Below are 69,628 nucleotides of genomic sequence, written 5' to 3' on the forward strand. Positions count from 1 at the left end.
ATGACTGACTGCTTTAAAGCTAATTTTACAAAGGAAGGGTTATTTTTTTACAAGGGATTCTGTGTTTTATTTACAATTTTACATAGTGTTTAGTTGTTTACCGGTTTTTTTTTTTATAGCTTTGTCTACAATGTGTTATGTACGGGGAGAAGTTTTTTTTTTTTTTTTTTTTTTTTTTTTTTTTTTGGTGTTTAGAGAGCCACATGTACGGAGAGAAGTAAAACTGAAAAACTTAATCTCAAATAGTCAAATTGTATGTGAAATGTTTTAAAAATAAAATACTCGTAACAATAAATCATAGGTCAAAATTGTTTTCGTAACTCCAGCTTAAATACTTACATAAGTATATAGTACATTTTTATTTTTTAAGGAAAATATATAGTACAATTTAATAGAAAATAAGAAAATCTATATTTTTATTGTGAATAGACTTCCATCAATCTATATTAATTTACATTACAATCAATTAATCATAACCTTATAGAGATTAAAACCATATAGTACCAGAAAAAAAAAAATAAAAAAAAACAACTAAATCCACCTGAAAAAGAAAATATCTCTACCATTATAATTTGCATTATTGCATATCATTTACGTTATTGCCAAATAAATAAATAAAATTGCAATATTGCATATCATTTACAATCAATGACATATAATTTGCAATCAATAACATATGGTAACAAATAAATTAAAATTATTATGAATTTCTTTTTATAGGCAACATTATTATGAATACTTTAGCTGTCCAGTACATAGCAAGGGTACAATACAGTTTATATATACTCCATAGTATTTTTTTGAACAGTAATCCGTATAAATTAATTTTGCTTATGGTGTTTTTTTTTTTTTTCCAACACGGTAGAAAAACCCAGCTGTGCCATGCCATTGTATGACAACTGTCAAATTCTACAAAAAATAAATAAATAAATAAATAAAAATAAAATGAAAAAGACAAAAAACAAAATAAAAAATCAGACCGTATATATACACCATCACTCTCATTATCCACTCTTCTCGGAATTCACCACACTCCTGCGCGGCCATTTCCTCTCTCTCCTCCCCGCCGCCGCCTCTATCACCACCACCACCACCTCAACCACCTTCATCAGCTCCCATAAAACCCATCAAAACCTTGAATTTCAAGAACTTTCTTGAAAGAAATGAATTCCCCTGCATCTCTTCCACCACTTACACCAACACCATCCCATCATCAAACTACCCATCTTCTTGAGATCAACCTGATCTCCGCCCAAAATCTCAAACCCCCTTCCACCAATCTCCGACGCCTTCAGACTTACGCCGTCGCATATATTGACCCCTCTCGCAAACTCCGTTCTCGCGTCGATCGTATCGGCGGCGAAAACCCTTCTTGGAATGACAAGTTCATTTTTAGGGTTTCCGATGAATTTCTCTTCTCCGATACTTCCTCCTTCACCGTCGATATCTTCGCCGTCGGTGTTCTCAAAGACGCGCTTCTCGGCTCCGTTAGGTTTCTCGTCAGTAATTGTCTCTCTCTTCATTCCGTCGGTGTTCCTTCTTTCGTCGCCGTCCAAATCCGACGTTCTTCTGGAAGGTTCCATGGGATTCTCAACGTTGGAGCAATGGTGATTGATGCGTCGTCGGAGTTAGGGTTTTCACTCGCCGGAAAATCGGCGATTGGTTACCGTGATTTCATGGGGGAAACTCATCATCGTCGCCGGAGAAATCATCACCGTCGTGGCGTTTCCGATTTCAGTTCCGGCAGCGAGTCATGCGGCGGTGACTCGGTTGATTACTCCGATGAGAGTGAGTCGACTGCGTCGAACTCATCTTCGGCTTCAACTTCGAATGTGTTGAAGGAGTTGAATGGGAGGAGAGAAATGGCGGGAAAAAGTAAGGGAGAAGGTGGTATGATCCTGTGTGGTTTAGGGTTTCAGAAGAAGATACATTTCAGTCCTACTGATCAAGATATCGAGGCTTTCGATGCGTTGGATCTCGAAACCGGTAGATGATGATGATGATGATGGACGGATGAGATTGAATCAGAGGGTTATGGTGGTATATCTATCCTTGATGAATTACTGCTCAAATAGGATATTAAGTTGCTTAATCTTTTTAATTAGAGTCCCAAAATTGAAATTTTATGTTGTTATTAATAAAAGTAGTCTCTTCACTTGTTGGTACTTCTTTAGCTTAAACAGATTTCATAGCCATTGGATAGATGTATCATGTATGTATATAACTATGTGCTTCTAATCTTTTGAGATGGTGATATATCTCAAGCTAATGTACTAAATATATTTGTTGCTTGTTCAATTGAATTGCTCCTTGAATTAGTCAAATGTTCCTAAAAAATTTTAAGTCATGCTTGATAGTGCTATTTATATAGTACGATGTCTTGTAAGAATGTAAGGATTCATATTAGTCGACCCTAAATCATTTTGAGACTAAGGCTTTGTTGTTGTTTTTTGCTTGATAGTGCTATTTCAATTTTCAATATGGAGGTACATTAAACTAATGTGGAGTATTTCTGGCATGGCCATGACCAATTGGCCATAAAGGCCCGTAATTCATGATTTAGTCCTATCCTCTACCTTGAACCTATTTTCCTCACCCTTGGGCTCCCATCCTCCAATGTTTCCCTCTACACCATTTTGGTCTCGAGGCCTCGACCATCAGGCTCACTCGAGGCCTCGACCATCAGGCTCACTAGCCCAGGCAGGCCACCACAGTCACGCAAACCACCAGACATTGAATTGATTGCTGCTACATCAGTGCACTAGCCAAGCCTAGTCAATTGAGTACCATACTACCATGTTATAAGGTTGATGTCTGATGGTCTTAAGCCTGTTGTTGGCACATAGCAGTAGATGTAAAGAGTTGAAACTTGAAATAGCCCAATCCAAAAATGAAGGCCCTAAACAAGAAAAGGGTTTAGGAGCCAAACTCTTAAACTGAGACTGAGCTATGTACTGCACTCTTTTCTGACAATATGACAGTAGTAGTGGCTTAACCTCAACAAGTGAACAAGCTAAAAAGGTGAGCATAGCTGTTAAGCTGTTTAGTAGCCTCAGCTCAAACAGTGTCATGGTTAGTCTTAGAAACAGCTAGCACAGCCTGGATTGGCTGGCATGGCTCATCTGCTATACAATATACATGCATGACATCATAAAAATCAGTACAGTAATTCTTAGGATCTACTCCCGTTCATAGCCTTTTTTGCCTCCAAATTACAAGTACTTATCTTTCTACACACAATTTCAGATCTTTCTGTGGGATTGTAACTAGTGAATTGATCTGGGTTTACATTTATTTGCAAATTTAAAATTTAATCTTTTTCTACTCTATACTTCTATAGTCTATACAATTTACAACTGCAGAATTTTGTGAGGTAACATTACTCCATATACTTAAATTTCGATTTTTTGAAATATCTATGTATCATACGCACTTCAAGAGGTTCCACGTCGTGATGGTAGGATTAACTTCACTACGGAGTATTTTTTTTAAGAGTACTCTATTATGTGGTTGTCTCTAATGTGAAAAACAACTTACATATAGACATACAATAAAAAAAAAAAAAAAAAAGGCTTTAGCAGTACAAGATAGGTTTATTAAGCTAGTTTTCATCGATCAACTTGCAATTTCAGTCAGAATGTACAACTTCCATTCACTGCTTCACATGAATTTACAGCAATAAGGCAAATCATCTTCACATAACTTGGCCATGTTTTTATTCTTTCGAATGAAGATCAGAGTTCTTATACTACGTGAAAAAACGTCTCTGAAATGAAATTAAAAGCCATAGTAATGAATAATGATATTGTTTGGTACGAGTGCAATGCATTCATACATTATGTACATTACTCTTACCAATTTACCTTACATAATGAAAGTAGTTATTAATGTCTTTAAAAGTCTACATCAAAATCTCAGTTATTTACATAAGAAGTGAAGTATGTTCACTTTAAATGCAAAGATACATAAATTATCATAAACATGAATTTATACTTGATAGGTAAAGCTAGGAGTTTACCCTATCTATACAAAATTTATAAATATGTCATGTACGTACTGTAAACTCAATAAATCAACCTTCTGACTTCATAAATGGACGGGGATTGATTGATTGTGTTTTGATTATTGGGGATTTGTTGGCTACGTTAAATTGAATTGGAGGAAAAATATGTTCTTGCAAATTGCAATTCAGATATGTCTTACAATAATTTTGTCATTGAAATTGTTAAAGGACCATCTCAACCACCAAAAGCTTAAGCTGATGGTTGAGGCCCAGGAATATGTTTTATACTCTATCACGCCCCCTCACACGAGAGCCCGTTTGGGCTAGAAGTGTGGATGCAGCATGGGCCCTCCTCGTACCCAGCGCTTAATATTCCACTTGAAAGTGGGGGGTGGATGAGATTCGAACCCGTGACCTTTATATCACGTTGGCTCTGATACCATGTTAAAGGACCATCTCAACCAAAAGCTTAAGCTGATGGTTGAGGCCCAAGAATATGTTTTATACTCTATCAGAAATCATTGTTTTAAGTAGCTATAAGTCGATCATCAAAATGTGTAATTTGATTTGCTGTACTTACTCTTGGAAATCTCTTCATAAGAATTAGCATTTCTTTAAAATTTATTATGTAACTTCGTATTATATAAGTAAAAATATATGAACTTGTCAGACTTGTATACTCCGTATTAGTTATCTGTCTTCTCTAATTTTTCTATATAATTGGATAATAGTTCATAGGTTACTTATATTTTTATCAGTGTTATACTCTTATATAATACAGAGTAATAAATAAATAATAAAGTTAAGGTCATATAAGTAACACGAAGTACAGAGTTTAATTTTCCATTAGTTGAATTTATATCTATCATTAGTGGGTGACATTGAAGATCTTTCAGATCATAGAAAGTGGATGAGCCAAATTGCATGGCAATTAAGCTGGGAGTACAGTCATAATGTATAATTTACCAGTATGTTTACTATTTTACGAATAATAAAAATAGACCCACCAACAAAATTTCGAAGTGTCAACATCCAAAATCAACTTAAAGGGTATAAAAAGAAGGATCATTCAAGTGCAACAAAAAATGATAAAAGGTGCATTCTCGATATTATAGTTGGTTTTTAATTGAATGCAAGTACACTCAATCTTTACGACAGTAGCATTACCCATTTCTATCTTTTGTACTACCCACCATTTTTATAGGAAATTTTGTCAATAACTACCAATTAAATCACGTGTTTTGAAAACAACTACCTATTAAAAAAGTTTTTTAAAAGAACTACCATAAAGTTGTAAAAAGTTTAAGTAGCACTATCACTCTAACAATTTTGACTAGAATCTCTTATATTTGAGTCTCATTTTTTTATCACTTTTTACCTTTATGAAGAGTAATTTAGTCAATTTAGATGATGATTTTATAAGGTAAATGTAAAAATTAAAGTGGAACCTACATGCCAAATATTCTACTTGGAATTATCAGAGTGGTAGTACTACTTAAACATTTTACAACTTTGTGGTAGTTCTTTTAAAAAAAAAAATTAATAGGTAGTTGTTTTCAAAACACGCACTTTAATTGGTAGTTCTTGAAAAAATATTTTTATATTTTGTTAACCTAATATTGCTTCTTTCTTTTTTTTAAAAAAATAAAATAAAATTTTGATAACATAGACAATAGCAAATAAACTATTTGCATTATGTTAATGGAACGTGTGATTTTGATTAGGTAGTAAGCAGTATTAAGCACTGTATAATTTGTATTGATCCAACTTGAAGATTACGTGCAACAAAGAACTACTCTCAAAGACAATGGTGAGAAACTAGCTTAGCTTAAGAGATTGAACATGGCCGGCCAAGCTAGATGGTTCAATTATTAATTAAATCTAGTACAAGAATACATACCAAGATTGATTAGGGTTTGAATATACGAAGTATAAGAGAACATAAGATTTAGAACGTACATTAAGATCAAAAATAGAATACACTTTAAAGTTTAAACTACTCTATAGTTACTCCGGTTAGTTCAATCTTTATGTCCTACTCAAAAGGATAAAACCATACGGGTGTGGTAAATTACCAAAAGTTATTTATTTATTTAAATTACTCAACATGACCCTAAACAACAAAACCTAACATTTAGAATCAAAAAATTAATAATAACTGGTGGCAGCATGGAAAGCTCTAATGATCAAGATCGAAGACCACTTTGTAATTGGCTACAAAGAAAAAGCATCATCTAAGATATGGAAGTAGGTCAATACCCCTGATTTTGCCTACAACTCAAAGTGACCCAACATCACCAATTCATTTTTATTTTTAATGTTTCTAAATTTTTCTCAACAAACAAATAAGTGCAAAACCTTTTTAGTTTTTAGTACTCTAAACACTACAACTTTGCATGTGGTGCTTTTCTAAAGGCCCACGCTTAAACGTGCATCCACCAATAAGCTAGTGCATTTCCCCCCTCTTTTTCTTCCTTTTTTTTTTTATAATATATATATATTTTAAAAAATAAAATAAAAAATTTGTAGAATATAAAAATCTTCGTACAAAGTATATGCTTGCCCTCTATACTAAGCATTGGAACCTTTTTTTTACTTTTATATTAAGGCATGCATCAATGCATGCATAATTTCTTTCTCCTTAACCATTTTTTTCTTTTTGTCCAAGACCATGGAAATTTGTATTTAGAGTAGGGTTAATCTTGATATAACCTAGTTTCATTGTCATCCACTACTTCATGAATTGAAATGCAATCATTTTATGGCGAACTAATAAGATTTCACTGAGAAAAGTAGGTTAATTTTAGTTTTTTGATAGTTTTGCAAAGTAATTCGAAAGTACCAAGTGAGTTGGAGTTAACGATCTCAAACCCGAAGACTTCAATTTATTAATTAGCACAATTTATGAGATGCATGAAAATGTTCTAGTTCATCCACTGTAAATAACACATCTTTAATGAATAGAGCGAGATTATCTCACATGTTAATTGATGAATAGTGGGTAAATGACTAAATGCATACATCATATCGAAACTATTTGGTAAATAACAAAGTAACAAGGTCTATATATTATAATAGTCTAATACATCAGCGACAAATCTATCGACCATGAATGAGCAACACACAATATTATGCTAGTATAAATTCTTTTCCAATATAATGGCAATGTTGTACATGAATAATTAAACAACGACCTAAGCCAAGCAATATGCAATCCCATCACTATCATAGATTGATGAAAGTGACGATGATCTCTCAAATTGGACAAATCTCACATTACCTTAGTTTACGTCCAAATTCAAATAATTAAAATAAAAAATAAAAAAAGGCACAAATTAATCGTGAAGGGTCGGCGCGTCTTTACTACTTGTATATAAGACTACGTATCCAAAACTTTTTGGCTTAGCACAAGTAGTTGAATTAGGAGAAAGAATGACAACCATGCATGATAATAATACTTTACAAATTTTTAAATGGAGTATATTATATTCAAGACTATATTAAATACATATATAATTATTAAGTAGAAATAATTTGATGTGCAATAAATTAAATTAATGTGTGACAGTATAGCCTTGTTGAAAAAGTGAAGAAAGGCATAAATGGTGGTTAGTAGTATAGAATACTAGCTAGCTCATCAATGGTGATAGTACGTCTTTAATTAGGTGAAAAGTGAGGTCAGTATCTAATTTGGTTTTCTTTGTCAAAAGTAATTGCTCATTGCAAAGTGAAATCTGTTTTTTGCTACTTTAAGAGTAGACATTTCTAAACTTAACTATTTGATGGATTGAGTGTTTTAGTATTGTCATCTCTATGTTGTTACTTGATGAGTTGTTTAATATGTGACAAGTTAAGGTTATTGCTTGTGGCGGTAATTTTTTTTTTTTTTTTTTAAAGTATTAATTATGTATTCGATGTTTGGTGTGTGGATTTATTTACCCTTTCTCTTGATTGATCGAGTTGAGTAATTGAGTTATGCATGGGTCATGGACTCATGGTGGATTTGTATTTTGTAATATATGACCTTAAGTTCATGTCCACAAATATATACTCGTTGCTACTCTTATATATACACACACGTTTGCCAATATACGGGTGCATGTACGTAGTTTAGCGAGCATGGTCGTATACTCGTATTATACTCCATTACTTGTAGCCTTGTAGGCATCATGTACAATAACAATGAATTTTTGGTATATGTATGAATGAACTAAGCAATTAAGTACTATCAAACCCTAGAAAAATTTACTGCAAAATAATTTAGTTAGAATAATAATGAAATTAATTTCATGTTCACATAAATCACATTGTTAAGTTGATTAACACGTTTTAATTTAAGAAACCCAACCACACATTTCAATTATTGGACACTAATCAAGTTTGTGGAACCCTTTTCCTACAGAAAAATTTTAATATAATTAAGACATTGGGTTCAAAAATAAATGTAACAATTGAATTTTATCTCTAGTAAGAATCAAGAGATAGACTTGATTTATTTTTTTTTTATTTTATTTTTTTTGAATAAGAAATTGACTTGATTTAAGAATTTGCCAAATCTAAAATTTAATACGGAGTAGTTTTCTGAGATATATTTATACTTCAATTTGTATTGAGAACTTTTGTAATTAAGGTTTTTCTCCTTTACTTATTTATCCAATATATAAGCTTCAGTAAAAAAAAGTCATTTTTTTTAGCAAATATAAGAAAAGATACCCAAAAAAAAAAGTGTACACAAACTTCCAAATAGTAATTGTGAATTCACAAGCAGGAGTTTTCCAAGGAACAACATTTTAAATGAGGATTATAATTTTTTATCATGATTCAACATTTTAAAGTCATGATTAAATACTTTAATTAGTGATCATTCACTCATTTGGTAGATGAGAACAGTATTTAAGGATGTAGTACTTTCGAGCTTTCTCTAGGAGTAGGAAATTAGAAACTTCTTTAATTGACGATTTGGCACAACTTGAATAGTTTTACCCCATTTTCCTAACTAAGCTAGCTAGAGCTATTACTTTTCCCTCTTTCTTTCTAAAGTAGTAACCCTAGTTTAACCCCTTGGGTCCCTCCGAAAATTATTACTTCGTAGAAACCTTATATATTACGGATTACTTACACTACAAAAAAAAAATAAGAATAGGCAACATTTAAGATTGCAACACTTACAGAAATGTTACTCATAATAATCTAACGCAACAATACTTATTTGTTACCTTGAACTAAAGTAACAGAAAAAAAAAAGTGTTGTTCTATACTATATAAGGCAACAGTCGCTTAAAGTGTTACCTTTTTCTTGTCTAAGACAACAAATATAATAATTGTTGCATGAAAAGAAAACAATAACAAAACTATTGTTTGAAAAATGTAACATTAATATCTATGTTGCCATCTATAGCAACATTTATATTAAAATGACAATATATATATATATATATATATATATATATATATATATATATATATATATATATATATATATTTTTTGTCATTTTAATATAAATGTTGCTATAGATATATATATACATGAGCAAGTTTGGTAGAGTTGGTGGGGAACTCACCTTGTGACTTTGAGGTCACAAGTTCGAGTCCTACCAACTACTAAATGTTTGGGAGTGACAACATTTTTGAATTATCTTCTTAGATGACAACATTTTTCATTTGTTGTCTTTGTTAAAGTGTTGCCTTATGTATCATTTTACCTAAGCTTTCAAAATTGTTGCCTTTGAATAAAAATGTGTTGCCTTATGAATAGACAACGGGTGAACGGGGGCATAAATTACGCCTCATATGTGTTGTCTTAGCTACAAGGCAACACTTTTTTTATATTAGACAATGGTTTTGCATTGTTACTTTTACTTTATTTTGTTGTAGTGTTATGTCAAAACTCCCTAGTAAGTAATTAGTAATAACAATTTTTGTTAAGATTTTATGAGATGCGAGAAAAATAATTATAAATAAAAAACAATAAAGAAAAATTCATGCATACATCCATAATCTAGGAAAATAAATAAATGTTCGTTCCTAAGAAAAACTAGAGTTTAAAGTTCAAAATAGAAACTTATTACAGAAATACTCACTCGATGTTATTACGAGTAATAGGTCATTTGAAGCCCTAAAATTATCGGGTATTTCAATTAAATTTAATTATTTTGTTTTAAATTAGAAGATTCCACATTACCACATCCATCCAAATTTGGTTTTGTCAATAGTCTTTTAGTAAAAAAAATTGTTTCAAAAAGAATATATAATTGTTTGGTTATGAATTACGTAGTGTTTATTTTAGCATATGCTAATCGCATATGTTCTATTCCTACCCTATTTCGCTTTACATTGACACCTCCTTATATCATGTTCTTACAAAGAAAAAGGAAAAGGCCAAAGAGTAAAAATTAAATTAAAGAAGAAAAATTATAAAGCATGTTGCGACGTGTAACGTTTATGCTCTTAAAGTAAGGTTAGAGTTTTCATTAGCTGTCTAATAAATTATATTTTCCTTAACGTCACTTTGTTAGAATTAGGACAATCTTTCGTAATTCGGAGGAGCCTAATTTATTGGCATTTATCACTTATTAGGTCATTTTTTCTGGTATATATCAATGTATGTATAAGTATATATAACCAAAACATTTTAACTCTATGCATTTTAAAATCTACATTTTAATTGATAGATAGCTAATCATCTCTAAAATGTCATGTTTCATATTGTGTGTTGTCCATACTGAATAAGGGTCTGTTCATATTTACTGAACCGAGCTGAACTGAATTAAACTGAAATGAATATTTTATGAGCTAGAAATACAAATTAGGATTTAGGAGCTGAACTAAACTGAACTGAACTGATTGGAGCTAAAATGAATTTGAAATTAAGCTGAAGTGAACAGACTATCGACTAAATTGTAATATAAGGTTGAGAAAGCTCTCTCTCATCCTGTAACCATATAAATTGGTTTTTAATTAAACGGAATTTATTAAACTTAAAATGGGTAACTTTTCTTGATGGATACAATTCAAGCCCGTCTTACACAAAGTTACTTGTAAACGGCAAAATTAGTATTGGCCTTAGCTTTCACTTTCCAAATTTCTTATTCGAGCAGAAGTAAGAGGAGGTTTCCCCATGTGGAAGGAGCTAGAGGTTTGGACGTTTGGTGAATGGTTACGAAATAATTAAATGTTTACCCTAAATATAAAATTAATGGTGTGTTTACTCAATTATTCATGACTACGTACGAGAATGTGAGAAAAGGATCGAACAAAATAGAGATGGATAGCATAATAGTGACAACTAAAATACTCCTAAAGACTTGATTACACTCCACGTAAGGTATTGATTTTTTTTTTTTTTCTCTTTTTCTAAAGTGCCCAATCATATAAACTCTTGAGGTGTACAAAGTACAAATAGTTTTAGTGTACCAATTACACTAAAGGTGTGCTACGTATGAGTTAGGGCATGTTCTCTTACGTTGAAGTTCAGTTCAGTTCAGTTTAGCCCCTAATTTCCTTCTCTTATAAAATATTCATTTCAGTTCAGTTCAGTTCATTTCAATTCAGTTCAGCTGAGTTTAGTCAATGAGAACATGCCCTTACTCAATATTTTATTATGTAGGAGTAACTTATTTTATATGATTTTTCTAAACATAAGTTCTAATAAGTACAATCACAACTATTGTATGTCTTAATAAGTTAAGATACATACATTTAAATAAAAGATTAATTTACTACTCTGTATATATATTTAAGTTCAGGAAAAAAGAAAAAAAAGTTGAATAGTTATGACTATGATTTTGTGAATAATGAAAGGATTATGTCTCACTCATCAATTAGGGAAAAACCTAGGATTAGAGATTAAATTATAAGCTCAATACCATGTGAATAATAAAAGGAGGGCTCACCCAAGTAGGGAGTCCTGACACTCATATACATAATAATTAATATAGAGTAATGTTGTACAATTACATGAATGACCTTAGGGTTACACAATTAGATTTTTATATCAGTTAATTTCTTAAATACTTCGTATTATTTTAATGATTTAATGAGCTTCCCGTGAGTAGACTTTGATTGGATTAGTATATTTACTATATTAGTCATCCTATAGACTAATGGACCTATTCTCGAATGCTCAATAGTTGATATTGCTTCACAATAATAAAAAATCGTTTTACTATTGTAAAGTAGAAGAGTGGAAAGGGCGGCTTATATACCTTATCTGTCGAACAATAGTTGCAAGTTTTTGGTTGATGGAAATATATGTATAGTTTTGGTTTCATTGAGTGTTTGAATTTAATCTTTGTCCTAAGGTCAAGCTTGGAATATTGCTTAAAATACATGAGATATTGCCTTTTCTTGCAAAAACAAGGAACAAAATTTTCTTAACAAATTAAAATCCGAATAATATTTTGTTGAAAACCTAGGCAAATTATAAATATAAAAGTAAAAGTAATACTACATTCGATTTTATTAGTTGTAACTTTGAGGCATTATTTATGAGATATAAAATATTTCAAAGTTGCAATTAAAAAAATCGGAGGTAGTATTTTCTTTACAACATACTTCTTCTGTGCCTATTGTTGGTTTTCTTTGGCATATTTCATGAAAGAAAAATGGTCAAAAGCATAACCAACAAAAAAGAATGGATAAATTATAATTTTAACAAGTGTCCCTTGTGTCTATCCTATTAGTACCATATATACAAAAAATAGATAGATTCAATACGTTAAAAAAATTCAATAGAAAAACTTACAAATCAAATTATTAGCCATCCTATTTCAAAATTAGTCAAATCAAGGATTGCACTTTTTTTTTATACACAAATTAGCTCATCAATTAACTTTTAAATTTAGATATAAAAGAAAAGGATTGATATAGCTTACCATAAAGTATTATCTAATCCCAATTCAAATTAGCATATCTTAACAAAATTGCCTTAAACGTTGATACTTAAACTAGACTACACTAAAAATAAAAATAAAAATCGAAATATAACGGGAAGATTTCCCTAAAAATTGTTGAATTGTAAATTAATTCTCTATTTGCGTTGGTCTAAAAACTTATTCCCACAATATTGTCCACGTAAGTTTGGTAGTTTTTTTTTTTTTTTTTTTTTGCAAAGAACCGCTAACGGTGATAGCGGTTCTATACTTATAAAACCGCTAATGTCGTTAGTGGTTCTTGTATTTGGTTGTTGTATAAGAAAACTTCACAAGTTAAAACTTAATATAAGAACCGCTAATGACGTTAGCGGTTTTATAACAAGTATAGAACCGCTATCACCGTTAGCGGTTCTTAGTAAAAAAAATTAAAAAAAAAAAAAAAAAAAAAAAAAACACCAAACCTTTTTCCAATCCTACATGGACAATATTATGGGAATAAGTTTTTAAACCGACGCAAATAGGGAATTAATTTACAATTCAACAATTTTTATGGAAATCGTTCAATATAACGAAGTACGATATATAAGAAAGACTACATAATTTTTTTTTTTACAAGCATTTTATTTATTTATTTTTTATTTAATAGGAGTATAGTTTTACAAAATTAAGATAAATGGACAAAAAGTGGATACAATTGGTTCTCTCCCAATTAAAAAAAAAAGCATAAAAAGCTCACATATCTAGAGTTACAACTTGTAACTTGAAATACAACACAAACACACAACACCACCCTTTCCTTGCAATTTTCTCTCTCCTCAAATTTCATTTGGTTGGGTGTTGTTTTTGGTGTGTGAGCACCAAAACCGCCTTTCCCGTTGCATTCTATATTACGCCTCTCGTTTTTTTTGTTCAACTCAACTCAATTCTTTCAACCTATAAAAATTAACCAAATTTCTCAAATCATAAAACGCCAGAATTTTCTCTCTTCTTCATCCTTCTTTTAACAGAGACAAGTTTTCGTCTTTGTTTTATTTTACAACTATTTTATTTTTCCTGCTAATTTTTCACTTTTAACCTTTTCAATTTCTTTTAAATTTCCTACATTTTCTTCCTAAATAACCCCCATTTGCTTGTTTCCTCTGTTAAATCTGGAAATTTCTGGTAAATCTTGGTGTACCCATTACATAAGAATTCTTGTCTGTGTTCTTGAGCTTCGGGAAAATAAATTATAAATTCAAAAATTTTAAAAAATATCTCTATTTTCCCATCAAGGTATTGTCTTTTTCTTGTAATTTAAATGCCATTTCATTTTATTATTATGGGATTTGTTTGTTACTGTTCTTCATTATTTTCCGATTTCTGGGTGGTATTGATTTTTTATTTTTTATTTTATTTTTGTTCATAATAATGTTGTTGAATCGTATCTTTTGGCTTGATTAAACATGTTAAACAGTTGTTTCATTGAAATTTCTGGTGATTTGTTATTTGTATAAATTGTTGCTGTTAGCTTTATACTCTAATTATTTGTTAGTTATACCTAACATTTTATTGTTATTATTCAACTATCATTTTGTGGAGGTTCAATTTTTGGTTTCAATGTTTAAAAGTTTGCAGCTTTTTCAAGAAATTACATGTGGTTTTCAGTTTAATGTGGGATTATTGAAGATTTGAATATGTCCACCTGATGTATTTTGGGTATTTGGGTTTGTTTAAGCTGAGATTAGCTTTTATTATTTTTGTTGATTTTGTTTGTACAATCTTCAATCTTCATATTTGGAAAATTTAAATTCTAAGTTTTGCCTGATTATTAATCTCACTAAATAATTATATGCATTTGTTAATTATTATTGTAAATGCTATATACTTGTATGCTGCAAAGAGGATTCCTTGGCACTTTAGTGATTTAATGTTAGTTGTCATAGTTGTTGCTGCTGTTGGTTGCTTATTTGAGCATTGTGGTTGCTAAAAAACCCGAAAACTCGACCGGAATCATTGATTTTGATTTCGTTTTTGTTACATTTGTTTAAGGATTTCAAGATTATGGTGGAGTTGTCTTGAGAGCTGTTGCAGCTTTGCAGAGCTTTTGAAGTTCATGTAATTTGCAGTGTTTAGTATTTTTGTGGTTTAATTTTCCTTATGTATTTAGGTTAATCCTGTTCAAAATTTAATATTGTTGGTGCTATGAGTTTGTGGTTGCTGGAATGTTTTCTGTTTGTAGGTGAAATGAAATCAATGTGAGACTGTTTTCTGTGCAGGGCAATTTTATCCCAAAACTATGGATGGAAGGGATACATGGGTTAGCCATTATCACTATGGTTCTGTGTTAAACCCTGTCAAATTCGATTCCTTTTCGGAGGTTGATGATGAGGTAAACAAAGACATAGTGTCTGTAGACTCGATTCTTCCAGATGACTTGTTGGAGAGGATTCTGGCCTATCTACCTGTTGCCAGCATTTTTAGAGCTGGTTGTGTTTGCAAGAGATGGAACGATATAGTGACTTCGAAACGTTTTTTGTGGAATTTTTCTGTCCATGTTCTATCACATAAACCCTGGTATTTCATGTTTATCAGCACTGATGAATCTTTTGGGTATTCCTATGATCCTGGCCTTAAGAAGTGGTATGGCATTGACCTGCCTTACTTTGTTACCTCTAATTGGTTCGTTGCTTCCTCTTTCGGTCTTGTTTGCTTCATGAACAATGATAGCAGAAGTGAGCTCCATGTTTACAACCCCATCACCAAATGCAGCAAGAGGCTCATGGAGCCTCCAGGCATTAAATTCTCTGATTATACTGCCCTCACAATATCTGTTGATAGGACATCTCACAACTACAATGTCTCGATTGTGAAATCGAAACAAGTACCAGACAACTTCTACCAATGGGATCTCTCCATTCATATCTATAGCTCTGAAACAATGATGTGGGTGTCTCCACTCACGGAAGTTTTAAACGGGTGGAGAGCTGGTGATGAGTGTGTGATTTGTGACGGTGTTCTCTACTTTTTGCTCTACTCTACTGGTGGTGGAATGCCTGATAAACGCCATGGCTTGATCAAGTACAATCTCTCAAGCCGCTCACCCCGTGGCTTGTTGATGAGGAATTTTATCCCAGCCCCTTGCCCTTTAACGTGTGGTCGATTGATGAACCTCAAGGAGAAGTTGGTGATGGTAGGAGGGATCGGGAAACAGGATCGTTCTGACATAATCAAAGGGATAGGGATTTGGGTCTTAAACGGAAACGAATGGCAAGATGTAGCTCGGATGCCACACAAGTACTTTCAAGGTTTTGGAGAGTTCGATGATGTATTCGCTAGTAGCGGAACTGATGATCTGATATACATCCAGAGCTTTGGTGCACCAGCCTTGCTTTTGTTTGACATGAACCTAAGGCAATGGAAATGGTCACAGAAATGTCCTGTTACAAAGAGGTTCCCTCTTCAGCTTTTCAATGGTTTTTGCTTTGAACCTAGGCTTGAAGTTTCTCCTTAATGTTGGGGAACTTTAGTTATTTGCTTTTACTACTACTAGTATCTCTCAACCCCACCAAAAAAAAACCTGTTTTTCATTTGTCATTTGGTTATGATAACATCTATCTTTCAGAACAGTGCATAACAAAACATACCAGCTGGAAAAATGTCTGCATCCCCCCCAAAAAAATTTGTTTACTTTTAAATCTTTTGCAATCAACAGCTGAGCTCAAGTACAAGTTCTGATCACCTAGGGATTGAAATTCAAAAAAAAAAAAAAAAAAAGTAAAATTTTTCACTTTTTCCTTTTATTAATTATGTCTTTTTGTGTTTGTGCCATAAGTATAACAACAAATTGGTTGTTTTTATACAGTGCTGCAGACAAAATTGTCCTAGCTTTTACTTTTTTTTTTTTTTTCAGTAATGAAGAAGACATTATTTTTTTGAGTAATATAGTATGAAATACTATGTTTGTTGTATACAAAAAATTATGATTATATAGGTTGTCCTTTTATGTTTTGGTTGGTTGTGAGCAAATATTTGAGTTGATTTTACTGATAATGGTAGAAAATATGTTTGTCTTGAGGGAAAAAGGTGGTGATATTTGAAGCTAATGCTTAGCTAGTTTCAGCAATCTTTGGAAGGCCCAAATCCAAGATTTTGAAAGGTGGTGCAACTGCCTTGAGATGGGTTTTTGGGGATTGAGGTTTCTTTATTTTTTTGGTGGTTTTGTCTTTCCTAGGAAGGGGAAAGGGACTTTAAAGTCAATATAATGGAATGGCCCTCCATGCCTATCTAGTTTTTACTTCCAATTCTTAGCATCAATTATTATGTCTTTGAATAAACTTCATATACAACTATGCATACAACATAGTTGTTGGCTGAATTATTCTATCCAAATACTACTATTACTTCATCCATTTGGGTTTAGTCCCGTTTGGTAATTAGCTGGTTTTATTACAGTAGTTTGTAAAAAATGCCGGGTAAAATTAGCTAGTAATTTTTAGCATTTTGTTATTTGAACATGTGAAATGACATACAAGTATATAGGGTAATATGGATGTAAAGTTGTCACTTGGTTAAAACTCATAACCATCTAACCTAAAATACTCCATTTTTTATTTTTCCCATTGTTTAGAGCACAACAAACTCGTTGATCCAACTCCTAACCAAACGACCGAAATAGTAAATTTATGCAGTCAACACTCTAAATTGGCCAAATCGGCACATTTTGATTCAAATACTCTTAACCAAACAAAGCCTTATATGAACATTGCTTGTTCTAGTTATACAATCAACGTGACAATCAAAGTCAGATTGAAGTAATATGCTGTATGAATTACAACATTATTGTATCGAAATTGTAGAACGACAAATGTCAATCTACAACCACTTTAGCCTTTCAATGATCTTAACCTACGAAGTTATAAAACTAACCTAATATCAACATAAATTCATAACAATAAATATATAGATGGCTATAGTATATACTTCTTCAATTGAATCCTCACTTTGTTGGAATGTAGAAAGTTGATGGTACAAGTGTACAACCTTTTTCTTCTTTATTAATTGTTTTTTGGGTAATGTTTGATTAGTGTAATTAGGACTAGGACCACAAACATCCTATAGTAGTGGGGAGATTGGGAATGCATGCCATTGCTCTTTTCCACTTTCTATTAACATATTCATGTCAGCTGGGAGATGTCTATACCTTAAGGCATGTGCCCTCCTTTTAATTATTTGTTAAAATAATTTTTAAAACATCCTAAAAATATTAAACCAATAAAAGTACTAGTTCTAATGTTGTGGCCTTTAAATTGTAGGGTAGTGTCCCAAATATGCAAGCTGAGGTGTTTTCTGGCAATGTTAAGTTGCTATTTAGGGTTAATATTGCCTCCCCTACAATCATCTAAGGCTGCTATACATTTTGCCTTTTGTTATTAAGGCCCTGTGGTCCTTTTAATCATGTGAATGTCTGTCTTTTATAAATACTACCTAGGTTTTTTAGGCAACTATCAATAGTTATCACCCTTTGGTTATGTCATGCTCGGTTTGCTATATATGCAACTGTGGTCCTCGCGGATTTAGAAATTTTTAAATGGAAATCTTAATTATTGAATTCTTGTATGTTCTTTTCAGCTTAATTAGTTCGGTTTAGTTCAATTCTAATCAGTCTAGTTCAGTTCAACTCCTAACTTCCTTCTCTCATAAACAATTCATTTCACCTCTATTCTATTCTGTTCAGTTCAGTTAAGCTCCCATCAATTCAGTTCAGTTCAGTTCAGCGGCTTCAGCCCAATTCAGTTCAGTTCAGCGGCTAAATCAGAACATGCTCAACTTGACAATTGGTCCAACTTGACAATTTTTCTATATTTAAAACATTGTTCGATAAATGATTTTTTTTGTTGGCTATTTCATTAAATTTTGACTTGTAGCTTTTTATTATGATCTGATAGTCAATGTATGTGTTTTGTAATTGACTTTTTACTTGGCTAAAAGGCAATGTATGTTAACCTAACTTTACTGTTAGAGACTTGAGATATCAAAAAATATATTTGTCTTTTATCAAACACATATATAACCAATATGAAAAATCGAAGCAAACAAAAACTAGCCAAACCAGTCAAGACTCAAGAGATGCAAAACAAGGCCTAAATTTAAGTGGATCATGTAAAATTCATTTTTTTATTTAAAATGTCCAAACCTAAGAAGTACCTTTTCCCTCTTTTTTATAGTTTGTTCCTAGATGGGGCATATATTAAGAAATTTGAAGGAGAAAGAGATAGAAAATTATTTTTTACCTATGGGTAGATGGCAGAAGTTAAACTCAAGTTACCCAATTTTCACCTCTTACCCCAAATTGAAAATATTAAAAAAAAATTCCAAAATTTTATGGGCCTGACTATATCAGAAGTTCTAAAATTAGCATCCAAATCTAGATCTTGCAAATGTTGCAATAATCATATTAATATTCAAGCACCAGTAATATTACACAAAGACATTGGAGTTTCAAAATCATGGGTTTAAGTGGTCATGTTAGCCTGTTTAGAGTAGATTCTCCTTGTTTGATTTGGTAGAATTAGCTAGTTTAGTCAACTGGCATAATTAGCAATTTTCACAAATGGTTGATGTTAGTCCTACAAATCAAATGTTGGTACCCTAATCCCTCAAATCACAATCAATTCTTCTACAAAGCCTAGAATTCTCTAATCCCTTTACATATAAACTGCCAAATTAGGAAACAAAAAAAAAAAAAAAAAAAACTTGCAATTAAAAAAAAAAAAAAAAAAAGGGAAAGCAACCTCAAATCAGCCATAAAGGGAAAGAGGAAACCAAATGGAAATTTTAAATATCAATCAAAAAATGTACCCATCAGTCACCATATTCATCTATTGAAAGCTCCGCTGGTTAAAATAAAATGACATTGATCTTATATAATGAATTATAAAAGAAAATTAATATATCAACTTTTGAGATCTTGTTAGTTTCATCTAAATATATATTTTTAAGATTTTAACTTTTTTTTTTCTTTTTATATGAAAGATATTTATGGTCAAGATGTACAAGAAAAACTATGTAAAAGCAAAGTGAATTGGGTGGGTGGAACCATCTAATTTGTCTTTAAACTGTCAATTTACCGATTTACAACTTGCACAAATTTTATTAACTCAAGCCTACCACGAACATTTATAACAATATATAATGATCATATATGGTTCCAAACGGTATTATATGACCCCGAGATGTATCTCCTAAAATCACAAGTCATTTCGACACCTGGCCCAAAATCTCCAAAATTTCTCAAAAAGCGTGGATAATAAAAATTTTATTGTGGAATTTTTTGACTTTTTTTTCGCCCGAAAATAAAAATTGCCAAAATGTTTACCATTGGCCCTAATACCCTCCAAGAGTCCAATTGGGTGGGTTGAATCATCCAATTTGCCTTTCAACGGTCAATTTACCGATTTACAACTTGCATCGATTTCATTAACTCAAGTCTACCACGAACATTTATGATAACATATAATCATCATTAATGGTTCCAAACGGCATTGTATGACCCTGAGATGTATCCCCTAAAATCTCATTTCTTTTCGACACCGGGCCCCGAAACCTTTGAAATTTCTAAAAAAAACATGGATATAAAAATTGCCGAAATTTTTACCATGGTCCCTTATACTCCCCGGGAGTCCAATTGGGTGGGTGGAATCATCCAATTTGCTTTTAAACAGCCAATTTACCGGTTTAGAACTTGCACCGATTTCATTAACTCAAGCCTACCAAGAACATTTATGACAACAATTAATGATCATATATGGTTCCAAGCAACATTATATGACCCCGAGATGTATTCCCAAGAATTTTATGACTTTTAGACACCGGTACCCGAAGACTCCAAATTTCTTAAAAAGAGTGGATATTCGCCTTTAATTTTTGAATTTTTTGACTTTTTTTTTCGCCCGATAATAAAAATTGCTGAAATGTATACCATGGTCCATAATACCCTCCCGGATTCCAATTGGATAGGTGGAACCATCAAATTTGCCTTTAAACGACCAATTTACCGATTTACAACTTGTACCGATTTCATTAATTCAAGCCTACCACGAACAATTATGACAACATATAAAGATCATATATGGTTCCAAACAGCATTATATGACCCCGAGATGTATCCCCAAAAATCTAAAGGCTTTTTGACAACGGGCCCTAAAACCTCCAAAATTTCTCAAAAAGCGTGGATCTTAGCCTTCAATTTTGGAAATTTTTTAATTTTTTTTGCCCGAAAATAAAATTTGACGAAATATTTACCATGGTCCCTAATACCCTCCGGGGGTCCCATTGGGTGGGTGAAACCATCCAATTTGCCTTTAAACGACAAATTTACCGATTTACAACTTGCAGTGATTTCATTAACTCCAGCCTACCACGAACATTAATGACGACAACATAATGACAACATAAAATAATCATATATGGTTCCAAACGGCATAATATGACACAAAGATGTATTCCCTAGAATTTCAAGACTTTTCGACACCGAGTCCCGAAACCTTCAAAATTTCGCAAAATGCGTGGATATTAACTTAATTTTTGGAATTTTTTTTGACTTTTTTCTCTCGGAAATAAAATTTTCCAAAATGTTTACCATGGTCCCTAATATTCTTTGGGAGTCCAATTAGCTAGGTGGAACTATCCAATTTGCTTTTAAACGGTCAATTTACCGGTTTACAACTTGCACTGATTTTTTTAACTCAAGCCTACCACGAACATTTATGACAACATATAATTATCATATATGGTTCCAAACGGCATTATATGACCCCGAGATGTATTCCTTAAAATCTCACGGACTTTCGACACCGGGCCTCGAAACCTCCAAAATTTCTCAAAAAACGTGGATATTAGCCTTAAATTTTGGAATTTTTTGACTTTTTTTCGCCTGAAAATAAAAATTGGCGAAATGTTTACCATGGTCCCTAATATCCTCCGCGAGTCCAATAAGGTGGGTGTAACCATCCAATTTGCCTTTAAATGGTGAATTTACCGGTTTACAACTTGCTCCGATTTCATTAACTAAAGCCTACCACTAACATATATGACAACATATAAGTATATAACGATCATTTATGGTTTAAAATGGTATTATATGACCCCGAGATGTATCCTCTAAAATCTCTAAGTTTTTCGACACCGGGTCCTGAAACCTCAAAAATTTCTAAAAAAACGTGGATATTAACCTTTAATTTTGGAATTTATTGACTTATTTTTGCTCGAAATAAAAAATTTCAAAAATATTTACCATGGTCCCTAATACCCTCTGGGGTCCAATTGGGTGGGTGAAACTATCCAATATGCCTTTAAACGACCAATTTACCGGTTTACAACTTGCACTGATTTCATTAAGTCAAGCCTACCACGAACATTTATGACAACATGTAATGATCATATATGGTTCCAAACGTCATTATATGACCCCGAGATTTATTCCCTAGATTTATAATATTTTTCGACACCGGACCCCGAAACCTTTAAAAATTCGCAAAATGCATGGATATTAGACTTCAATTTTGGAATTTTTTTACTTATTTTCGCTCGGAAATAAAAATTGGCGTAATGTTTACAATGTTTCCCTAATATCCTTCGGGAGTACACCTGGTTGGGTGGAACCATCCAATTTGCCTTTAAACGACCAATTTACTAGATTACAAATTGCACTGATTTCATTAAGTCAAGCCTACCACGTACATTTATAACACAAGTAATCATCATATAGGGTTCCAAACGAAATTATATGACCTCGAAATGTATTCCCTAAAATTTCAAGACTTTTCGACACCGGGCCTCTAAACCTCCAAAATTTCTCAAAAAGTGTGGATATTAGCCTTTAATTTTGGAATTTTTAGACTTTTTTTCGTCCGGAAATAATAATTGTCGAAATTTTTACCATGGTCCCTAATACCCTTCGGGAGTCCAATTGGGTGGGTGGAACCATCCAATTTGTCTTTAAACGGCAATTTAATTACCGGTTTACAACTTGAACGGATTTCATTAACTCAAGCCTACTACGAACATTTATGACAACATATAATAATCATATATGGTTCCAAACGACATTATATGACCCCGAGATGTGTCCCCTAAAGTATTAATATTTTTTTACACCGGGTCTCGAAACCTCTAAAATTTTTCAAAAAGTGTCGATATTAGCATTCAATTTTGAAATTAGTTGTTTTTTTTTCCGCCCGAAAATAAAAATTGCCGAATTGTTTACCATGGTCCCTAATACCCTCCGGGAATCTAATTGGGTGGTTAGGTGGGTGGAATCATTCAATTTTCCTTTAAACGACCAATTTTCTGGTTTACAACTTGCACCGATTTCATTAATTCAAGTCTACCACGAACATTTATGACAACAAATAATGATCATATATGGTTCCAAACGACATTATATGACCCCTGAGATGTATCCCATAGAATTTCAAGATTTTTCGACACCGGGCCTAGAAACCTCCAAAATTTCTCAAAAAACGTGGATATTAGCTTTTAATTTTGGAATTTTTTGACTTTTTTTCGCCTGGAAATAAAAATTGGCGAAATGTTTACCATGGTCCCTGATACCTTTCTGGAGTCCAATTGGGAGTGTGGAACCATTCAATTTGCTTTTAAATGGCCAATTTACCGATTTACAACTTGCACCGATTCACCGGTTTACAACGGCCAATTTAATTAACTTGCACCGAACCCAACTTGAACCACTACTACAAAAATGGGCAAAGAGACCCGTTGAAATATGCTTGAGAGACCATCTCTGGACGGGTCTCTATCTCAGGGGTCTCTTTGATTAAGAGACCCTTTCTCGTGAGGGGTCTCTTTGTGCGGACAAAGAGACCAGTTGTCACTGACAACGGGTCTGTTATTTACGCGATGAGAGTGGTAGTTTCGAAGAGAAAGAGACCCGTTGTTTGATGTAAGGGGTCTATTTAATTGTATGAAACATACCTGTCAAGTCAAATAACGGGTCTCTTTGTTGTTTATATTTTGAAAAACAAAATATTTTTTTTTTTTTTTTTTTTTTTTGCGGTTTGCAATTTAATTAATTTTGTTTTTATGCTCTATACAAATTGGCATAATTGAGGAGCAAAATTATACATAGTAAATCAGTACGAGTATTAGTAACTTGTATACTTAATTTGTACACTTAATTTGTATGTAACATGCAAATTACACTTCAATTTGATAAGGTGAAAAAAATAAAAATCAATGAACATAAAATCCCAACAAAAAATTGTTTCAATTTATTGAAATTTTCAATTACAATTACATTAATTAGCTAGACTTGAGTACTCCATCTGTGCTACCTTCTTTGTTTGGTTGTAACGACATCAAGCAGATCTGACAAAACAAAATTAAAATAATGAATGATTATAATTGAGAATTCCACTAGAAATTTACATTCAGCAAAGAAAAAACAAAGTAAATGAGATAAGAACAACAAATTAAAAGTGTAAATATAAAATTTAATTGAAAAACATACAAACAACAGGAGAAAAAAGGAGTATCAGTCATTAAAGCTTCTTTGAGATTTCGACTCTCAAATCGCTTCGGAACAACATACTTGCTAGTCTTAGCTATTAAATCAGCCACAACTACATAATCAAAGCAGAAAATTCAAAATTCCAGAAAAAACAAACAGAAAAATCAATTGAAACTACATAACCTTACATAAAATCAACGACAAACTAAAAACCTAGAAAATTCAAAATTCCAGAAAAAAAAAACAGATAAATAATTGAAACTCGTAGAATTATAAACAAATAATTTCATATATAACCTCGTTGAGAGACAAATTCAGATTGTGAAACGAGCACAAAGAGGAGAGAGACGCGAGCATCGAAAGCCGACATGGTTGGGTGCTGCTGCAGTTTCGAAGGAGGAGAACAAAGCATGGAGCAATTATTTAAGCTTTGATTGATGGTGATGAAATTAAATGAGGAGGCGAGGAGGAGGTGGAAGCGACCACCGACACTAAGAAGGAGGCCGGCGGAAGCAGCAGTTTATGCTCCAAGAGAAAAAAAAAATTAGAGGAGAGAGAGAGAGAAAAGGAAAGCGGCGTGATGGGAAATAGGGAATATGAAGATAAAGAAATAGGGTTTTGCTATCAATCCTTTAAGTGGTGGGCCATGACACATATAAGAGACCCTTAATTGACCCGTTAAGTCAATTAAGGGTCTCTTATTTTTTTTCCCTCCATCTTTTGGTGGGCCCTTTGATATATAAGAGACCCGTTATCTCTAATATCATATCTATTATATTAAAGAGAGCCGTTGAATTAATTAACGGGTCTTTTATTATAGGTTCCTTTGCCCATTTTTGTAGTGTTAACCGAAATTGATCCAAACCCGTTTTAACCTGTCAAAACCCGAATTTAACCCGACTTGTTAATAACTTGACCTGAATTTAACCCGATTCGTTTCTAACTCGACCCGAATTTAACCCAACCTGTTACAAACCCGACCCGAAATCAACCCGACTTGTGATTAACCTGACCCAAATTCAACCCGACTTGTTATTCACCTGACCGAATTTTACCATACCTATTACTTACCCAACCCAAAAATTCAACCCGATCTGTTATTAACCTGACTCAAAAGTAACATGACTTGTTATTGACCCAACCTAAATTCAACCCAAATTATTTCTGACCCGATTTCAAATCACCTTAAATGCAATTTAGACCACCTTATTATTGTTGATCAAAGCATTTTGTCTTGGGAGACCAAGTCGGTCCAGGCCAGCAAAAGAAAGGAGCATCATCCTCAAATTTAATAGTTAAACACTAGTAGAATAAATGTGATGGGAAGCTATTATTGGCAAGCGGTTTTAATAATCCGCTTCCCATTACTAATAAAAAAAAAAATAAAACCAATGAAATGGCAAGCGGTTTTGGCGCGAACCGCTTGCAATTTAACTAATGGCAAGCGGTTTAGGGTTGAACCGCTTACCATTAGTTAAATTGGCAAGCGGTTCAACCCCAAACCGCTTGCCATTTTAAAAAAAAACCCTAAATCCGTGCAGTGCCCACCTCTCCCTTTATTTCTCTCTCTCTCCTCTTTCTTTACTCAGCGCTCTCTCTCCTCTTTCATTTTCGGTGCTCTATCTCTTTCCTCTTTCTTTCTCCCGTTTTCCCCCTCTCTCCTCTTCTCTTTCCTTCAATCCTTTCTTCTTTCACTTTCTTTTTTTCTTTGTTCTTTCTCATCTCCAAAAAATCGAACCAAAACCAAAAAAATTTGAGCAAATTCAACCAAAACACCAAGTTTTCGAGCAGATTGAAGACAATTTTGAGCAAATTTCGAGTACAATTTCAAGTAAATTCGTGCATGCGTTTGGGTGTTCAAGTTTTTTAGGTCAAATTCGACCATGAAAACTCTAGATCTAGAGTTTTTATGGTCGAATTTGACCTTTAAAACCTTAATTTCAAGCCCAAATTGGCGTTTTCATGGGGGTGGGTGGAGGTCGTGGTGGGCTAGACGGGTTTTATTTTTTTTAAGGTGGGTCGATTTTTTTTTTTTTTTTTTAAATTTCGATTTTATATTTATTTTTGGTGTGGGTACGGTCGTGGTGGGTGGTGGGTCGTGGTTTGGGTAGGGTCTGGTCGTGGTTTGGTTGGGGGTCTGGTTGTGTGGGTGGGGGTTGTGGTTTGGGTTAGGGTTTTGGTGGGTTTCGGTGAGGGTTTTGGTGGGTGGGGGTTAGTTGGTGGTTCTGGTGGGTGAGGGGTGGTGGGGGGTCGTGGTGGGTTTTGGTGGGTTTCAGTGAGGGTTTGGTGGGTGGGGGTGCTGGACGGTGGTGTTGGTGGTTCTGATGGTGGTGGCTGCTCGTGGGGGTCGTGGTGGGTGGTGGTGCTGGACGGTGGTGTTGGTGGTCGTGGCTGGAAGTTTGATCTGTAACATGAGTTTTTTTTTTTTTATTATTATTTGTATTTTTTTTTTTGAGGAATATTATTTGTATTAATTTTATTTATTAATTTTTTTTAATGTAAATGTAATATTACAACAAATAATTAATAAAAATATTAATGTTTTTACATATGTTTGGTTTATATATCAATTTATGTGGAAAAAACCCAAAAAAAAAAAAAAATTATTTTTATTTTTTATACCCATAATGGGCAGCGGTTTTGGCGCCAAACCGCTGCCCTTTCTCTAGTAATGGCTAATGGCAAGCCCCCTAATCCCATGCGGTTCAAAACCGCTTGCCATTACGTTTATTCTACTAGTGAAATATAGTATATATTTGTTGTATGGTCAAAGGAGATAATTATCTTCCTAAATTATAGACTATGCTTCCCTATTATATTGCCACATATATTATAGTCAAAGGAAATAATGAGCTTGATAAAAATGATAATTATCTATTTATAGTTCGTTGCCCGAATAAAACCTGACTTGGAAATGACCCGACCTGATTGTAACCTGCAAATTATTAACTTGAACATAACCCGACTTGAATCCGATAATGACCCGACTTGGAAATGACCCAAGCTGATTATAACCCGCAAATTATTGATTTGAACCGAACCCGACTTAAACCCAAGAATGACCTAACTTGAAAATGATCCGACCTGATTATAATCCGCAAATTATTGACTTGAACCGAACCCGACTCAAACCCGAGAATGACCCGACCTGATTCTAACCAGCAAATTATTGATTTGAACCGAACCCGACTCGAACTCAAGAATTTCCCTAACCCGTTTTAACCCGAATTAAACCCGACTATTGTTCACCCGACCCGAATGTGACCCGATTTGTTATTAACCCGACCTAAACTCGACCGAAACCTGATAAGATCAGAAGTATGACCTGACGTGATCCAACTCAAGCATGACCCAACCCAAACCCGACCCGCAAAGGTTATGGAATTAATCTGAAACGACCCAACTCGAGTTGACCCGACCCACTCTTACCCGACCCGTTCACCCGAATTAACAGCTCTATGTATAACCTTAATTCTCTAATTGGTGAGGAACCTTAAAAGGTCCCCTTATAAATTAGTGAAAATCCTCCGTATGGAAGATTCATCACTTAAAAAATTCTCCATACTCTCTGTCTAAGAGAATCTCGGCATCCCAAAGTAAAACCAAAGACAAAATTGTGCTTAAATAGCTAGAGTATAAGCAATACTATATTTAATTTTCAATGTGGGAATGTTATTTATTTTTTTCATTATAGGAAATAACATTGCAAGTAGGGATGGCAAATTGGCAATGGATCTAGGACGCTACCCTAAAATATAGGTATTGGTCCAATTTTTTAGACCCTATGGGTATGGGTATAAGTGGTATCGGGTAGAGTAAGGGTTTGGGTACAATGTATTCAGACCCAGACCCTACCCAGACCCTTCTTGCGAACCCATCAAACCCAGAGTCGTACTTATACCCGCCCAATTTACTAAATCAAAAAAATTATATCAAATAATACTTGTGAAACCCTAAGTATGTAAGGAGCTTATAGCCGCCTTGCATCGTACACGTTAGTCACCCTATAGTAATCGATACAATAAGAGTTATGGCTATGATAATACTATTTTTTTTTTTTTTTTGGACGGGGATGTTAATAGATGTTATTGCTACAATTATTGTTGTTAATAGAAGTGGGGTTAGCTAGTTTTGTCATACCAGTACAATAAGTTGAAATCCCACATTGATACTACTTACACTGTGATACCATGTCAGATAATATAAGATATGTATAGATATCAAAAATAATCTTATACAAAATATATCCTAAACCTAGGATGAGAATATTCTATGGATATTCTCTATCAGATACGAATAGGAAATATAATTCAGTTTATTTATTGTTCTCTATGTTCGAAGGTTACCTATCTGCTATAGATAGGTAGCTTGTGTCAATATTGAATTCGATTGCCTAGCTAGCTGATGTGCAAATAGCTATCTAGTAAGGATGGACTAATTTTTGTTTTTATTTTGATGGACTAATTCAGTTTAGTTATATACGTCTAGGTGTACCGGACACTCATAGGTATTTTGTTTTCATTTTAATGATTGTTTTTCATTTATTAAGTCATCAAATAAACAGCAACACTAACCTTGGGTTAGTTAGGTATACGGTACACCCGGGAGTATATAAAAATTTCTCAATTATTTAAGAAAACTCCCTCCAATATGTGCAGTTCAATGTAAAATTCCTCAATCCTCCCCTAAAAAAATGCAAAACACAGCATTAGGTTTAGGTATTATGTTCAGTACCAAACGCGTCAGCTAGGTTGGAAATAGATTGATTATTAACTACCATAACAGAAACTGCCGTGTTTGTTATTCCACAATATTAACGCCATCATTTCTAGACAAACAAAAAAACAAAAATAATCAATTAATTATTTTTTTATATTTTTATGAGAAACCCCCATCAAATAAATCATTAATCTTCTCAAACAGAAAATAATAATTCTGAATTTATTTTTTCTATATTAATTAATTTCCTGAATTCAGAATTGGGGAGAACAAAGAAATTGTCGATGAATCGCTAGACTTCGCTCTATCTCTCTCTTCATTGGTTGTTTGGGCAAATTAGGTAAGCTAATTTTTGTTAATTAATTGTGTATTTGCTATTGTTTAAGATCTAAGATTATCTGAATGAATTGACAATTATGTCTATAAGTAATCATTTTTGTAGCTACTTTTGGATATAAAATTTTTTGCTGACATTCTCAAGTAACGAATTTGTTTGAATTTGTCCTCTTTGAATTGTTATTTTAAAGTTGGGTTAACGGTTGAATTGACATTGACGATCATGTGAATCTCGTGGTGTTATATTATTGTATTCTTCATATATGTGTTACATTTTGGGTTATAATGATCGATTATTAAATCTTAACTTGACGAAAAAATGGAAAGTGAAACAAGATTTGTCTTTTTGAGTTACAAGTTGCTATTGATGAAGCCTCTCCGACGCTCAAGTTAGTAATGGTGTATAGACAAGTTGTACAATTGGATAGCCAATGTTACCTTCAGTTATTAGCCATATTGTATAACTCCCTAGTAATTAGTTGGTAGACACTTGGGTTTTTGGGCCATGTATAAGTCTTATATGTCATCTACAAATGGAGTATTAGGCCCAATAATCTACCTTTGTCCAGGGATGTAGTAGTCCATACCTAGTCAAGTAAGGCCACTTGATGTTTGGTTATACTTCGTAGTTTGTCTATACAAGTAGTTTCCAATGCAACTTGGTATGTTATTACTCGTACAGTCGTACTAGTTTTTAGGCCTAAGCGATGCCTTGGGTTATTGCATGAATAATTTCTCTTAAATATAACATCCACGAATGAATTATACGGGAAAACTTGTTCAAACTGCAAGCTATTAATTTCGATTCTGATTTCTGATCCTTAGATTTCAAGACCTAATGGTTCGTACTACCTCAATCATGTCTAAGAAGTGTTATTGACCGTTAATATCTATACATCGTAATATTCCAGTTTTGTTTAAAATCATCTTTGTTAGTCTTAATAAGAGGTGGATTCAATTGAAGGTGTATGGCCTTGCTTAGGAAACAGCTTTCGTTTTCGTCTTCGAGCTTCAAATCTTCAAGAAGTACAAACATACATTACCCTTTAAATTCAAGTCATCCGCCTGGTACAATCTCTGAATTTGTTTGGAAAGATTACAGCCCTGTCCTTTTCAGGTTCTTGTTTTAAAACTTTTTTCTTACAATTTTATTACTAGCTGCATCCTCTGTGTGATATGTTGTGCCATATTATAAGCGCGATTTGTTTGTCTATAAACTCTCTTACAGAAATATACAAGAGCTTGGAGATGTTAATTACGATGATTACATGATATCAGTGTGCAACCATGAAAACCTCTTGGAATTGACAGTGCGCGGCTCTGGTAAGCCGTTCCAAGTATCTCATGATGACCGATTTATCATAAAAACATTGCGCAAATCTGAAGCTAAGGTAAAATTTTCAACAATTATTTTTCATTATTGAAGTAAAACAGAACCATGTAACAATGTTTGAGCCCTTTGAAAATTGTATATTTATCTAATACTAGTATCTTGTAGGTACTCTTAGAGATGCTTCCAAGCTTCTACGATCACATTCAGAAGTACGGAAACTCCCTCTTAGCCAAGTACTATGGCCTTCATGCTACAAGACCTGGTAGCGGAGGTACAAAGGTAAAGATTAATTCGTGTACATCGGAAGAGATGAAATTTAGGCTTTAGCTTGCTCTGCATATTATGTTAGACCTTAGATAATAGTGTAGGATAAACATTGTTGTGATAGTTAAACTCCCTTGATCTCAATGCAGATATATTTTGTTGTAATGGAGAACCTGTTACGAACAGAATTGCAAATACACAAACGATATGATCTTAAAGGCTCATCACAAGGAAGAAGTGCCACTAAAAATGGAACTCAACCCATATTAGCCTTAAAAGACCCTGAATTTGATTTCTGCTTTTACCTCAATTCTTCCATTCAGAGTCAGATCCTAGAGTGAGCTTCCTAATCATAATTATTTGTTTCGACGAACAAAAAAACATAGTGCAGCTGTAGAAACAAAAGATCTGCTCTAAAATGACTTTGGCTTTGTGTTTATAGGCAAATTAAGCTAGACTGTAACTATTTGGAGGAGCAAGGAATCATGGATTATAGTTTATTGCTTGGTATACATGTGGAACAAACACGTCGAGGTATGTACATGCTTATCAAGTCATACACTTCCAATTTTTTAATCACTCATCGTATAATATTTATGGAATAATCAATAATCTTAATATCTGCCAAAAACTAACAGGAAGATTATTTGGAACAGAGAAAGTAGTATATAGGCAATGTACTTATTACTTAACCTTTGTTCTAGTGATGCACGTTCAATTTCTTAGGATGATACTACGCATCTTTCTTGTGCTAAAAGTTGTTTATTTTCAAGCAAAATTTTGCTTAATATTTGGAAAAATGATCGATTGACTCTATAATCATATCTTGCAAGTAGATTCAGCAAAAGGACGCCCGTGTCATGATCCATTACAAGTACAAAACGGAATGGACCGTACACAATCTGAGATTGTGGAACCATATCACAGTCGAGACCCTACTTTTTCACACTTCTTCACAACAGCTTCTGCAACAGAAGCTAATAGGTTGGTTTTACTCCCAACATGGTGCATATTTTGGACTAATTAACCCAACTCGTTTAATTAAATGGGTCAATCGTGTAGGCTTTTTTCAAAACTAACTAGAAGACTTTCACGTGTCTAAAATATGTTGTAATAACAGGCCTAATGTTACAAGATTTGGAGCAAAAATTCAAGCACGAGCAGTTAAAGTGCGTCAATGTGAACCCAAGGAAAGCAACCACAGTTCCTCAAAATTACAAGACTCCAAGAATGTCTACTTGTTTCTAGGAATAATTGATTTCTTACAAGATTACAACGTGATGAAACGACTCGAGCATGCTTACAAGTCGTTGCAGTATGATTCCAAGACAATCTCATCTGTGAATCCTAATTTTTATGCAACTCGGTTTCAGGATTTCCTCTCCAAAGTATTCCTCGTCGAAGAATCGAGTAGCCCTCAACCCGAAAGGCTAGTAATACAGAAAGCCACGAGTTTGCAGTCTTAACAAATTGCTTAAATTTGATTTAGACATTTCTAGATAAGAGTTTTGTTACACAAGCACAAGCTTGTACGAGTATATATATTAGAATAACTTTTTTTTTGGTTCTCTACCTTGGTTATAAGTAAATTTGAGTTACTCGATTGGTCAATGATTACTCGATTGGTGAGGAGTTCCCTGATCGATCAAGAGTTATCTAGTCAGTATTTTAATGTGTATCAGCTTACCACACGGTATGATTCACTGCACAAAAAGACGGTTTAAAAAAAGAATTCCGGTAATGCTCTTTCGGGTACGCACAACATGAACATCATGCAGTTTATAGTGGAAAGGATGGGTGCCCAAATATATGGGCTACGTATAATTTATTTGTCGGCCCCGCTTCTCCTCTCAACGGTAAGAGATATCAACGGTCCATAATGCCAGCCTGCCTAACTGTAAGTATATGGGTTTTCATTTTGTGGGCCCATAGTACTACTTATGCTACTGTATCATACATGCTGTGATGTTAAGTGAAGAGAAGTGATTCACAATTAATGTGAGTCTATTGAAAAATCAAGACAAGTCCACCACTAAAATGAGAGACACTACTAGTTCCAAATGCAAGTTTAAATACATGGAAAACTCTTGATGAGAAGGGTAAAAAATTCCATATAACTTCGTAAGTGTCCAATAACTAAATCTCTAAAACTCGTATATTTTCAAAAACAGTTGATACAAGAACATAAACATAAACTAATATAATCTTAATTTGCTACAAATAGGAAGTGTTAATCATTACAAAACATACTATATTGTATTTAGTATTGTTCACAGACTTCAGACAGTACATTGCATGCATGGTAGATTAATAAATCTAGTAATACATTTTTAGTAATAAAATCTTAGGCATGCGTAAAGGCACGTGTATAGTAATGAGTATAATTACATTCACCAAAATATCCGTACAAGTACAAGCTTGGAGATAGTTTAGAAGAACGAAATAAAGATGGAGGATCGATGTTAGCATGCATTAGGTCATCCTATAGAGTAAGCACTAGACATTCTCTAATATCAAGAGCTATATCAATATTAATCTATTATTACGAGTATTTATGTGAGCCTAATCCTAGTTATCAAAATAATTTCATAATCTTTGTGTTTGTTCTTTATAGGAAACTGCAAAAGAGTACAATAAACCCATCAACAAATTAAAGAAGTTTTGGACCACAAACATTCATCTTGTAGTATACTTTGTAGACGTTGTAGTCAGGGCCGTCCTAATCATTTTAGGGGCCCTGTTCAAACCCTAGAAATTGGGCCCTAGTAAAAAGTATAAAAATTTTTTTTAAAAAAAATCACTCTGTTATTCTGTATCACTCTATCAGATACAAGTATTACTTTTACAGTATTTCCATATTCAATATACACCATTTATTTAACCAAAAAAAAAAATCCACCATTTTAAAGTTTTAAACAAAGCCCAAAAATAATCAACAGTATATGCAAAGGGGATTGAACCAAGGTTTGCCGCAACAACTAATCTACTATAGAGACTACTTGTTTGCTACAAGTCTGCAACTCGGCAACTCACAAATTCATAATTAATCAAACATTTCTTTGACTTTCTATCTTAAAATGGTAAAATGGCAATAATAAGCTTATAGCAAAACTACAGATAGGAAATTCATTACCATAAAAAAAAAATTTGCCGTCAAAATAACGACAGTTAAGAGATCTAACTATGGGAGACACGAAATTAATTCTTCCATTAGAAGCAAGAAAATCTTTGTAATTGATTGAGAAAGGAAAAATTTAATTGGAAAATTTGGGTTAAATAAGAAAATTAATGAATAATTATAATTGAATGAAGGAAGATGGAAGGTTTTAAAACAATTTAAGGTAATTAAGAGAATTTTACGGAAGTAAGCGTTGTACTGGAGTAAATGAATGGGAGAAAGATGGGATGTTGACGATTAAGCGTTCAAAGTCAGACACTTTTCTTTTTTTTTTTTTTTAACAACATTGGGCTCTATACAAATTGGGCCCTCAATATTTTGGGGCCCTGTGCTAAGGGTCTGTTTGCACAGGCCCTTAGCCGGCCCTGGTTGTAGTATATATTTAGAGCACTTACAATGGGAGTACTCTACCCCCATATTTCTCCAATTTGGGAGGATACTCCCATTGTGGTAAATTTACCCAAAGTACTCCATATAGGAGTATTTGGAAGCATACTCCAAATATGGAGTAGTACTCCCATGGTACTCTTGTATAGTGGACCCCCCAACTATCCTATTAATGTTTGACACTTGTACATTGTTGGCCCACTTCTTTTCTTCTTTTTTTTTTCTAATTTGTAGTACAACAACAATAATGCAGTACTTTAAAAAAAATAAACAACATTGCAATACTCTACCCAGTCAACAATGCAAACGGAACTTTATCAAAATATACATATATATATTTTAAAATAAAAAAAAAAAAAAAATTTGAAACGGCTAGTTTCTAGGGGATTTCAAACAAGAAGAATTTGTAGTAATTTTTATATGTTGTTGTAAGTTTGTAACGGTAAAAAAATTTTACATTATATATTTGTCACAACTAATTAACTTTCATTCATCTATTCCTACATATTCCATATTTCTCACAACTAATTAACTTTTTTCCTTTAATTATTCTCAACTAAGAAAATCCCATATGGATAATAATAGTGCAAACTCACAAAATACACCAAATAATTTCCAATTTGATCCTAATCTTCTTAATAATCCTCAATTTCAAGCTATGGTACAATTATTTACTACTCAATCTAACCTTAATAATCCAAATAACACTTCACAAAATCCAAATTTTGTTTTTCCAATGTCTCAACATTTTCAACAAATGGAATGTTCTCCGGGAGGAGATGCTAGTAGCAATGCAACTCCAACTTCCGAAATTAGGACGGCACGCCACCTTGAAGAAATTGAAGATGTTGCCGTCGAATTGTTTCCCGAAGAACCAAATGTCATCGTTAACAATAAAAAAACGCAAAAGCAAGCAAAGAAGACGTCACAAGCAAAAGTGTCGCAACAAACGAATGAGTTGCAACAACCTAAGGTATGATAGTTTTTAAAAATATTATTAGCAATAACCTAAGGTGTGATAGTTTTTTAAAAATTATTATTAGCAATAACCTAAGGTATGATTGTTTTTTAAAAATTATTATTAGCAATAACCTAAGGTATGATTGTTTTTTTAAAATTATTATTAGCAATAACGAACATTATTATAGATAATTTAATTACAACCCATCAAACAATATACTATTCTCACTTGTACACATAAATTTTTGTAAATGATAATAATAAAAAGAATTTTTGTAAATGATAATAATAAAAAGAATCTTTAGCAAAACTTACAGTAGTGTAGCATTCTTGTAAAGATTAGATGATCTAAGATTTATTTTAAGAGATATATTATTACATTATATAGTGCATATAATCAATTAATATTATTATGGCTAACTAGTTTTATTATTACTTTATGTATTGTATTGTTTTAATTAGTTTGAATATTATTGTATGATCAAAGGGGTGGTCCATAAAGGACGATGAAGCGCTAGTATCCGGGTATATTAATGCCGGAGGAGATGTCGGAGAGAGTACTTATCAAACAAAAGTTAATTTGTGGGATAACATTGAAGCTCTCTACAACAAATCAAGAGAAGAAAATCCCGATTGGAAAATTAGTAAAAGGACCAAGAAAGCTTTGCAAGTTAGGTGGAATCATATTAATGAATTGGTTGGAAAATGGGTTGGATGTTACTCATTAATCCGACGTAACCCACCACAAAGTGGAGAATCGGAGGAAGATATTGAAATGCATGCTCACGAGAGTTTTCACAAACAATATGGTAAACATTTTGTGTTGACACATTGTTGGCAAATTATGAGGAAAAAAAAGAAATGGGGTGCCGGAACTATGCTACTACCTTCTGATAGTCGAGGAAGTAAAAGATCAGAGTCCGAGTATTTAATAGGTGATAGTGAAGAAAATCGACCTTATGGGGTTAAGAAGATGAAAAATAAAGGTAAGGAGAAGGCTACTTCTTCTTTTGTCAACATTGATAGTTTGACCTCTACTCTTGATGAGTCTAACCTTAAGAGACATGAACAAGGAGAAAGGATGTATTCTTTAATCAAAGAGCGAAGTGAAGATAGAAAACGACAAAAGGAGGAGGAGGCAAAAATTAGAATTTTCAGCATACTAGCGACAAATCCTAATCGTGATAGCGATGATGAAGAATTGTATCGGAAGTTGAAAAATGAGTTTAGGGGTAGATTTATTTAGTGTTAGTTATAAAAAGTTGAATAATTATATCCTAATTGTTACAATTTTATTGTTTAAATGATATTGTATTGTAATATATTCCATTGTTGTTATTGTAATATATATTTAGTTAATTTATATAATGTTGTTTAGTTCAAATTAAGATTCTTTGTAATATATTGCTCTAATTAATTTATGTGAAATATATTAATTTTTATATTAATTAAAAACAAAATAAAAAAAAATCTTGTAAGCTTTACCATTACAATATGTCATGTCCTATCATATAATTGCTGACATATCATGATGATGTACCTAACGTTACTTGTACTAGTCTTATTGTTTCATATAATTGAAATCCAACATATTTGGATAAGATATCTTCACTCTTATCTTCAGAAGATATCTAGTAATTCTCAACCATTAACTTTTACTTTCTTATCTTCTATATCCAACAATATCTTATCCGTGATTTTATGTTCACTTGATAAATTATAAGTTTACTTCACAATATAAGTTCACTTCACATTATACTCCATATATATATTTACTCTCCTTCTGTGAAAATATCATTGTTTTTTGCACAAATTGTAAAAACACTCAAAGTTTCACAAAAAAAAAATGAACTTTGACTTTGGTTCAGGTTCATCAAGTTCTAGTGATGAAATATATGATTGGATGTTGATGGATTTCATTCAGGAGAGTGAACGTATACAAGAGGTGGAGGATGTAATAAGAGAAGTGGTTACCTCTGCTGTTCAACAACCCACAACTGAGAGTTCACGACCAAGATCGAGGGACTATGTGCCAAGAGATCGTGAAGGGGCTCACAAACGTTTGGTAGATGATTACTTTAGTACCACGCCACTCTATAATGATGTAAAATTTCGACAAAGATTTCGCATGCGAAAGCCAGTTTTTATGCGCATTGTGAATACTTTAACCGAAGTTGACGATTTCTTTAAGCAAAATGCAGATGCCACTGGGAAACTTGGTGCTTCAAACTTGCAGAAGTGCACCGCGGCAATAAGAATGTTAGCATATGGCACCTCGGCTGATCATGTTGATGAGTACCTCAAGTTGGGTGCAAGTACGGCAAGAGAGTGTCTTACTCATTTTGTTGACGGAATTATTACTAGCTTTTCTGCAGTTTACTTGAGGAAGCCAAATTCTGATGATGTGTATCGTCTCCTTTGTGAAGGAGAAAGTCGTGGTTTTCCTGGCATGCTTGGGAGCATTGATTGTATGCATTGGCAATGGAAAAATTGTCCAGCAGGGTGGAGAGGCATGTATCAAGGAAGATCTCGAGAGGCAACTGTAATCTTAGAAGCCGTTGCTTCTTGGGATACATGGATTTGGCATGCATTTTTCGGGACACCTGGGTCAAATAATGATATCAATGTCTTGCAGCGATCACCGGTATTTGATGACTTACTAACTGGACGAGCTCCAGAAGTTCAATACAACGTAAATGGAAAAACGTACAATATGGGTTACTATCTAACGGATGGTATCTATCCGAAATGGGCTGGTTTCATTGATGCCATAACTGCTCCCCAGACTGCTAAACATAAACTTTTTACTATGAAACAAGAAAGTGCTAGAAAGGATGTGGAGCGGGCATTTGGAGTACTTCAAGCTCGATTTGCAATAATAAGATATCCTGCTTTGGCATGGCACCCTGAATTATTATGGAAAATTATGATGGCATGTATTATAATGCACAACATGATTGTAGAAGATGAACGTCATATGTATCGAAATTATCAAGATCCGTGTATTGATTTTGCGGAAGAACAACCCGAGACACTAGCTAGTTCATCAAGTGAAAACGCTAATCGCGGGCCCATCCTTGTTAGTCGCGGAAGATACGAGTACATGGATCGAGATTTAAGCAGATTTATGGGCAAAAGGGAAGAGCTTCACAACAAACAAATACATGTGTCGTTGAAAAACGATTTGGTTGAACATGTTTGGAGAAAGTTTCAAGGACCAAATTAAACTTAAACAATGTGTGTAAGAAAAGGAGATTGGTATTGTTATCATTATTTTTATTTTTATGTTAATTTTAATTTAATGTCGTTATTTTCTAGTTATTGTTGTTTTTAGTTTCATGTTGGTTTGTTATTATTTCAGCTATTAATGAATGTTATTATTAATGCAAATTAAGCGTACTATTTGATTATACTATTTTACAAATATTTACTATTTTATTATCTTAGAAAGTTAACTATATGTTTACGTTTTACTAACAAATATTTTTACTATAATTAAAATTTAAACAAAATTAATTTAATACTAAATAATAATAGGTACAATAATATAGTGATATATATAATAATAGGTACAATAATGTAGTGACAAATATATATATATATATATATATATATATATATATATATATATATATATATATATATATATATATATATATTAAAGAGATAGAGAATAAAAGAGTATGACAAGAGGATCCTCTTATTGTGGGAAATTATGGAGGAGGAGGAAGATGAAGAGTATTATGATAGTGGAAAGTGGGGTATAGGAAAAAGTAGATGATGTGTCAAAAGGAGAATGGGAGAGAGAGGGAAAAAGTATGGAAGTAGAGTACTCCCATTGGAGATGCTCTTATGGAGTCCAAAGTGTTGTCTTTTCTGACATTAAAATGTGGTGAAATTAATTGTTTTTTCCCCTGAACTTACAGCTGTACCAACTAATGGGACCCACATATGTACAATCACTGATAGATGACTCAACCTTATAACCTGTGATCTGTAAATTTCTGAATTATGAACAACAGATCGAACAAGCAGTAAATAAAATTTGGTGAATAATTGTTTATGACATGTTTCAGTGACATAGATTGCACATAAAGTCTTGGCTTTCTAATCAAGAGCTAAATTGAACAATACATACTACGGAGTACTATTTTTTGTCAAAAATACAGTAGAGAATTTTAGAAACAAAGGAAGGGCTTGTATGATTTTGTATTAAAAGGACGACTAAGGACTTGTTTTTATTGACTGAACTTAACTTAACTTATTAGAGCTAAGTTGAACTGAACTGAGCTGAAATGAATATTTTATAAGAGAAGGGAATTAGGACTTGAATTGAACTGAGCTGAACTTATTAGAGCTGAACTGAACTGAAATAATCGTATGAGAACAGACCCTAATAGGTTTAAGAGACTATATAAAGTATATCTAAATAAATAAGTTCATCCTCCTTTTTTCGAGTTTGCAGAGTAATTACTATTGAGTAGTTCATTATATTGTTAATTCATAAATCATAATCCATAATGTACTAATTAAATCATATATTCCTTTATGTTTAAGCAATTGCGCGTAAGTTGTCCATGGATAAACATAATACTACGTACTTAGTACAATTATTTGTGAGTTGTCCATGTCTATATCCGGTTCACATTATTTTATTTTTTCGAAACAACTCCGTACATGGTTTGTCTTATCCCATGCAAAAGAAATTATAATCATAATAATTCCAAAAAAATTTCTCAACTGAAATTGATAGCTTAGGGCCCTAAAGATTACAAGGATTCCAATGAAATCCCATAATTCAAACCATAATCTATAAACCTGCTGATTACAAATAATGCTAGTTGAAGATTTTTACTATGCCTTCATAATTGCGATTTGGAGTCAGCTATAGAATTAAAGTAAATATGGAATAAATAAATAAAATCTTCTACATTGGGTAAATATTTTAGAGAATCATATCGATATGATTCTCTAGCTTTAATTTCTTTGTACATGCAAATCTTCATACACCAACTGTAAAATAAAAGTTGGGTGTAAGCTAAGGCAAAGAATCATATTTAATTTGAAATTATTACTGTAATCCGTGTATAAATTAAAGATGAAAATGAATAGCATTTAGATTTAGATACACATCCTGTCCAAAAAAAAAAAAAAAAAAAAAAAAAGATACACTATAACACAAATGCATATTCTATAAATCATTAATTTGGGAATGTTTTTGTCAAACGCGGGTCTGGGCCGCACCCGCAAACCAAGAGAGAGAGTCCACTTCACAAGTCCAAGGAGGTTCCATCCCAAAACCATATGACAATAGGAGGAGTAGCCCCTTAGCCTTATAAAGTGTTTAACTCTTTCTTCTTCAACCAATGTGGGACACTTACATGTGGTGACACTTGAGAGGTTTATTCTTCAACACTCCCCCTCACATGTAAGGTCCCTTTTAACTTTGTCTCATGTGATTTTTCGGGCTAGAGTGCTAATTCGGGTTGCCCAGGCCCATTTCATATTGTTTCGAAATTTAACAGTTTTGGATTTGTGGAGATTGATGTCAATTAGTTATTGATTAGAGTATATAATATATATGATGATTTAAAAATTTTAAAAAGTTGCATATAACTATATAAGGATTTATTGAGAGAAATGCATAAAATGTTGCAATTGGACTTTTATTTTGGAGGCTTTATAAAGCTATAATGCTAATAGAGCTAATTATGGAGTAACATATTAGGAGTAATCCATTTAAAAAAATTGAGCCTTGGACTTGTATACGAATAATACGACATACTACACTACTACGTACTAGATTTGTGAGGGTTTTCATTCCATAATAGTAGACTATGGTAGTTAAAGTGTCTGTCAAAATATGTAAATAATTGGAATGAGTATAACACGCGCATCAATATAATTAAACTCTCATTACAAAGAGCAATAATAAAAGAATCACAAATAATAGCAAAATTTATAATCGTACTATATTATTCAATAAATTGGCATAATATATACCAATTAGTTATTGCGAAAGAAACATTAATTCAAGCTCGGGTATTAAACTTAGGCATAAGGGCTTGGAGTAATAGCTCACGTAGAGAAAGCCACAAACAACAGCAATCCAAAGATTATAACAGGAACAAGGAGGAACATCATCGGCGGCGACGGCAGTGGTGGCAAAATCATTGGTAGAAGCACTAGACATACGAGCACTATGGCTAACAAAAACACATATTCGGACATTTTTCACGTACAATTATAATTTCTTATTATTAATAACTTTTCCCTTGTGAAATAAAATTAAGAGGTACTTCACACAATTGAATTTTACATTTTATATGTCGTTTTTATAGAGACATCCTACCCCTAAACCCTTGATCTAAAACAAGAAGTATAAAAAAACTTTCATATATAAAACCATTCACAATATCATATATTTCTTATTATACAAAATATTTTAACAATATATAGCAAAATATAATAGTTTACATCTTACACAGCATATTATATTGTAGTCTCCTATTTATAAGACATCTTACCCCTAAACCCTTGACCTAAAACAAGAAAAAAACAAATAATATATATAACCGTTCACAAGATCATATATATACACACAATATACTAATATTAACTAAATATTCACAAGATCATATACAATTTGTAATGTTTACATAGGAAAATAAATACACTGAATATTGATTTGAAATAAGAAATTATTGCAAAATTTGGAGTCATAAAATCATAAATTACACACACTACCATAATTGCTGGTTTGTAACAAAATTGAAAATCACCGACCTTTTACAAGATCTCGTTTGAAACTATTCTTACCTTATCTCTCATAAAATCAACATTATAACTATATCTATGCTTGTAAAGCTGTATATTACATACTGTATTTGTTATATTAGTTTAAGTTGAGTTTCACCATTGGAGATGGTCTTATAGTGTATTATTTTAAGCTAGAGGAATACATATTAGTACTTTGTACCTTGTATTACTCCGTATTAAAACCATGAAATCGTGATTAATGTCATCAAATTGGTTATTTTTTTTTTATTTTTTTTCCTTTTTATTGTTGTTTAGAGAGTCACGGCTGGTGACATGAATTGTTCTTAAGATCTCCTAAAATTGAAAAGGAAACTCTAACCATTTGAGTTATCGCTAACTCTAATGTTATCGAATTGTTGGAATCACCCTTTTTCCATTGTACGAGAAAGAATAATCCCAAATCCAATAACCAATCTACACCAAAACATTACCTACATTTTGTAGAGTTCAAACTTCAAACATTTCACGGCACGCAAGTTTTTTCACCCATGGTAGAAATAATAAAGTTAAAGTTAGCTTTTTTAGCCTCTTTCTATTATTCTACTCTACAAACTAGACACTAGTTGCCTACTTCACTACACTACAATTAACACTTCTAGCGGAGTAGTATGAAAATTTGAGATTGAATCAAGATCGCTTTTTTATTTGTTCTTGACAGTGTAAAAAAATGGAAGAAGAAAGAGAAACAGGAGTTTGAAAAATTGCAAGTTTAAGAATAAAAAGAAGAAGAAAATGGAGGAGAGAGAAAAAGGGGGTAAAGAAAAGGAGGAATTCCTGGGATTAAAGTTGAAACAACGCGGAAGATTGGTGGGGAAAAGCAGAGGAGGGGGGAATACTACTCCACCTCCTACTTGGAAATTTGAGCCCAATTTTCAACTTAAACAACAACAACAACAATTAGAAGAAGAAGAAGAACAAGTAGTAGTAGAACAAGAAGAAAAATCAAATCTTTCTAATATTGTTCATAATAATACTAATACTAATAATTGTGGGAGTAGTTCATCTGTTACAGCAAGACAATTGGGTGCAAATTTGTGGGAAGTTTTACCACATCTTAATTCTCTTGCTAAAATGAACCGCCATCATCATAATCATAATCATAATAAAGGTCTCAAAAATAAGGGTTTGCAGATTCATACTGTTTTGGAGGACCCACCTGATGATGCTTCTCATGAACAGGTATTTTTTGCTTCATTATTATCATTGTTTTAATTTATTGTTTTCTGGGTTTGTGTTGTTTCTTGCTGATTTTTCTGGGTTTTGTTGTTTTTGTGAATTTTCTTGCTTGGTTTGTAAACCCTTTTGCATATATGCTGCCTTAATTTCAATTTTTTTTTTTCGTACTGTAAGCCAGTTTTGGGAATTCTGTTGAGATGTGAATGCAAGTGGTTTAATCAATATCATTCTAGATCAACAAAATCAATCAGAAAAATAAAAAATAAAATTGTTGCAACATTCATGTCACTGAAATTTCAGCTTCTTATGTGTAAGAATTTGGGAGAATGAGAGTTAATTGCTGCAAAGATACTAAGTAAAATGAAGTGAACAATTTCCTGTATAAAGTTAGGATAAAAAGAGACATTGTAGGGACTGTATCCTGCGTGCTGCAAGTATGATTTTGGAGACAGGAAGAGGCATTAATAGCCGGCCGTGCTTCTGCTGAGATAGGGAACTGTATCTTGTATGGCTGTATGCTGCAAGCATGTTTCTGGGAATGGCTGTGCTTCTTCCGAGATAGGGTGTTGTGTATCTTGTATGGCTGTATGCTGCAGGCATGTTTCTGGAGACAGAAAGAAATACAGCCAAATGACCCAAACGCTTGCTCGATCACATGCATTGCCTTTACCTAGACTTGACCCGCACGCTTTGTTTCACATCAATCTCAGTTTTGACTTATTAATTTGTCATTCAGTGACTTGTAATCTCTTGCTAGATATAGCTAGAGAGGGATTTAACATGAAGATACATAAGGTGATAAGGGATAAGTGTTTGTGTAGAGAGTCATCGTGATTTTTTTTGTAAATTCATGATTCATTCCCTTTATCATTAAGAAGCATGCTTTTAAGATCATGTATAGCCTTTTCTGGTGTGAAGATTTCTTTTGTATCTTACCTTAGAATCTCTATATTCTTCTTGATTGCTTAATCGCCTTATCCTTGGAAGTGCAAAGCTTGGTAAGAACAAATCCCAATATTGATTTGGCCCATCATGGTTATATTGAGTTTGCAGATTGAGCCACCAGGATAACGCATATGGCATGCCTTGCAGTGTTTTTTTTTTTACCATGAACACCTCGTGACATTAAATGAATTCCTAATTCCAAGTTTCCAATTACGTCATGGCATTGATGTCTCTATAATTTTGGGAGGTTTCTGCCAGTCTGTTTAATTGACCTGCTCATGAGTTTCTTTTTGTGCTTGTTTCAGCCTGTAAGTGCGGGAAGCTTCCACAGAAATATAGCAGCATCGCTTCTGCGAAACCATCGAGCAGTGAACAGGAATGGCCGTGAAATTCAACCAGTGTCTCCTGCTAGTTATAGCAGTTCTATGGAGGTAAATATGCTTGTCCCTTGGTGTGTGTGAAGAAATTGGCATTTTTCTATTCTACTCAGAATCCTGTTGATTATCCAATTGTATGATATGATTTGAATTAGTACATAGACATTGACATTTTGGTTATAACTAAGCTTGAGAGCAATCAGTGCTCACATAACACTTGTATACATACCTGTATTGTTTTCTGATTTTCTCTCTCTAATAGTTTGTGAAAAACATGGCATCTTGATGCTGTTCATAGTATAATACATATACAAGAGCAAAAAACATGTATATGATCTGAAAGCATGGTAGGAACTGTTGTTAGCATTAATATCTTGTTAATTGTCTGATCAGGGTTCCTGACTCTTGTGACAATCTTCCCGTTTTAATGTTGTCATCTCCAGCTCTCAACCATAAACTGTAGGGTTTCTTCATATGAAATCACATTTTCTGATCTGAATTGACCGAACTAGACAGAGTTTTTAATGGGTTGAAGCTTCCTCGCCTGATTACCCAAGTACTAGATATCTTTTGTAGTACTAGTTTCTTAGGTAGTCAAATTTTCTTAAATACACTGTCTTGTTTACTGAACAGGTAACACCATACAATCCTGCTGCTACTCCTAGCAGTTCTCTAGATTTCAAGGGGAGAATGGGTGATCCAAGCAACAGCCTTAAAACATCTACAGAGTTGCTCAAAGTTCTCAACCGCATCTGGTGCCTTGAAGAGCAGCACACATCGAACGTGTCAATATTAAAGGCTATGAAAACAGAGTTGGACAATGCACGAACAAGAATGAAAGAGCTGCAGCGTGAGAAACAAAAGGACAGGCAGGTGATAGATGAGCTGATGAAGCAAGTAGCAGAGCATAAACATGTCAGAAGAAACATGGAGCAAGATAGAATGCAGTCCGCATTGCAATCAGTGAGACAAGAACTAGAAGATGAGAGAAAACTTAGAAAGCGTTCTGAGAGCTTGCATCGCAAGATGGCCAGAGAGGTTTCTGACATGAAATCTTCCTTCTCTAAGGCTTTGAAGGAACTAGAAAAGGAGAGAAGAGCACGAATACTCCTGGAGGACTTATGCGATGAGTTTACTATGGGAATAAGAGACTATGAGCAGGAGCTTAGGTCTCAGAAATTCAGGAGTGAAAAAGAACAAGTTCATAGAGGACATGTTGATAGCCTTGTTCTCCATATTTCAGAGGCTTGGTTGGATGAACGGGTACAGATGAAGCTAGCAGAAGAAATGCGCAAGGATATGGAAGAAAAGGGCATGATTGTGGACAAGCTTAGGCCTGAAATAGAAACCTTCTTAAAAGCTAGGCGAACTTTGGATTCAAGAGAAGATGATGACTTTCATAACAAAAGTTCCAAGAGTAGTGGTTTTCGCCGTCAGTCATTGGAGTCATTCCCATTGAATGAGGCTACAAGCGCTCCTCAAAATGTTGATGAAGAAGATGAAAATGACTCTTCAGATAGTGAGTCAAATTGTTTTGAATTGACAAAGAATTTTGGTGGAGAGTATTCCAATGGGGTTCACACAAAAAATGTTGGTAATTCTTATGAAGAAAGGGGTCTTGAAGAAATACAGAAGAAAGATGCAACAAAGAGAAATGGTGAATGTCAAGAATTAAGTAATAATGGCCGTAGTTTATCCAGCTTGCAAGCACGCTTTGAGAAACACATGGCTCGGATGACGTTAAGTAATGGACACACCCTGAACGACAACCAAGAGGCTGTAACAGAAGAAGGTTTACTAGAAAGGAGGAGTAAACGATTTGGAAATCGGGCAGGGAATTCAAATCGTATGCCCGATAATTTATTGAGGAATAACTCTTCATCAATAGAGGGAGAGAGAATTCATCCAGAGAGTGAATTACCAGATAATCATTTCTTGTTAGCAGATCTTGCTAGTCCTGTGAAGAATTGGGAATCCAAAATTCTTTCACAAGACCATGAAATCTCTGAGTCTTCTTCGATATGGCCTAGGAGCAGTAAGGAAAACACGTTGAAGGCTAGGCTTCTAGAAGCAAGGGTGGAGGGGCGAAACATACAATCAAAAGTTTCCAAAGGTGCAACTTAACAAGCAAGGTTCTGTTATCATCTTTCTTCCTCGCTGCTGGCTGATGATCGGGTTAATAAAATTCAGATCGACAACAAATGATTATAATTCTCTGGAGTAAAGTCTGCATTGTGAATATTTGGGAGAAAACTGGCAGATAAATGTGCAACACTTTGGCAAGAAAGTTTTAACACAAATCTTCATCCTGTGAACAAACTACAAACGAGAAAAGATTCGGGCAAGGCATCACCTGTCTTTTCTTTGTTAGTTGGCCTGAGTAAGACTAAAAAATAAACAATCAACGTAGTTGTAACAATATTGATGGAATATAGAGAGAATTTGAGTCTGAATCTCATTGAACTGTCTTTTGCTATGCTTCTTTAAAGATGAACAAGAGTTGCAGCTGAAGCATTTGAAAAAAAAATATAGCTACTACTTTATGCATCAAGTAATGTCCTTTTATCCAACACGAAGCGTCTTCTCTGCATCAATTGGCAGGGATCTTTGAACTGTGTCATCTAGGTGCCAATGAGGTTTTCTTCAGTTATGATTATAAATCTGAAGTTCTGTTCTGTGTATGTTATGTACACTGTTAATTTTACAAGCAAATTATCTTTAACTTTTTGATTTTTATATTTCAAAACAAAGACTAATTAAATACTCAATTCTAATAGACTAATAGTTGAATGAGTGTCTACTGTACATTGATTGTTAACAGCCAAAAGTGAGCCTAATGCATCCATTTTTGACTAATTGTTTTGTGTTATGTCCATATGTTAGACAAACACACCTTCGTAACATAGGTAAAAAGACTCCGTCATGTATGACATTTTATATCCTTAATGATAATGTTATCACTTACTTCACTTATGAAGGCTTTTTTGGTTTTTGACTAGTGCTGATACTACTGTTATTGAAAGCTTTATTTGTTCATCAATCAATCACAACGAATTCCTCTTATAAAAGGGGGAACTTCCCCTGAGATGCTACATCAGTACATTGTGACTTGCAATTTTCAATAATTTAGAGATTTTACGGAGTATTATACTCGTACAAGTATATATAATGTCTAGCACATATGAATCTGTAGTTGATCAGCAGCAACAACAGGCTTATGGATGGGCAGCTCGCGATTCATCAGGCATCCTTTCTCCCTTTGATTTTTCTAGAAGGTTGTAATATTTTGATATTTTTTTGCGTGCTCACCCTTTTCTTTTTAGATTGAACTTATAATCTGTTGAGCTTACTTAGCTAATGTAAGATTGATATTTTGGTTCAGGGCCAATGGAGAAAATGATACCACTGTCAAAATATTGTATTGTGGTATTTGTCACACTGATCTTCACTTTGTTAAGAATGATCATGGAATGTCCAAGTATCCACTTATCCCCGGGTATGATTGTTGCTTTCTTATACAATCACTAAATCTAACTCGAGGAACAGTTGCAGATTTATTTAGATATGATTATATGAATATGATCTAGTAATGCATTTCCTATACAAAGCATATCCTAGTTCTTTCTTATTCTTTTGGAGGATACTGGAAACTTCACCACTATACACTATAGAACAGGTTGATAACAAGATAAAGCATCTAACTGGATCTTATTTTCATTGATTGTAGACATGAGATGGTAGGAACAGTTATTACTACTGGAGCCAAGGTGACAAAATTCAAAGTAGGGGACAAAGTTGGGGTAGGAACCATGGTTGATTCCTGTCGTTCGTGTGATAGTTGTGGCAAGCATCTTGAGAATTACTGTTCCAAAATGATCTTAACATATGGATCCACTTACTTGGATGGCACCCCTACATATGGAGGCTACTCTGATATAATAGTGGTAGATGAGCATTTTGCTGTTCGCATTCCTGAGAAGATGGCACTTGATGCTACTGCCCCTCTTTTATGTGCCGGCATCACTGTCTACAGCCCTTTTAAGTACTTTGAGCTTGACATTCCTGGACTCCATGTTGGCGTTGTTGGCCTTGGTGGTCTAGGACACTTGGCTGTGAAATTCGCCAAGGCATTTGGTGCTAAGGTCACGGTCATTAGCACCTCACCTAACAAAAAGGAGGAAGCTATCAATCGTCTTGTATGCATACTTGATTCAACTTTTTTTTGTGTCAATATTGACCTGAGTTACTTGTACGTTGTATTCGTATAGGCTTCTGTGGGGACAATGGACGGTATAATTGATACAGTCTCGGCAACTCATCCTCTCTTACCATTGATTGATCTGCTGAAGACTCATGGAAAGTTGATCATGGTTGGGGCTCCAGGCAAACCTCTTGAGTTGCCAATCATCCCTCTGCTAATGGGTATGCAATTATGCATGATCGTGTTTCAGCTAATGAATTGTTATGTAACAGAAATACATGATTGGTTTTTGTGATTTTATTTGACAGGTAGGAAGATCGTAGCTGGAAGTTGTGCCGGAAGCATGAAAGAGACACAGGAGATGATCGATTTTGCTGCTAAGCATGATATTAAAGCAGATATTGAGGTTGTTCCAGTGGAATATGTTAACAAGGCCATGGAGCGTCTACTCAAAGCAGACGTTAGGTATCGTTTTGTCATCGACATTGGCAACACACTGAAAGCTGCACAAGGATAAATCCATTTTGCATACTGATTAAGACTTAAGAGGCTATAATAAGCTGTGACAAGTTTGATGAAATTCAAGTCTTGGCTTGTACGGAATACGGAGGGTTTTTTTTTTCCTATGTAAAAATCATTAATGTTAATTTCAAATATAGTAATGTATCTACTACCTCATGCCCTCATCACAGTTTGATGCAATGTGGTTATTGCATATTGAGTTCTAGGGTTTTTTTTTTCATCCTCATTGTAATAAAAAAGTTGCCTAATGTTTGTAAAAATAAAAGCGAACAATTATGATTTATGAATGTATGCTCTTCTCTATTTCTAACCTTATTATTCACATGTCTAAAACATAATCAAACAAAAAAATCGAAAATTTGATAATTTAAGACTCGAAACAGGACAACACCGAAAAAACTAGTCCAAAACCCGTACTACACCTACTCAGGTTCTGTTCTGTTCAGCTTAATTTCAGTTCTATTCTATTTGATTCAGCTCAGCTCCAATTAGTTTAGTTCCAAATTTTCTTCTATCATAAACAAATTTATTCAACTCAATTCAATTCAGTTCAGCCTCAATCACATTTCAGTTCAATTGTTTGCAGTAAATCGAAACAAACCCGTATGTAAAAAATAAACGAAATAAGTTGACAAGAAAGCGAGCCTTAAAAAACAATGCAAAACCCTTGAAATCTCTCAAATATAATTGGTTCGGTGGGAAAGATGGGAGGAGCGGTGTTCAAATGGGTGATGCAAATGCACAAGGATGTACCCAGAGCTGCCAAATTCTACTCCGATGGTTTGGGTTTCACCATTAATGTCTGCACTCCTCGTTGGGCCGAACTCAGCTCTGACTCCTTCAAGCTTGCTCTCTTACACTATTCCAGGTTTCCTTCTTTCTTTTTTGATTGAATTTTAATGGGTTTAACGTCATCAACCCAGAAATTTTAGAACTTTAACTGATTTCCATCAATTTTGCTGTGAAATTGCATCAGAATTCAATCTTAACTTATTGGGGTTTTGATTGATTTCATTTGGGTGATGAACTGATGATTTGGGGTTTTCTTCTTTGTTTTAATGGCTTAATTATGTTCAATTTGATCATTGTAATTTATATTATTTGTTCTTGATAAGGTTTTCAATTAGATTAGATGAGAAGAACCCCAATAAACGATTTGCAGCAAGAAAGTCAATGTTGTTAGTTCTCTTGCTTCAATTTTCAAAATTTGGTAAAATTTATTGATGAAGTTGCCTTCTTCTTATTGCCTTATTGGACTAGGGTGTAATTCTGTTAAATTGAGTTAAGCCTGCGTCGAAGAATCCAATTGTGTGAGATGTATGCAGTTAGATTGTCTCCAATGTTTGATATTGAATTGTGTAATTTGTATTAGCATATGAGAGGCAGATTATTGGGCTCTTGAGCAACAAACACTAAATCACTAGATGTTGCTGTAAATTTTATGCTTCAAATGTTTGATTAAGCTCAGAGTAGTGTTAATGAAATTACTAAGCCTTTATGAACTGCAATTTGAAAAAGCCTTTATGAACTGCAATCTGAAAATGTGAATTGGTATGTGTGAGGAGCACACTTTTGGACTAACTTAACAAAACTAGGACACGAATTGCGTTCCCATACCCATTTTGTACCACAATTTAGGTAACACAATAACACGAGGTCAGAATTTATTAATGTAAACAATCATCATTCCCTTATAGGCAGTAATCATTCATCAATGCATTATCTTCGATGGAGAACTGTGGCTGAATGGCTTTATAGACGTGATAACTGATCAAAGCATCATTAGTTGTTAGTATTTTGTTACACACATACACATCCAATATATGATGGTAATTTAGTTGAAATTCTTCTTAGTGTTCCATGTCATTAAGAAAATTTCTCGATGAAGAGAATACTTCCGATAAATACAAATTCTGAATGTGACATATGTTAAAGTTTGTAACTCGCAATCCATATCTTAACCGTTCTGTTTTACATAATCCGCATTGACTGTGTTCTTAAAAGTAACTATCTTTTATTTGTTCATTAATATAACTGCTAATGCTGGTTTGCAGTGACCATGTCGTCCAGAAACAATACTCTTCGCTCCTGTCCTTTACAGTAACAGACATTAACAGTACAGTCATGAAATTAATGGAACTGGGAGCAGAGCTAGATGGCCCAATCAAACATGAAATCCATGGAAAGGTTAGTACATATTTCCTTAGAACCATTGCTCTTTCTGGCTTTCTGATTATACGATTACTCGTTTAATATTTGGTTTCTGTGTGCTAAATGCTACATCAACCAAATATCACACTACTGGAATATTTAGTTCTATTTTCTGTCAGATGTGTGATGATTTGCCGTAGATATCAGCTTGTTGCGACACTAACTGACCAAGAACTGCCTGCACTACTATGTTACTCTGATTCCTCTACCTCATGTAATCATGTCGAATTCTCAAAATTGAGTTTTGACATGGATATTGTCACGTAACTCTCATGTTACCCTTTATTGTTAGACTAAAATCATAGGATATTTTATACATTACAAAGCCTTATACTTGGATACGTACCAGTGTCTAGCAACAATAGTTGAGGAGTCCAAGAGTAACATACAGCGTGTTAGCTAGAACTTGATACTGATTAAATGTTTTTAATAATTTACTTTCTATTCTCTTCTTTACCAGCATAATGCCATGGATTATGGGCTTCAGTTGCTTCATCATGCAAATCCCTAACTGCTAAAATCCAGAAAAGATATATGTTCCTATTGTTGGCTGTACTGTGTGCTTGTCACGGCAATTAATTTATCCTCATTTATCTTCAACATGTTTTGTTTTCTTTATCTGATGCCTCATGCAGATCGCAGCATTACGTTGTCTTGATGGCCACATGGTGGGACTTCATGAACCTGCATGAGATCAAGCAAAACTCAGTTAACTTCATTTTCACATTCTTTTCAAGAGGCTTCATGGAGTGTTCTATGTATCAATTTGGGTATCAGACGATAAGTAATGTGCATTCTTGAGGCCGTGCGTGTGCATCATGTCAAAAGAACTCAAGAGGAATAACTTGGTACCTTAATCAATTCTCACTACATTCCACCCATGCTCAGGCACGCAGCATTAGTGTTCAGAATGGATACATCTTTTGTTTATAACGGTGTTAGCCGACCCCACTTTTGGGATTAAGGCTTTGATTGATTGATTGATTGATTGATTGGTGTGCAGGATACTGTTTCAAATTCGATTATTGTATTGAGACAGTGCTAACAATATGTGAAATTACAGTACTTGTTATGAACAATAACTATCTCTCTGTTGCTGTAAAAATCAATTTATGTATCTGTGAAAAAAAAAATATATATATCAATTTATGTATGATCTTGAAACATGACATTCTTTTAATTTTCCGAAGTACACAATTTCTCTTTCAATCCAGCTACATGTTAACAGAGTATCATTTTTTTCTTCTTCTTTTGCCCAAAAATCAGTTCTTTAATATGTCAGGCAGTGAGGGTAATGCCAAATTGCCAAGGAGGATGATCAGCGCTATTTCATCACTCAATAGACAATAGTGTGTGAGATGTGCAACATTCCCCCCTTGATTTTGTAACAAGTCATCCGTCGATAAATAAAAACCACCTCTCCTGTCTCAACAATATATCAAACCACCCTAATACGAGTAATACCTACTAGTTGTATTAAACTGTTGTAGTGAAGTATACGTATTTAAGATCATTTATCACCCGGGATTTCCTATCGTAGTAATAACTATAGAGGATTCTTTTTTCGTCTACCAAACCATATCTCAAAGTGATACATAGCACTTAATGCAAATCTTCATAAATTACGAGTATATATACGTACATTCGATACATGGTACGTCTTGATTAAGAGAAATAAAGATTCAAAATGAAAACTTCACATGTATATGTATTTATCGTATGATTCTTCTATGGGCGTGTTCGGCGCTAGCTTTTGAGTAGCTTTTTAGGTAGCTTTTAGTGGTTTGACCAAGTCAAATCACTACTTGACAAAAAATGTGAGTGTTTGGCAAAGTAGTGATTAAGGTAGCTTTTAGTGGTGGAGGTAGCTTTTATGAAAAGTTAGAAAGATTAGCTTTTGAACTAGCTTTTGAGGTAGCTGTTGAAAATTTAATCTATAGTTTTAAAAATAAAATGTTGATTTTTATATGTAATAGCTAGTCAACCGCTACTTTACCGAACCCTCATATCTAAATTATTTATCTTCACAGCTAACAGCTACATACACAACTCACAACTATCTTCACAGCTACAGCTACCTTCACAGCTATATTTGAAGATGGAATGATGGTTTGTATATATAAGAGATCTCTTCCTCCAAAACTGGAAAGAATGAATGGAGGTAACATGCTACAGCTGCTAGTTCATGAATACCCATTGAAGGTGCACATAAGTGTGCAACCATTAGAGGGTGAGCATGAACTAGGAGCTGAGGTTTACCTTCATCTTTTTTGTTCTTGGAGTGAAGGGACCTCTTGTTTTCTTCAATCATTTTTTTTTTTTTTCGCTAACAACTTCTAATCATTGTTGCGAAAATTTACCATCTATTTTTTTTCCAGATTTCACGTGTGATGGAGACAAGATCTTTTATTCACATACATCTATGAAGTAATACTCGATTACATTTTAAAACAGAGGGAGTAGTTTTTGTTCAAACATTTCTTTATTCTATCAAATTGAAATTTCTATGTTGTTGTGTTTTCTAAATTGATGCTCTTAAAAAGAAGACAACTAAAGTATAGAACACTTAGAAAGTATCAAAATACTGTTAAAAGCATTACACAAATAGATTCAAATGAAATCCAACCGTTGGGAGGGTGGAGTGGGAGACTACATGTATGATTTCTATGTTTGGCATGTGTCTCATTCGTGACATTACTACTTGCGGAGTTGTCCATTTTGAATGAAATTCTATCGTATGAACTTTGTTGAACTTGTAACAAAACAGTGAAAAAACTGAAAATAGGTTTTTATTATGGAATGTTGAAAAATAAAAATACTGCTCCGTACTATTTATAAACCATTTATCTATTTTTATTAATTTTAATGAACGCTTGATTGTACTTTATATATGAGTCATATATGAATGGTCAAATTATGGTATTAACAAGCATGTCAATTTTAGGAGTGTCATTTATTTTAAAACGGGAGATTATGTTTTTTTATTTGGTTGGAAAAAAGCATGTACTAATTGAACAACTCCATGAGTTACAAATAACGAGAACATCTAGATGGTAGATATTGATGATGACAACAGATCGCCCATCACTTTCCCTCTTCACCACTTTTATTTACTTTCGACAATGTCACTATTTTTCCTTGTTTATTTCTCGTTTGGAGCTTTCTCTTCATTTGCATCAAACAAGAAAAAAAAAAAAAAAATACTACGAAGTGTTCTTTATCCATCATTGCTTCACTCAACTCTCAAATCTCTTCTGCCTTCTCCTTTTTGTTAGTGTTTTAGTTCTGATTTTTTGCATTAGATTACGAGTAACACATTATTTGACCAATATTGTGTTTTATACGGAGTAGTATAAAAAAATGGAAAATGCTATACATAGCCCTAGGGGTGTGTATATATATGCGGTAAACTGGTAATCGTCTCAATATTAAATTTTTATTTTTTTTATTGATAATATAAATATTGTTGATCAAAATTATTACTCCGTATTAATTAGTGAAAACACTTGTGTAAATTAAAGGGAGTATTTTTAATTTAATTTGTCAAGTAAAAATGGAGGCGGAGTAAAAGCTAAATTGAAATAACTCCGTAATAATACTTGTAATTAATAAGGAGTAAATTGAAAGGTATTAATATTCATTTTTTTATACCTTGTATAACCTACCTTCAATTAAATAATATACCTTATTTAATTTACGAGTTGTATAATAACCAAATTTATGTACGGAGTAATTGAAATTTTGGACCAGTAATTTTAATCAACGTTAGATTCTCTTCCGATCCGATGATAAGAATAATAATTTTTTTTTAGGAAACAATCACGACCAAGTAATGAAATACGAAATATGTATAATAACCAAATTTATGTACGGAGTAATTGAAAATTTGGACCAGTAATTTTAATCAATCGATCGATTTAATGTATGTAAAGCGTTAGATTCGCTTTTGATCCGATGAGAAGAATAATACTCCATTTTTTTTAGGAAACAATCACGACCAAGTAATGAAATACGAAATATTATTTATAATATTCATAACGTATACAGTACACATATATATACTCTGTAGATACTTGTCTTATGTAAAATATTTTATGCATCACACGAGTGGAAATTAATTTTACATTCGTATGAATCTATGACTCCTAGTCTCCTATATATCTATATAATTAAAACATTTAAAAGAAGAAAAATTGAAAAATATTTCATCCTTGTATCACTCCATCACATCAAATATTTTTTATAAGTATATATATTTTCATTATGACACTTTACATAATTCTATTATTCTCTTTCCACATCCATCTTATTAATTTGCCGTAATTAATATAATATCTTACTCCGTATTGATTTTCCACAATTAATAAAATTACTTTAAATGGTGGTGCCAAACTTAAATTAGGTATGAAAAATTGAAAATAAAGAGACAGAGAGTTTTTTTTTTAAAAAAAAGGAACAAAGAAAGTAACGTTTAAACTAATCAAGCCCACCTAATTATTCGACCATTTGTCTTCTCTTACACACATTAGCAAAGGGTGGCTAGGGTTTTCCTCACTCACTAATCTCTTCCTCTCTATATAACCCCACCACTTCCTACTCATTTTTTTATAACATCATCATTTTAACTTTATATTATTCTTAATAAAAAATAATATATATACTCTCTCAATCTCTTAAAAGTCGTATGTATTTGAGGGAATACTAGGTAAGATAAGAATGGTAGATGGGAGCTCCTTTCGGTCCAAAAACAGGAAAGAAAGAGAAAGGTGGAAACATCTGCTAGTTCATGGATAACCTATGGAGTTGATTACACTTGATTACTTGGGTCAACTCCATTGGCTTTGCATGACCTTGGAGATGTTCTTTTGCCTTCTCCTTTTCTTATTTGGATTGAAGGGAGCTCCTTTTATCCTTTTTTCTATCAACTTTTTTAAAAAAACAAAACAATTCTATGATATATATATTTTTTTTAATTAATTTCTTACAAGGTTATTGGCTTAATTTTTACAATATAATGTATGAAATGAACATAAATAGTGGATCTCATCTAGAAAATATTTTATAAATTATTTCATCATTATTGGTTTTTATACATATAATTGAATGATTTTAAATTTATTGGTTAATTGATATTTTTGTGTAGATTTTTCTACTTTTTGTGATTTTAATTTCAGGTTTTGGAAGGTATTACGTATGTTCAAGCTTGTGGATTCGCGAATGAAGAGCTTGAAGACAATCTAGTTTTCTCTTTGATTTTTTAATTATCGTCAATTGTAGATGGAATAATGTGTATTTGTTCAATAAAATGAATGAATTGAACGGTTCATTATATTAATTATTTGTGATTTTAGTATTCAATTATCAATTATCTCTTCCATTTTAAAACATTTTTTTAATAATCCTTGTATTTTTATTTCATATGTAATGTATTTACACACAAGTAAATATTGAACCATTTTGACTAATTAATTGTATTATGCCCTCAATGTTTAGTAAGCTTGAACATTTTTGTGTTCTCAAATCTCAATAATAAAACGTAATTATTATGGATTAATGGAATCTTTTCAATTGAAGTTATAGAATAAATAATTATTGATAATATTATGAATTAATGGGATCTTTTCAATTGAAAATGAAAGGGATTAAATGAGATAATAATTGTAGATGGACAGTAGATGTCAGAAGGGGTAATGAAAAATATGGAATATTTTGGGGGAATAAAATCCAGATTTCAAGGCCTAATTCAGACAGGAGGAGAATCAAGGATGCTTTCGATAGAATGATTTCGATACTAGACAATCTTTGTATGTATGTTAACTTGGCCTGGTTAATCTTTATGTTCATAATTAGAGGGCAAATCAGTAAATTCACATGTTGATAGCATAATACTCCATATGAAGTATGTACTCCATCCATCTCTATTATTTTTTCCCATTTAACTTTTTAAAATGATTTTATCTCTATTTTAATACGTGTAAATTAGATACAGTATAAAAACATAAAATATTCAGTATTAAATACAGTATATATTCATCACTTTTAATTGGAATTTGGTTGTTTCTTACTCCTTACTCCATAATATAAATTGTTAAAAATTCTAATACACCGTAAATGATAGGCGGTCGCACACCTAACAAAAATAATAAAAGCCTAACTATCCTGCTAATATGTAGTAGGGTAAGTCAGGGTCGATCCCACAGAGAAGGTAGTATCAATATTGGACTACTATGAATTAAAACTAGTCGAGTCAATCAAAATAGGGTTGAAAATATTATACTACTAAAGCAAGAAAATCAAATATAAAAATATCTAGAATTAAGTATCACCACTAGCATAATCAATAGAAGACAAATTCTTACCCCAATCAATTAATTATACGTTCACAAGGAAAGGTACACCCTATAAAATACCAAAGATCTCTCCCGAGTTGTCAATGGCTTCCCTAATTAACAATCAAACCTACTTCCGTGGAATCATGTAAATTAAAGACATTAAGTTCGGCACCCTAACTTCCTAATAATCCGTTCTACTTACTTCCGTGGAGAATTTCATACCCTTAATTGATCTATTCAAATCCGTCAAAACCCAACTCCCGTTGCAATCAAGACAATGGAGTAATAACAATACCAATCATCCCTAATCTAGTATTGGCATAAGCACAATCAATTAAGCATGAACAATATAAACAATTAATTGAGAATTTAAAAGAACAAATCAAGTATCAATCATGGCTAGAATTCAACCTAACCCTAGAAAATAAGACTAGAAATACATAATAAAAGAAAAGTGAAAATAAGCAAAGAAGAAAATCATTAAAGAACAACTAACTAGTTGCTGCTCCTAGTTTTGCATCATGCGGCTACCCCCCTTATTATCCCTAATAACAAGCTTTATATAAGCAATGAGGCAAAGATAATATTAGAGTAGTTGAATACAATTAAAACTCCCGAGAAATCAAGCCCATATAAGCCCGATTTCGTGTACAAAGTACCAATCACGAGCAGGCCACAACCTGGTTGTGGCGCACCTCTACTGGCCACAGGCGGGCTGTGGAATGGGCTGCCACACCATTCCTCTTCTTCTTTTTATAATGTGCTTCCGCGGGTAGGCCGTGGAGAAAGGCATATGCCACACCTCGGTTGTGGAGTAGGTTGTCCTTGTGTAATTTCCTTTTCTTTGTCATATTAAAACATCTCCAATACATAGCTCAACTCACACAATAGCTTATTCCTACAAAACAAAGAAAAAGATCCCGAGGAGAGCAATAATCGAAAATATATATAAATTAACGCTTAAATAATTAAATGTAGAAAGAACTCACGACAAATATCATATAAATACGACATATAAAAGGTGTATTTTATCGTGTTATCAGTAAATCTATCTTCAATGTTTTGAATGTGGTTTATAATGGAAAATAATAATTTTTAAAAGTATGCTATATAAAAATTGTAGGAGTATATTTTTTTTATATTGTGAGAGTACTTACAATTTTTGAGCTAGTAGTCGTCTTAGATTTTCTTGTGAGGAGTATGCACCCAAGAACATGTAATTGTGAATATTTTAACTTGCATGGGGGAGTAAATTTCCAACCAATCACGTCTAATTGTATAATATACGTAGTATATTTAACTTTTAAATTTGAGAATGATGCACCTTTCTTTTGCTGGCTTGGACCAACGTGGTCTCTCTAGACAAAATGCTTTGATCAACAATAATAAGGTGGTCTAAATTGCATTTATGGTGATTTGAAATCGAGTCGGGAACAATTTGGGTTGAATTTAGGTCGGGTCAATAACAAGTCGTGTTAATTTCGAGTCGGATTAGTAACAGATCGGGTTGAATTTTTGGGTCGGGTAAGTAATAGGTCTGGTAAAATTCGGGTTGGGTCAATAACAAGTCGAGGTTGAATTTGGGTCAGGTCAATAACAAGTCGGGTTGATTTTAGGTCGGAATTGAAATAGGTTGGGTTAAATTCGGATCGGGTTAGGAACGGGTTGGGTTGAATTCTGGTCGGGTTAGTAATTTTAGGTCGGAATTGTAACAGGTTGGGTTAAATTCGGATCGGGTTAGGAACGGGTTGGGTTGAATTCAGGTCGGGTTAGTAACAAGTCAGGTTAATTCGGGTTTTGACGAGTTCAAATAGGTTAGGGTCAATTTCGTTTCAAGTCGGGTTCGGTGCAAGTTAATTAAATTGGCCGTTGTAAACCGGTAAATTGGTGCAAGTTGTAAACCGCTAAATTGGCAGTTTAACAGCAAATTGGATGGTTCCACACACCCAATTGGACTTCCATAGGGTATTAAGGACCATGGTAAACATTTCGCTAATTTTAATTTTCGGGCAAAAAAAAAAGTAAAAAAATTCCAAACATGAAGGCATACATCTCGGCGTCATATAATGTCGTTTGGAAACATATATGATCATTATTTGTTTTCATAAATGTTCGTGGTAGGCTTGAATTAATGAAATCGGTGCAAGTTGTAAACCGGTAAATTGGCCGTTTAAAGGCTAGGATAGTTCCACCCACCCAATTGAACTCCCGGAGGGTATAAGGGATCGTGGTAAACATTTCGGCAATTTTATTACTGGGCGAAAAAAAAGTAAAAAAAAAAAATTCAAAGTTGAAGGCTAATTAAAACCCTCGCTTTTTGAGAAATTTGGAGTCTTCGGGGCCCGATGTCTACAAGTATTGAAATTCTAGGGAATAGATCTCGGGTTCATATAATGTCGTTTGGAACCATATATGATCATTATTTGTTGTCATAAATGTTCGTGGTAGGCTTGAATTAATGAAATAGGTGCAAGTTATAAACCGGTAAATTGGACGTGTAAAGGCAAATTGGATGGTTCAACCCACCTAATTGGACTCACGGAGAGTATTAGGGACCATGGTAAACATTTCGGCAATTTTTATTTCCAAGCGAAAAAAGTCAAAAAAATTCCAAAATTGAAGGCAAATATCCATGTTTTTTGAAAATTTTTGGAGGTTTTGGGACCCAGTGTAGAAAAGTCTTGATATTTTAGGAGATACTTCTCGGGGTCATATAATACCGTTTAAAACCATATAAGATCATTATATGTTGTCATAAATGTTCGTAGTATGCTTGAGTTGATGAAATCCATGCAAGTTGTAAACCGGCAAATTGGCCGTTTAAAGGCAAATTGGATAGTTCCACCAACCCAATTGGACTCCCGGAGGTTATAAGGGACCATGGAAAACATTTCGACAATTTTTATTTCCAGGTGAAAAAAGTTAAAAAAAAATTCCAAAATTGAAAACTAATATCCACTCTTTTTGAGAAATTTTGGAGGTTTCGGGGGCCCGATGTCGAAAAATCTTGAAATTCTAGGGGATACATCTTGGGGTTATATAATGTCATTTGGAACCATATATGATCATTATTTGTTGTCATAAATGTTCGTGGTAGGCTTAGGTTAATGAAATCGGTGCAAGTTGTAAACAGGTAAATTAGTCGTTTAAAGGCAAATTGGATGGTTCCATCCACCCAAATGGACTTCCGGAGGCTATTAGGGACCACGGTAAACATTTCAAAATTGAAGGTTAATATCAACTTTTTTTAGAAATTTTGGAGGATTCGAGGTCCGCTGTCGAAGAGTCTTGAAATCTTAGGGGATACGTCTCGGGGACATGTAATGCCGTTTGGAACCATTTATGATCATAATATGTTGTCATAGATCTTCATAGTATGCTTGAGTTAATGAAATCGGAGCAAGTTGTAAACCGGTAAATTGGCCGTTTAAAGGTTAATCGGATGGTTCCACCGACCCAAATGGACTTTCGGAGGCTATTAGGGACCACGGTAAACATTTCATTAAATTTTATTTCTGGGCGAAAAAAGTCAAAAAATTCCAAAATTTAAGACTAATATCCACGCTTTTTTAGAAATTTTGGAAGATTCAAGGTGTCGAAAAGTCTTAAAATTCTAAAGGATACATCTCGGGATCATATAATACCGTTTGGAACTGTATATGATCATTATTTGTTGTCATAAATGTTGGTGGTAGGCTTGAGTTAAAGAAATCGGTGCAAGTTGTAAACCGGTAAATTGGTCTTTTAAATGCAAATTGGATGGTCTCACCCACCCAATGGGACTCCTGGACGGTATTACGGATCATGGTAAACATTTCTGTAATTTTTATTCTCGGGCGAAAAAAACTCAAAAACTTCAAAATTGAATGCTAATATCCACGTTTTTTGAGAAATTTTGGAAGATTCAAGGCCCGGTTTTGAAAAGTCTTGAAATTCCAGGAAATACATCTCGGTGACATATAATGCCGTTTGGAACCATTTATGATCATTACATATTGTCATAAATGTTTGTAGTAGGCATGATTGAATGAAATCGGTGTAAGTTGTAAACCGATAAATTGACCGTTTAAAAACAAATTGGATAGTTCAACCCACCCAGTTGGAATCCCGGAGGGTATTAGGGAACATTGAAAAAAATTTGGCAATTTTTATTTACGGGCAAAAAAATGTCAAAAAATTCCAAAATTGAATGCATATATCCTCGCTTTTTGAAATTTTAGTGAATACATCTCGAGGTCATATAATGTCATTTGGAAAAATATATGATCATTATTTGTTGTCATAAATGTTCGTGGTAAGCTTAAGTTAATAAAATCGGTGCAAGTTTTAAAATGGTAAATTGGCCGTTTAAAGGCAAATTGGATGGTTCTACGACTTCTACCCACCTAATTGGACACCCGGAGGATACTAGGGACCGTGGTAAACATTTCGACAATTTTTTTTTTTTCAAGCGAAAAAAAGTCAAAAATTCTAAAATTGCAGGCTAATATCCACGCTTTTTGAAAAATTTTATAGGTTTCGGGGTCTGGTGTCAAAAATCAATGAGATTTTAGGGAGTACATCTCGGGGTCATATAATGTCGTTTGGAACCATATATGATCATTATTTGTTGTCATAAATGTTCGTGGTAGTCTTAAGTTAATGAAATCGGTGCAAGTTGTGAAAAGGTAAATTGGTCGTTTAAAGGCAAATTGGATGGTTCCATCTACCCAATGGGACTCCTGGACGATATTAGGGTTCATGGGATATATTTCGGCAATTTTTATTTCCGAGCAAAAAAAGTCAAAAATTTCAAAATTGAAGGTTAATATCCACGTTTTTTTAGAAATTTTGGAGGAGTCGGGGCCTGGTGTCGAAAAGTCCTAAAATTCTAGGGGATACATCTCAGGGTCATGTAATGCCATTTGGAACCATTATGATCATAATATGTTGTCATAAATGTTCGTAGTATCCTTGAGTTAATGAAATCCGTGCAAGTTGTAAACCGGTAAATTGGCCGTTTAAAGGTTAATCGGATGGTTCCACCGACCCAAATGGACTTCCGGAGTCTATTAGCTAGAGACCATGGTAAACATTTCAGTAAATTTTATTTCTGGGTGAAAAAAAGTCAAAAAATTCCAAAATTTAAGACTAATATCCACGCTTTTTGAGAAATTTTGGAGGTTTCGAGGCCCGGTGTCGAAAAGTCTTGAAATTCTAAATGATACATCTCGGGCTCATATAATACCGTTTGAAACTATATATGATCATTATTTGTTGTCATAAATTTTGGTGATAGGCTTGAGTTAAAGAAATCGGTGCAAGTTTAAACCGGTGAATGGGTCGTTTAAATGCAAAATGGATGGTCCCACCCACCCAATGGGACTCCCGGACGGTATTACGGATCCTGGTAAACATTTCAGTATTTTTTATGTTCGTGGTAGGCTTGATTTAATGAAATCGGTGCAAGTTATAAACTGGTAAATTGGTCGTTTAAAGGCAAATTAGATACTTCAACCCACCCAATTGGACTCCCAGTGGGTATTAGGGACCATTGTAAAAATTTCGGCTATTTATATTTACGGGCGAAAAAAATTCAAAAAATTCCAAAATTGAAGGCTTATATCCACAGTTTTTGAGAAATTTTGGAGGTTTCGGGGCACGGTGTCGGAAATTCTTGAAATTTTAGTGAATACATCTCATGGTCATATAATGTCGTTTGGAACCATATATATGATCATTATTTGTTGTCATAAATGTTCGTGGTAAGCTTAAGTTAATGAAATCGGTGCAAGTTTTAAACCGGTAAATTGGCCGTTTAAAGGTAAATTAGATGGTTCTACGACTTCTAACCACCTAATTGGACACCCGGAGGGTACTAGGGACCGTGGTAAACATTTCGGCAATTTTTATTTTCAGGCGAAAAAAGTCAAAAAATTCTAAAATTGAAGGCTAATATCCACGCTTTTTGAGAAATTTTGGACGTTTCGGGGCCTAGTGTCAAAAAGCAATGAGATTTTATGGAGTACATATTGTGGTCATTTAATGTCGTGTGGAACCATATATTATCATTATTTGTTGTCATAAATTTTCGTGGTAGACTTGAGTTAATGAAATCGGTGCAAGTTGTAAGCCCGTAAATTGGTCGTTAAAAGGCAAATTGGATGGTTCTACCCACCTAATTGGACTCCTGGAGGGTATTCGGGACTATGGTAAACATTTTGGCAATTGTTTCCAGGCGAAAAAAAAGTCAAAAAATTCCAAAATTAAAGACTAATATCCACGCTTTTTGAGAAATTTTGGAGATTTCGAGGCCCGGTGTTGAAAAGCCTTAAAAATTTAAGGGATACATCTAGAGGTCATATAATGCCGTTTGGAATCATATAAAATCATTATATGTTGGCATAAATGTTCGTGGTAGTATTGAGTTAATGAAGTCGATGCTAGTTGTAAACCGGTAAATTGGTCGTTTAAAGGAAAATAGGATGGTTCCACCCACCCAATTGTACTCCTGGAGGGTATTAGGGACCATGATAATCATTTCGACAATTTTAATTTCTGGGCCAAAAAAGTTAAAAAAAAAAAAAAAAAAAAAAAACCAAAATTGAAGACTAATATCAACCATTTTGAGAAATTTTGGAGTATTCGGTGCCTGGTGCCTAAAAGTCTCGAAATTTTAGGGAATACATATTGGGGTCATATAATGTCGTTTGGAACCATATGTGATCATTCACTAGTAGAAAAATAGCAAATGGCACCGGTTCAAACCCGGCCTAAGGCACCGGTTTGAACCGGTGCCAATGTGAGGGGTGCCAAAACCCCCCCCCCTTTTTGAAACCGGTTCAAACCGGTGCCATAATTGATTTTTGGCACCGGTTAACCGGTGCCATAACTATTTCTTTTTTTTTTTTTTTTGTTGGGAATTAAAGTCAATTGGCACCGGTTAACCGGTGCCAATTCATGTTTTTTTTTTTTATTTTAAAGTTTGCTTTATCCACACATTCAATCAGAGATATATTGATCCAAATATAATCAGAAAATATAACAAGCTTGAATACGAAATATAATCAGAAATATATTGATGATTAAATTGTTATTTTACAATACAAAAAAATAAAATAAATTACAACATCAAAATCCAAAAAAAAAAAAATTACAACATCAAAGAAAAAAAAAAATTACACATCGAACGAAATTTTTTTTTACAACAATAAAATAAAAATTCCAAAATCAACACTTTGATTCTTCACCTGCATCAATTAAAACACCGAATTAATAAAAACTCACAATAAACTAAAATTACGAAAATTAAACCCAGAAATCACGAAATTAAAAGCAAGAAAACTCCAAAAATACTATCACGAACTGAAAATAAAATAAACCCAGAAACTCAAAATTATAAGAAAAATTGAAAAAAAAAAAACAAAATCCCCGAATTACTTAACAAGAATGGCTTAACACAAGTATTTCATCCATTTTTTTTAACATGCATGTACCCAGAAAAATACAAAATCCCCGAATTTTCTCTTTTAAAATTAAAACACCAAGAAAACTCAAAAAAAAAAAAAAAAAAAAAAAACCCAAAAGACACATGCATATACCCAGAAAAATCGATTAATTAAACACAAAATTAAACCCAGAAAAATCGAATTAAAATACAAAACCGATTAAATTCGGATAATTATACCCAGAAAAATTGACAAAACTCGAATTAAAATCCAATAATCAATTAAATAAACCCAGAAAAATCGATTTAAATCCAAAATCAAACCCAAATTTAAATCCAACAAACTCGATTAACATCGAATTAAACCCATAGAATAAACCCTTACCTCGAAGGATACCCAGAAATTGTTGTTGATGATGATGTTGGTGGGCTTTGCGGCGGCGGTCGACCTTTGTGGTGGTGGCGGCGGCTTTGCGGCAGTGGTGATGTTGTGGTGGTGGGCTCTGTGGTGGTGGTCGAATTTGTGGTGGTGTAGATCAAAGAAAGAGAGGAGATCGAAGAAGCTAGGGAAAGGAGATGAAAGAAGATCGGTTGAGAGAGAGGAGATCGAATATGCATGGGAGATGGAGATGAAGATGAATAAGGGAGATGAGAGGAGAGAGAAGGGAGAGGAGAAGAAGGGAGAGAGGAGAGAGAAGGAGATCAGAGGGAATGAAATAAAAAGAGGCGGAGTGAGTCAACTTTATTTAGGGTTTATTATGTGTTGAACCGTTTTTTTTTACATCTTATGGCACCGGTTCAAACCGGTGCCATTTGTATTTTTGGCACCGGTTTGATCTGAACTGGTGCCATTTCTCTTTGTCTAAAAACCCGCCCATTTTTAGGCCGATTTTTGGCACCGGTTTGGCCTAAACCGGTGCCATTTGGGGGTTGCCTTTTTGTATTTTTCTACTAGTGATTATTTGTTGTCATAAATGTTCGTGGTAGGCTTGTGTTAATGAAATTGGTGCAAGTTGTAAACCGATAAATTGTTCGTTTAAAGGCAAATTGAACGGTTCCACCCAACCAATTGGACAACCGGAGGGTATTAAGGAACATGGTAAACATTTCGGCAATTTTTATTTCCGGGCGAAAAAAAGTCAAAAAAATTAAAAATTGAAGGCTATATCCAGGCTTTTACAGATTTTTTGGAGTTTTCGGGGTCCGGTGTCGAAAAGTCTTAAAATTATAGGGAATACATCTTGGGGTCATATAATGTCGTGTGGAACCATATATGATCATTATTTGGTTTTATAAATGTTCGTGGTAGGCTTGAATTAATGAAATCGATGCAAGTTGTAAACCAGTAAATTGGTCGTTTAAAGGCAAATTGGATGGTTCCACCAACCCAACTGGAATCCCGGAGGGTATTAGGGACCATGGTAGACGTTTCGGCACTTTTTATTTTCGGGCGAAAAAAAGTCAAAAAATTCCAAAATTGAAGGCTTATATCCACGGTTTTTGAGAAATTTTGGTGGTTTCGGGGCACTGTGTCGAAAATTCTTGAAATTTTAGTGAATACATCTCGTGGTCATATAATGTCTTTTGGAACCATATATGATCATTATTTGTTGTCATAAATGTTCGTGGTAAGCTTAAGTTAATGAAATCGGTGCAATTTTTAAACCGGTAAATTCGCCATTTAAATGTAAATGGGATGGTTTCACCTCCCTAATTGAACTCCCGGAGAGCATTAGGGACCATGGTATACATTTTTTCAGATCAATTTTTATTTACAGGCGGAAAATTGTCAAAAAATTCCAAAATTTAAGGCTAATATTCACGTTTTTTGAGAAATTTTGGAGGTTTCGAGGCCCGGTGTCGAAAAGGCTTGAGATTTTAGGGGATAAATCTCAGGGTCATATAATACCATTTGGAACCATATATGATCATTATATGTTGTCATTAATGTTTGTAGTAGATTTGAGTTAATGAAATCAGCGCAAGTTGTAAACCGGTAAATTGACCGTTTAAAGGCTAATTGGTTGGTTCCACCCACCCAATTGGACCCTCGGAGGATATTAGAGACTATGGTAAACATTTCGGCAATTTTTATTTCCGGGCGAAAAAAAGTCAAAAATTCATAAATTGAAGGCTATATAGACGCTTTTAGAGAATTTTTGGAGTCTACGGGACGGTGTCGAAAAGTCTTGAAATTCTAGGGAATACATCTTGGGGTCATATAATGTTGTTTAAAACCATATATGATCATTATTTGGTTTTATAAATGTTCGTGGTATGCTAGAATTAATGTAATCGGTGCAAGTTGTAAACTTGCAAATTGGTCTTTTAAAAGCAAATTGGATGGTTCCACCCACCCAATTGGACCCCCGGAGGGTATTATGGAGCATGGTAAATATTTCGGCAATTTTTATATCCGGGCAAAAAATAGTCAAAAAATTTCTAAATTGAAGGCTAATATCCACGGTTTTTGGGAAATTTCGAATGTTTCGGGGTGCGGTGTTTACAACAATTGAGATTTTAGGGGATACATCTCGGGGTCATATAAAATTTTTTGGAACCATATATGATCATTATTATATGTTGTCATAAATGTTCGTGGTAGGATTGAGTTAATGAAATTGGTGCAAGTTGTAAACCGGTAAATTGTTCGTTTATTAATGGCAAATTGGATAGTTCCACCCAACCAATTGGACTCCTAAAGGGTATTAGAGACCATGGTAAACATTTTGGAAATTTTTATTTCGGTGCGAAAAAAAAAATATCAAAATTGAAGTCTAATATCCACGCTTTTTAAGAAATTTCGAAGGTTTCGGGGCCCGTTGTTGAAAAGAAATATGATTTTAAGGGATATATCTCGGGGTCATATAATGTCGTTTGGAACCATAAATGATCATTATATGTTGTCAGAAATGTTCGTGGTAGGCTTGAGTTAATGAAATTGAAACAAGTTGTAAACCGGTAAATTGGCCGTTTAAAGGCAAATTGGATGATTCCACCCAACCAATTGGACACCCGGAGGGTATAAGGGACCATGGAAAACATTTCGGCAATTTTTATTTTTGGGCCAAAAAAAGTCAAAAATTCCAAAATTGAAGGCTAATATCCATGCTTTTTGAGAAATTTTTGAATTTTCGGGGTTCGGTGTCGAAAAGGCTTGAGATTTAAGGGATACATCTCGGGGTCATATAATGTCGTTTGGAACCATATATGATCATTATATATTGTCATAAATGTTTGTAGTAGGCTTGAATTGATGAAATCGGTGCAAGTTGTAAATCGAAAATTTTACCAGATGTAATTGGATTCCAAGAGGGTTTTAGGGATCATGGTAAACATTTCGTCAGTTATTATTTTCGGGTGAAAAAAAGTTAAAAAATTCCAAAATTGAAGGCTATATCCACACTTGTTCAGAAATTTTGGAGGTTTCGAGGTCCGGTGGCGAAAAGTCTTGAAATTCTAGGGGATATATCTCGGGGAACACCATATAAGTAGAAGTGTTTGAAATTGATTTACTTGTACATTCATAATATGTGTTGATAAGAACGTGTTCTCTTTAGCTTAATTTCAGCTCAGTTCAACTCCAATTAGTTAAGTTCAGTTCCTAATTTTTTTCTCTCGATCTCATAAATAGTTCAGTTCAGTAAATTAAAACAGACCCTCAATCTAAACTATATGTCTATATTAAACAACTCTTTACGTGATTTCAATTAAGAAAGTAAAGAGATGTAAAGTAGGAGAGGTCTATAACCTTGCCATGCCTATTTGATTGGTAAAAAAAAAAAATCTTTATTTTCACTATGGATCCTCATTTTTGTGCCATGCTTGGTAGCCAAGTTTAACTTTGGGCTAATCCAAGCCAAAACTTTTTCTAGTTCATTTCCTATACATTAGGAAAAGTTACACTCCGTAATCCGAATTCCAAAAATTAAAGTCTATAATCTGAAACCTCCATTTGATTTTTAGGTGGTCAATACTTCACGCGGTAATTCTCGTCAAAAAACGCAGTAACTGCTTTTTCCCCTAAAACACGTTATAAAAAAATTTGATATGCCAGAGT

At 33.6% G+C, this 69,628-nt stretch overlaps 5 protein-coding genes, 1 long non-coding RNA gene and 2 pseudogenes across 9 annotated transcripts; 7 read left to right on the plus strand and 1 right to left on the minus strand.

The window, feature by feature from the left end:
• The first annotated feature begins 1,098 nt into the window (after positions 1–1,098).
• On the plus strand, positions 1,099–2,155 carry LOC145638592 (uncharacterized). The gene has a single exon (XM_081689580.1). The coding sequence runs from the start codon at positions 1,164–1,166 to the stop codon at positions 1,992–1,994; it is 831 nt and encodes a 276-aa protein (XP_081545706.1). The 5' UTR covers positions 1,099–1,163; the 3' UTR covers positions 1,995–2,155.
• An 11,386-nt stretch (positions 2,156–13,541) lies between these two features.
• LOC145638593 (F-box/kelch-repeat protein At3g61590 pseudogene) lies at positions 13,542–16,522 on the plus strand (annotated as a pseudogene). 2 transcript variants are annotated; one of them, XR_014114673.1, is made up of 3 exons: positions 13,542–14,148; positions 14,905–14,970; positions 15,132–16,522. The product of XR_014114673.1 is annotated as an F-box/kelch-repeat protein At3g61590 pseudogene, transcript variant X2 (transcript). The 2 variants fall into 2 exon arrangements; XR_014114672.1 differs by lacking the exon at positions 14,905–14,970.
• Positions 16,523–24,017: 7,495 nt separating this feature from the next.
• On the minus strand, positions 24,018–24,965 carry LOC145638594 (uncharacterized). The gene is made up of 2 exons (XR_014114674.1): positions 24,680–24,965; positions 24,018–24,240 (listed from the first exon to the last, which is right to left on the minus strand). It is a non-coding gene; the product is annotated as an uncharacterized LOC145638594 (long non-coding RNA).
• Positions 24,966–30,405: 5,440 nt separating this feature from the next.
• Positions 30,406–32,500, plus strand: LOC145640689 (phosphatidylinositol 4-phosphate 5-kinase 10-like). The gene is made up of 7 exons (XM_081691924.1): positions 30,406–30,554; positions 30,666–30,828; positions 30,936–31,049; positions 31,184–31,371; positions 31,477–31,568; positions 31,871–32,018; positions 32,155–32,500. Exons 1-7 carry the CDS (start codon positions 30,406–30,408, stop codon positions 32,498–32,500), a joined length of 1,200 nt encoding a protein of 399 aa, XP_081548050.1.
• A 2,670-nt stretch (positions 32,501–35,170) lies between these two features.
• Positions 35,171–36,842, plus strand: LOC145640690 (uncharacterized). Its single transcript, XM_081691925.1, has 2 exons — positions 35,171–35,572; positions 36,047–36,842. The coding sequence occupies exons 1-2, from the start codon at positions 35,171–35,173 to the stop codon at positions 36,803–36,805; spliced, it is 1,161 nt and encodes a 386-aa protein (XP_081548051.1). The 3' UTR covers positions 36,806–36,842.
• Positions 36,843–42,900: 6,058 nt separating this feature from the next.
• LOC145639622 (uncharacterized protein At5g41620-like) lies at positions 42,901–47,839 on the plus strand. Its single transcript, XM_081690908.1, has 3 exons — positions 42,901–43,557; positions 44,805–44,930; positions 45,510–47,839. The coding sequence occupies exons 1-3, from the start codon at positions 43,111–43,113 to the stop codon at positions 46,998–47,000; spliced, it is 2,064 nt and encodes a 687-aa protein (XP_081547034.1). The 5' UTR covers positions 42,901–43,110; the 3' UTR covers positions 47,001–47,839.
• Positions 47,840–47,985: 146 nt separating this feature from the next.
• On the plus strand, positions 47,986–49,872 carry LOC145639623 (putative mannitol dehydrogenase; annotated as a pseudogene). Its single transcript, XR_014114921.1, has 4 exons — positions 47,986–48,151; positions 48,259–48,372; positions 48,604–49,298; positions 49,386–49,872. The product of XR_014114921.1 is annotated as a putative mannitol dehydrogenase (transcript).
• Positions 49,873–50,238: 366 nt separating this feature from the next.
• Positions 50,239–52,743, plus strand: LOC145638595 (uncharacterized). Its single transcript, XM_081689581.1, has 3 exons — positions 50,239–50,467; positions 51,654–51,786; positions 52,446–52,743. The coding sequence occupies exons 1-3, from the start codon at positions 50,304–50,306 to the stop codon at positions 52,500–52,502; spliced, it is 354 nt and encodes a 117-aa protein (XP_081545707.1). The 5' UTR covers positions 50,239–50,303; the 3' UTR covers positions 52,503–52,743.
• The last annotated feature ends 16,885 nt before the right edge of the window (positions 52,744–69,628 follow it).

Source organism: Chenopodium album, chromosome 7 (assembly GCF_948465745.1).
Source record: "Chenopodium album chromosome 7, dcCheAlbu1.1, whole genome shotgun sequence".
Taxonomy (NCBI): Eukaryota; Viridiplantae; Streptophyta; class Magnoliopsida; order Caryophyllales; family Amaranthaceae; genus Chenopodium; species Chenopodium album.

Bases quoted from the DNA above. Each gene is read 5' to 3' on its own strand.
- LOC145638592 (XM_081689580.1), top strand. From the start codon at position 1,164: ATGAATTCCCCTGCATCTCTTCCACCACTTACACCAACACCATCCCAT.
- LOC145639622 (XM_081690908.1), top strand. From the start codon at position 43,111: ATGGAGGAGAGAGAAAAAGGGGGTAAAGAAAAGGAGGAATTCCTGGGA. The intron at 43,558-44,804 runs GTATTTTTTGCT...TGCTTGTTTCAG, and splicing joins ATGATGCTTCTCATGAACAG to CCTGTAAGTGCGGGAAGCTT. The intron at 44,931-45,509 runs GTAAATATGCTT...TTTACTGAACAG, and splicing joins GTTATAGCAGTTCTATGGAG to GTAACACCATACAATCCTGC.
- LOC145638595 (XM_081689581.1), top strand. From the start codon at position 50,304: ATGGGAGGAGCGGTGTTCAAATGGGTGATGCAAATGCACAAGGATGTA. The intron at 50,468-51,653 runs GTTTCCTTCTTT...GCTGGTTTGCAG, and splicing joins GCTCTCTTACACTATTCCAG to TGACCATGTCGTCCAGAAAC. The intron at 51,787-52,445 runs GTTAGTACATAT...TGCCTCATGCAG, and splicing joins AACATGAAATCCATGGAAAG to ATCGCAGCATTACGTTGTCT.
- LOC145640689 (XM_081691924.1), top strand. From the start codon at position 30,406: ATGGCCTTGCTTAGGAAACAGCTTTCGTTTTCGTCTTCGAGCTTCAAA. The intron at 30,829-30,935 runs GTAAAATTTTCA...AGTATCTTGTAG, and splicing joins TGCGCAAATCTGAAGCTAAG to GTACTCTTAGAGATGCTTCC. The intron at 31,569-31,870 runs GTATGTACATGC...TCTTGCAAGTAG, and splicing joins TGTGGAACAAACACGTCGAG to ATTCAGCAAAAGGACGCCCG.
- LOC145640690 (XM_081691925.1), top strand. From the start codon at position 35,171: ATGGATAATAATAGTGCAAACTCACAAAATACACCAAATAATTTCCAA. The intron at 35,573-36,046 runs GTATGATAGTTT...GTATGATCAAAG, and splicing joins ATGAGTTGCAACAACCTAAG to GGGTGGTCCATAAAGGACGA.